This window comes from Nuphar pumila, chromosome 16, assembly GCF_984573655.1.
Source record: "Nuphar pumila chromosome 16, dmNupPumi1.hap1.1, whole genome shotgun sequence".
Classification (NCBI taxonomy): domain Eukaryota; kingdom Viridiplantae; phylum Streptophyta; class Magnoliopsida; order Nymphaeales; family Nymphaeaceae; genus Nuphar; species Nuphar pumila.
Window position 1 is genome coordinate 71,700,694 of NC_143264.1, and position 72,089 is coordinate 71,772,782.

General features: G+C 38.3%; 3 protein-coding genes and 1 pseudogene across 3 annotated transcripts; 2 read left to right on the forward strand and 2 right to left on the reverse strand.

The window, feature by feature from the left end:
* The first annotated feature begins 2,625 nt into the window (after positions 1–2,625).
* LOC149813516 (superoxide dismutase [Fe], chloroplastic-like) lies at positions 2,626–7,019 on the forward strand. The gene is made up of 8 exons (XM_089991241.1): positions 2,626–2,671; positions 3,521–3,592; positions 3,677–3,865; positions 5,810–5,981; positions 6,093–6,211; positions 6,456–6,482; positions 6,605–6,628; positions 6,721–7,019. The coding sequence occupies exons 3-8, from the start codon at positions 3,695–3,697 to the stop codon at positions 6,928–6,930; spliced, it is 723 nt and encodes a 240-aa protein (XP_089847367.1). The 5' UTR covers positions 2,626–2,671; positions 3,521–3,592; positions 3,677–3,694; the 3' UTR covers positions 6,931–7,019.
* Positions 7,020–8,590: 1,571 nt separating this feature from the next.
* Positions 8,591–13,465, forward strand: LOC149813517 (uncharacterized). Its single transcript, XM_089991565.1, has 5 exons — positions 8,591–8,809; positions 12,014–12,075; positions 12,217–12,307; positions 12,400–12,499; positions 12,601–13,465. The coding sequence occupies exons 1-5, from the start codon at positions 8,673–8,675 to the stop codon at positions 13,243–13,245; spliced, it is 1,035 nt and encodes a 344-aa protein (XP_089847691.1). The 5' UTR covers positions 8,591–8,672; the 3' UTR covers positions 13,246–13,465.
* A 6,784-nt stretch (positions 13,466–20,249) lies between these two features.
* LOC149813518 (cell division control protein 48 homolog C-like) lies at positions 20,250–40,301 on the reverse strand (annotated as a pseudogene).
* Positions 40,302–55,880: 15,579 nt separating this feature from the next.
* On the reverse strand, positions 55,881–58,444 carry LOC149813519 (E3 ubiquitin-protein ligase BOI-like). Its single transcript, XM_089992073.1, has 4 exons — positions 57,912–58,444; positions 57,311–57,399; positions 56,893–57,206; positions 55,881–56,603 (listed from the first exon to the last, which is right to left on the reverse strand). The coding sequence occupies exons 1-4, from the start codon at positions 57,965–57,967 to the stop codon at positions 56,121–56,123; spliced, it is 942 nt and encodes a 313-aa protein (XP_089848199.1). The 5' UTR covers positions 57,968–58,444; the 3' UTR covers positions 55,881–56,120.
* Positions 58,445–72,089: the final 13,645 nt, after the last annotated feature.

The window sequence follows — 72,089 nt, forward strand, 5'->3', positions numbered from 1 at the left end:
GGTACTGGTGTTGTATATATTAGATAACAAAGTTGTCAGAACCGCATCGGATCAGGAATCGATTTTCAAAACGATTCAAGGAATCATCCCAGCCGATTCAGATTGAAAATCGGTTAATTTGTAACCATCAGATGACACATAATGTAAAATAATATTTTAAACTATTTTAATATTTTTAAAAAGGTATTTAAAAAATAAACCGAATCAACTAATTTCATATCGATTTTTAAGCCAATGTGATACGAATTGGCTTATTCAGACCGGTTCACAACAGTACTGACTGACAACCATGGCAGATAGCCAGCTTGCGACAGAGAGAGAGAGAGCCGAAAGTAATTCAACATTACCACTCATGAAGATCAACAAAATGTCGAACCCATGAACTGAACAAGAACAAAAGCCAAAACAAATAAAGAAAGTACAAGAGAAAAGAACATTAGACAGATAAAATGGGCTCACGCCAGAGCCGCTTGCCCAGATTGCGACAAAGGATAGGTAGCATCAGCAGGAGGGAGTGGAAGATCACTAAGATGCATACGCAAAGATCGCATAAACATCTACTAAGATTTTATGCACCAGGTTTTGAATGTTAACTCGAATATGACGAAAATGAGCATCGTTTCGCGCCATCCAAACAAACCACCAAAAGAGAGAGAGAGAGAGAGACCATTCATTTCTTGTCTATAACATCCATTCAAAATCGGTATCCAACTAATTTTTAATAATTTTTCAAAAAGGACTTAAATGATTTTTAATATTTTACTATTTTATTGATACGAGTCATACGATAGTTAAAAATCTGTGGATTCAGCTCGATTCAGTTCAGAATTCTAATCGGCCAATTCTCTTAAATGGTTTTGAAAATCGATTCAACCCCTGTACCCATTGGAACAACATTAGTATCAATGTTGTCAAAATCAGCCGATTCAGATGGAATTGGTCCAAAGACGATTCAAAATGGGCCGATTCAAGGTGGATTTAATTCATTTTTAAATAATTTTAAAAAGTTTAAAAAATGATTAATATATTTTATTTTATAATGACACTTGTCATTAGATGGTAAAAGAGGGACGATTCAAGATCGTTTTGATTCAATTCAAAAATTTTCATTTTTTTAAGAAACCGATTCACCCAGTGAACCAATTTTAACAACATTGATAATTGATTGGTATATGCATGCAATCTTTGGGCCGTTAATGAATCAGACCTTGCCGGACCCACCTGGGTTCGAACGGGTGCTCCTCTTTAAGGTGTTGGAACTTGGAAGCGATGAGCGAACCCGCCGCTATGACAAATATCACCGTTTTTTAGAAAAAAAAACTATGGAAAAAACACGATATATTGACAAAACATTTTAAAGGCAGTTTCTTGGTTTTGTCAAGATATTTGCATTTTTAATGGTTATTTTTCATGAAAAGTACACTTTTATTTTCATATATTTCAATTTTTATAAAAATCTATTTTTTAAAATTTAATTATTTTCAAATATTTTGGCGATAAAAATGCAAAAAACATAAAAAAATATTTTTGAAATATTTTAATTGCCGATATTTGATGTTTAAAAACGTTTTGACACTATTGCAACTAGGGGTGGCAATCGTGTCGGGTTGGCGGGTCAGCATACCTCAACCCGAACCTGACCCGTTTATTAAACGGGTCGGCTGTGGCAAACACGAACCCGACCCGTTTAATAAACGGGTAACCCGACACAACCCGCCAACCCATTTAATAAATGGGTTGGGTCGGGTAAACAGGTTCTTAGGTTCGCGGGTCAGGTTGGCGGGTCGGGTTGGCGGGTTGACCCGCCCGCCTAACCCGTTTATTAAACGGGTCAGCCGGGTTGGCATACCCCCAACCCGAACCCGATCCATTTAATAAACAGGTTAGGCGAGTCGACCCGTTTATTAAACGGGTTGGCTTAAGCCCAACCCGAACCCGCCTAAGAGTCGGGTTGGCGGGTCGTGTCAGAAATTGCCACCCCTAATTGCAACTAGGGATGGCAGGGGACCGGGGTGGAGGCGGGGGACAATGTCTCTACCTCATTCCGTCTCAAAAATCTCTGCCTTTATTTCTGCACGAGTTTTTGATTTTAACCTTCATCTCGGTCCCCATTTATCCCCGGCCCACTGCCATTCCTAAAAGTATTTTAGTCATTTTACTAAGGATCGGGAAAAAAAACCCCGCACGGATTTTGATTTTAACCTCCATCCTAGCCTCCATCATCGTTTTATGTCCTCCATCTACGGTCCAAACGGAGTGAGGCCCCGTTTTCCCCTCGATCCACTGCCATCCCTAATTGCAACCAGCTCTAGCTCTGGATCAGGACAAACCGCCTGAAACCAAGAGCACCAAAACTAGTAAACCATTTTTGCTGCTCTGAAGTGTCTCACTCACCTTTCATTTTTTGATCATATAAACATGTAAAAGCGATAATAAACTTCAGCAAATTTAAAAGAAAAGGGCACTCCAGAATGGAGTGTGCATTACCATCAACTCTCTCATCTCAACTACTTCCTCTTTCTTGCTCAGGTACACTGATTTCCCACATCCCCATTTTCATTTTTTTCTCACTCTGGTTTCATTTAATGCTCATTACCATGTGTTTGTTTTGGTTATGGTAGGATTGAGAAGGTCCCCATTGGCCCTCCAACTAAAATGGGGAGCACCAAAGGTTTGCTTTTCTTCTTTATGTATCGTTCCATTTCTGGAAGATGTGTTGGCAGTGCATGTTATTGTCTCATTTTGTAGCATCTTCTTCTCTAACTAGTAAACCCATGTTGCATTATAGAATTTAATGAAGTATATGATGTTTATTTCTTGGAAAAGATTGAATTTTTTTATGGGTTCCTCTTTTTTTTTTTTTTTTAAGTTTTTGTGGTAAAACAATTTGGTTTACTACTTGAGTGAATGAGTTTTCAAGATTATGCTGTGAGCATTTTGGATGAATAAGATTTAGGAGTTGCCCAGTATAAATGCTGGTAATATTTTCTACTTTATATACTTTGCACATATTTTAAAGGAAGTTTATCCAATTGTGGATTTTTTTTTTCTGTTTTATTGGATGCCTAATTGCCGAGTGCTATGTGTTGACTACTTGTTTAATATTAGGTGTCAACGAACCATGACTGTCTAATGTAATGGAGAGTAATATAATCCATTCACACACATGCACATGTGCTGCACACAAGTATTTTAGGTAATAGAGATATATTCAGAATTTCAAGATTTACCAGTGATGTAGTATCAGTGACCCTCCTGATAATCTAGTGCTTGCATCACGGGAGGACTTGGCAAACAAAACTTAACTTTTTCTCAAAAAAAAGAAAGAAAGAAAGAAAGAAAGAAAGAAAGAAAGAAAGAAAGAAAGACAAACAAAACTTGGCTTGTGATGTTTGGTACATAGGTAATAATGCAAACAATGTGGCTGGCATTAAGGAGCTATGCAATGCCTTTCTATCCTGTCCTTGCGCTTCTTTTATTTTCTATTTTCTAATTGATTAATTTGGTTTCAATGTTTCAGAGGAATTGTTTAAGGAAGAGATATGCTTCCATTACTGCTCAATTTGAGTTGAAGCCACCTCCATATCCACTCGTATGCGTTTAAGCTCTGTTATTTTTTGTGTGGAAATTACTACTAGTTCTTTAGTGCCATTATGTGTTCCGTCTTGTCTGCTAGGGTGCCTTGGAGCCTCATATGAACCGTGAAACATTAGAATTTCATTGGGGAAAACATCATAGAGCATATGTGGATAACCTAAACAAGCAGATTTTAGAAACTGAACTGGACGGGATGTCATTAGAAGAAATTATTATTGCCACGTACAACAAGGGGGATCCTCTTCCTCCATTCAACAATGCTGCCCAGGTGCGTATCCTCAGTCCTCTGTTATCTTTTATACATTTGCTATGTTGAAATCTGACAAATTGGTATAACTGGGTCATTTTGCTTGATTATGCTGATAAAATTTAACAAATTTGTAGGAGGTTCATATTTCCTGGAATTTTAGTTGGGAGTTTGAGGAATGCATTGCATGAGCAGTTCAAGATAGTAATTATCATGATAAGAATATAAGATTAGTTACTAATTTGGAATAAAGATCCATCAACTCAATTAATGCTAGTAGAAAAGTTGTTACATATGAGGAAGGAATAAGTGGTACATCCTAAATAACTTGGGTGTGCACCCTTCTCCTTGTCCAAATAAGGAAAGAATTGCATAAGCATTCTAACAAATATTAGTCTGCGAGGGGTGTAACATGGTCACCTATTTATGCTTTAAGTGGCAACTCCTTGCTCTTATGCAGTCAAGCGTTTCACCAAGAATCTTGCTCTGCCTATTGCTGTTCATGTCTTTCAAGAAGCCATTGGGATGTCCCATGGCATGCATGAACAGGGTATAAGCAAACAGTGGGCTAGTAATGGCAGTTCATTCATGTATCCCTTTTGTTTTGATTGAAATGAAGTAGCAGATGTAATCAATCTTCAAGAAGTACTTGCAAATATAATGTATATCTGTAAGTTAGCTGCTGTTAGGAACTTGTGAGATCACCTAAAAATAGAGGCCGTGTCTAAAGTCCTGAATCTGGTGTGCATAAGGTGTTAGATTATACTACTTGATGATAGATTGTCAAGTTACCAAAGATCCATAAAGAGCATTAACAACCGATCGATAGCTTTGGCTGGGGTTGGTGACAAATTTGTTTAATGTATGCAGTAAATTGACAATGCCATGTAGATGGGGCAAGGCCTAATGTTGATAATGATATTTAGCAAATTATGGTTAATGATATCAGGTAATATTTCTTATAATTGAAGCTTTCTTAGTTAAAATGATTTTAGGATTGTATTTGTATACCTTAATGAACACTCTATATGGAATTCCTTCTTATTCCTGTGCCTTCTATGAGATCTTGATCAGGAACCCTATTCAACTATGTTCTTTAGCTATTTGGGCATAGGTACCAACATCCAAATATACTTCCGGGAAGAGCTCACCATTCATGGGATCTTATGAGTCTGCACCTCTTTGTGTTGGTTTTAGAGGTTATGCTGTAAAACATTTTCATTTTGATGATATTCTCAGAAGATGTTATCCATGGCTACTCACAATTAATAGTTAATCAATTGCAATACTCTAATAGGTGTCTAAAACTGATAAGTTGATGGATATTGGTAATGCACCAAATGTTCATCTAAATCCAGGTCATGGACAAGCTAAATCCTATGGTACCTGGACACTCCATTTTGCCCTCCGTACCCGTGTCGACAAGCGTGTTCCCGTGTCAACAAGCGTCGACACCTGGACATGCCATTTTACCCTCGGTACATAGAAGTTTGTATTTAATTTATAATTTATAATTATATTTTCAGTATATAATATATTTTAGATATAGCATATATATTTAAATTATGTTCAGTTTATTTTGAATTTATTTTTGTATGTATGTGATATATATATATTATATAGCCATGTTCCTGTACCCACATTTTTTGAAATTTCCATGTCATACCCTCCATACCCATACCTGCACCCGTACCAGGTGACATATGCTAAATCTAATAAGTTCACTCATGAAAGCAGCTTTGCTATTATCCAATCAGTTTCCGATGTTACCTCAAAGCTCTCACTCTCATATGTTCATGATTTATTTGTTGGGTTAGTACCTGTCGTTTGTCTCCATGATTTATGGTTGGATAAGTGCCTATTGCAACTCTAGGTTTAGTCTCACCACAAGTCTCCAATCAGGTCAAAAGGTATGTAAAACACTGAATGTTTGTTTGCTGCAAAGTCTTTTTGTCCTGTGTGCAGGCATGGAACCATGATTTCTTCTGGGATTCTATGAAGCCCGGAGGAGGAGGGTCGCCAACTGGGAGCCTTCTAGAATTGATTGAAAGAGATTTTGGCTCATACGATACATTCTTACGAGAATTTAAAGCAGCAGCAACCATGCAGTTTGGGTCTGGTTGGGCTTGGCTGACTTGTAAGCATCACCTATTGTTGGCATCTTATGTGTATAAATTTATGGTTGACAGAGTTGTTCCAGATTCACTGTGTAAAATCGCTGAACCAAGCTTGTTTTAACTTGTTCCAGACAAAGCAAACAGACTTAAGGTAGGGAATGCAGTGAATCCTCATCCTACGGAAGAAGATAACAATCTAGCGATTGCAAAAAGTCCCAACGCAGTGAACCCCCTCGTCTGGGATAACTCGGTATCATGATCCTATTCTCCATCTTTCCCTTGAAAGAGCTGTATTCCTGTTATTCTGGCTGGTGCAAAAGATGAACCTTCGGCCTCCTTTAGACACAGTAGCTGTTACACTATTGACCATGATCCTGTCATATCATTTCTCATCCACTAATACCTTTTTGTTTTTCCAAATCTTGGACTATGTTTTTCTTTGTATCGGTATAATTTTTCTTTCTTTTCTGATGCAAGTTTTAAACTTGTTGCAGCCACTTCTGACTATCGACGTGTGGGAGGTAAATAATTCACGTGCATTTTTATTTTGTCCCTTCTCTGTAGACTTTAATGCACATTCTGGTTGAGAACTTCCATGGCAATTACTAACAGTTCATGTTTTTGGTTCCTCCTATCGGTTCAGCATGCTTACTACCTCGACTATGAGGTTGGTTCAGTCAACTATGCACAGATCTCTTTCAATTTGTTGTCAGTGAACAAACATCAGCACTCACTTGGTGTTGGCATTTGCTAATGCAGAACCGACGTCCAGAATATGTGTCAATATTCATGGAGAAGCTTGTTTCATGGGAGGCAGTAACTGCTAGATTGGAGATTGCAAAAGCGAAAGCAGCAGAACGGGCAAGAGAGGAAGAGGAGAGAAGAAAAGAGGAGGTAGAAGACTTGAAGAGCAGTGAACCAGTGGAAATGTACATGGACAGTGAACCTGAAGGGCCAGACTCAGAATGAGGAAAAGGCCATCTAAGCTTCTTTTGGCGTGTGATTGTATCCTCCATGAATTCTCAATATTTTCCTTTTGGAGCATCAATGAACTTAAATTGGCAGAGTCTGGGTCCATTTTTTTTTTTCTTGTAGCATTTTTGTGATTTGTCATCTACAGTTCTTAAATAGAGTTTATGATGCAGTAGCCAATAAGCGGTAAGTGAATGAAAATCACATGAAATGTGTCGTGAAATGATGAGTGGCAGTCTTATGAGCATTTTCCCATTGGGGTTTTTATTTTCTGAGGACGGAGTTTCAATTTTTTCTCATTGAAGTAGTTTGATCTGAATCATGTCTTTCAGAGAACAAGTAACGATGAACACACACACACACATATATATATATATATATATATATATATATATATATATATATATATATATATATATATATATATATATATATATATATATATATATGAGAACTGAACATATTAGGCCCTCTTTTCTCGTTCTGCCCCATTAGGCCCCATAGTTTGAAGTATTTTGTGATAGATCTGAACCGTTTGATATGTTTATCATGCTAGATTTAGTGGGAATCGACTCTTGGATCATGTTTTTTCAACAAAAAATGTATTTTCATAAGCTGAAAAAAACTGATGCCTTCATAGCCATTGATTTTGGATCACTGGAAAAACCTGTATAGGAATCAGATTCTGCTTATCTAAAAGTCGGTTTCCACTAAACAAAACTTATAGATCACATCTGCGGTGTTAACAAAAAACTATGGCTTTTGAAGGAGCCTAATAGGGGCATCTCTCTCTCTCGATCATATATGGGTTGGATCATGCCATATTGAAATCCGTATCTCAAATGTTAAAGTAGATTCCCACGAGTTTGGATCCAAATCATTCCCGGTGATATACGGTTGAATCTAGTACTAGATCTCAAAAAAAAAAAAAACTCTTTACATAGTAAAAAACAATGGGCACAGATTTTGATTCAAATCTAAATTTGAAAATGAAAACAATCTGATTAAGTGAACCCAAATCCAGTCCGAATGAACAGACTGAGTTTACTTGAAGGATCCAAATCCAAAGATAATGTTATATTTATATTGGACATCCCACCACATCTGATCCGTTTTCCCAGAGAGAGAGAGAGAGAGAGAGAGAGAGAGAGGGTTATCTCTTTGATAAAGCCAAGATGGCTCTTCTTAACATGTGGCATGTAAGCCTATTTTAAAAAAATGGAAAACATGTGGCATTTAACTAGGACTGTCAATCAGTCAAGTTTGTATCAGGTACCCAACCGAACCCCAACCTAAATTTTCGGGTTGGTATAAGGGATGCTGACCTAAATATTATTTGGGTCAGCCTGAACCCCCAACCGAGTAATATGCTAGTCAGGTTTTGTTTTGTTTTTTGCCGGATGTTAGACACCTCCCGGCTTGACCTGAGCATTATATATATATATATATATATATATATATATATATATATATATATATAAAGTAAATTTTTCTTAAATCATATGCATTCTCATTTTGGGTTTTCATTTTCTTGATCCGACAAAACCCGAATCCAATAATTAGCGATTTGGAGGGGTTTGGGTATACCATGATGGATCGGATACTCGACCCGTTGATAGCCCCCATTTAACCCTATTAGTGGCATCAAACCGAGGAAAGAGGGTAGGTTTTTGTGTCTTGTTGGGTGGGGCTTTTGGTCTTATCATCCCAATCGCCGTCCGGCGTGTTATTTACCGGCCATGGCTGGCACTTCGCCGCTTTCCGGCTATCAAAGCATTGTAAATAGTCCGAAACGAAGCCTGGACGCGCCCAAGACGAGCCTCAGGGGTCTCAACAAGCCTAAGTGCTCCAAGTGTGGCAACGTCGCCCGTTCGAGGTGATCTCTCTCTCTCTCTCTCTCTCTCTCTCTCTCTCTCTATCTCAGCCTTACGCCCTCCTGGTCGATGGTTCCTTGCGTATTCCTGCTTATTTCCCGAACGAAATGGCGTTTTTTCTGTTCGATGCAGAGAAATTTGGGTGTTTCTCTATGTGGGGAATTGCCGTTTCTCTTGAAACCTCTGTTTCTTTTGTGTTTTCTTGCGTGGGTGGTTGTACGACCTCCTGGTCGATTGCTCCTGTCGTACTCCTGCTTATTTCGTGAAAAAGAGCTTTTCTGCTCAATTGTTGAGGAATTTCGGTGTTTTCTCTATGTGGGAGTTGTCGTTTCTCCTGGAAACATCTGATTTTTTGGTTTTTCTTGTGTGGATGATTGTCGGTTCTTCAATTTGTTGCCTGTGTAGGCGTGGAAATCGATTTCGTGTATTCAGCGTTCGGTTGTTTCTGTTCGTCGTGCAAATTGGTTTTGCTTTGACGATGAGAATAGGGTGTTTTTTGTCGATCGTGGAGGCATTTTGGGTGTTTGTCAGTGTGGGGAGTTGATTTTCCCTTGGTAGTTGTCGCTTTTGATTGTTCTTCTTGAGGCATCAGCGACGTGATTTCTTCTTTTAAAGTTAGTTGCCTCTTCTTTCTTGGGGGTCTGTTTGTGTTTGTCTGGAATTGTGTTTGCATCTTTCATGGTTGAGTCTTTTTTATCTGATAGGCAAAATATGAAAGATCCGGTTAATTGTTTTTAGATTGTGAGTGGTGTATCTACAATTTAATGGGAAGGGGAGAAGTTTCATGAAGTCTTTTTTGTTCAAAAGAGACTGCTCAGTGGTTGCTGCCGGTTAATGTTTGGCAGTAAATGTTTTCATTCGTGCATTTAACTTATGAAATCGAAAAGATTCTATGAGTTGACATCGATAAATGTTTTTTCATTTTGGTTCGCGCGTGTTCTCGGGCAAGTAATAGAAGAACATGGGTTGAAGTTGATCATTGGTTTGGGGATTTTGGCTTTTATTTATTTTGGTTCATATATGTCTCTGGCAAAGAATAGAAACAGCGTGTTCATATGGGGTAGTGCTGTAGAGTGTTTGCTTTACTTAAGGATTGATTGGCATGATTTCTGCCTGTTTTATCTTGTCATGAAAATGGCTTTTATAAAGGGGTACACTGTCTATGGAAGTGATGGCATAATGTGATGAATTAAGGGTGCTGTAGTTGCAAATGAGATCCATATATTTTTTTGCATGTAGATAAATCATCAAGTTTGCATTTTACATTGAGTTATTCAGATGTTCATGCAATGCATTTTTCAGGTGGGATTCTCGTTATTTGATGAATTGTACAAAGGTTCTGTACATTTTCCTGATATGGTTCCTCTTGATGCTCTATAGTAAATTAGTAATCAAGTGATCTTCCAGCCATCTGTGTTATGCTTCTTGAATTCTAACTTTGTGGGCCTAAATAATACTCCTTCCTCATTCCCCAACTCCACTTCCCTTCTTGGCAACCTTGCTTTTATCTTTTCAAATTGTGAAGAAAATATGCCATATGAAATAAGCTTTTGGGAAGTAAGGTGGCAACCATGTGAACATTAACATAAATTAAAACCTTTCAAACTGGATGATGCAGTGAAAACTGTTCACCTAGGAGCTCATCTAGTGCTTGGAAACAACAAACTCTGGTCTCTTTGACCATCAGTTCCCCCATGATTTATCTGAGTACAATAGTAATATGCTACAAAGGATAAAGATCTCCTAACATGTTTAAATTCAGGTAAAAGTTGTATGAAGAACTGAAAGAGAGACATCTAAATAAATGCTTCTGAAATAGCGGCATAGATTCAGATAGATATCAGTAAGAGCCAAAAGATTTGTAATGTAGACATGCCAAACAAACAAGCTCAGGAAGTTAGACACTATTGTATCTGTTTGCTTGGTTAACCAATCTGCTTCTTTAGATTTAATACATATGCAATGTTAGGTTGTCTATTTATATTTTGTTTGTAAGCCCATGCTCCTTGGGCTAGGAAAATTTAGTCAAATTAGTTCTTAGCGTGCATGTATATAAAGCGCTACGAAACCAAGATTTTGGTGTTAGCTTTATTCCAAGGGTGAGAACCTTTTTAGCATTAAATGTTCTAAGTCTGAAGTTGGTGCAATTTTACTGCTGGGGCCTCATGATTTTCCTCAACATGATGAAAGTTCAGTGTAGCTAGACAACTAGCTCAATATAACAACAATGACGATCACTTCCTTGGTATTTGTAAGTGAGACTGATTGATTGCCATTTTATTTTAACCTTAAGAAATTGTGATTGGGAAAAAAAGAGAGAAAAAAAGCAGATGCCAAGGACCTCAAAAACAAATTTAAGAAGTCCATGTAAGAAACCAACATCATCAAACTTTTTGGTTAATAACTAGTTAGGGAAAGTGCAGCATGAAGATGGAAAAGAGAGCCTGGCACTGCATCTTAAGAACATGGACTGTGGATGACTAAAAGCTGAAATTCTGTCGATGATCCTTCCACAAGCTTTGAGATATGACACTATTTCCACAAGCCTTGAAATATGACACTATATGCAACACATGGCATGTGCATATGTAACAAGCCATAAGGTTTGGAAAAACTTCAAAACAGCAGAGATGAAGTTGGTTTATTCCTCACTTCCTCTTCTTCTATTACATGCCAAGCCCATATTCACAAGGAAAGCAAAAACTGCTTGATGGCCTAGAAGAAATTGTCTCACTAGACTATAACCATCTGTGAACAGGTCACCTTTGGTTTGGAAAGAAACTGACAGTCTGGTACTGATAGCTTGATGCCCCTTTCTTTTTCTCACTTTTCAAAATAATAATTCTGTTTTGTTTGGTGATCATTGTCATTATTGGTTTAGTATAGAACGTTACAATGAAAAGTTATGATGTTCTTTTAGAGCATATGCTGTAACAACAACTATTTTCATATCTTATTTCCTGTCAGCCCAAAATAGTCTGTGAAGATCTTTAGGTACCTCATTAATGGACATCTCTAACCATCATATCCCGCATATTCTAGTCTCTAGACCTGTACAACTGTTTTTAAAACTTTTACATGCAGCTAAAACATCATTTTGCGCATCCTCAGTTAGGCAATTAACTGCTGTTCATATTTGTGCTTCATTATGTCATGAGAAGGTTTTTGTGTTGGAGCTGTTTGATGCAACGGTCATAATTGTGTAGGTGCCCTTACCAATGTTGTAAGAGTTGCTGTTCTAAGGCTCAAAATCCATGCACTATTCATGGTATGTACGTTATTAAAACTGAAACAACTTTGTTCTGATATTTCTTGATTAGTTATGCATTAAATCGTACAACTGTGATGTATATTCTAGAGTTTATTCTTCACGTATTGCACTTTCACTCATCTTTTTGTTAATCTGCAGTTCTTAGGCCTAATGCCAATTTTTCGGACAAACTTCCCACATCTAGCTCTCCTTTGTTTGATCAGAGCCTTACTGATGTGCCATCATTATCGTAAGATTCCTCACTCTCACTTTAGAGAAGCATATACAAGACTACATCCTAATTATATGACAAAATTATTCAAAATTTTTCCCCTTTTCCAGGTCCAGCAGGCTCACGTCACTCAGGCAGCTATCTAGTAATTATTCTCAATTCAATGGAGCACATGTTCCCTTGCGAGCAAGAAAACCATTGTCTAGAAAGGTGCATATCAAGATGTTGTTTCATGCTCATCTTTATGGACCAGACTGATGTGTGAGACTTCCTGACCTTGTTTCATTTTTTCCATTGCTTTCTGAGTTCAGGAAGCGGCAGCCATTAATGCCTGGAGGTTCACCAAGTTAAGGGAGCATAACAAACAGAACATTGAGGCAGAGAATGAAGCGTTTGATCGTTATATGCAGAATGTTTCATTATTGGAGGAATCTTTTGGTGTCAATTCTTCCTTGGAAGGATTTACTCCTGATGGTGAGCCCATGGTTGAGTCCAGTTCTCCAGACAGCACTGTTCAGAACAGAGTGATCTCAGGATTAAAAGCAAGGCTGAGATCCAAACCTGAAAGAGCAGACGGACATAGAGGAAGAGTTCAAGAGCTAGTTGATACTGGATTGGGGAACCTGAAGAAACGAGAAAGGGATAAGGGAGACCTTAATTGTGTCGATCCAGGTGCTACAGGTGGCTTGAAAGAGCTTGAAAGACTAAATGACGGATGCAGAGGCCAGAATGAAAGGCTTTCAGTGATAAACGAACTTCTTGAAAAAATGAGGAAGATTCAAAGCAAGGAGGAACTGAAGATTTGTACAGAGATGAAGTTGGAATTGTTTCCCCGGAAGGAGACCAACCCAGTGGTTGCTGCGTATGGCTGGCAGACTATGGTTTTTAGCCATGAAGTCAGTGAAGGTGTACTGAAAAAGGTAGATGAAGAATTTCAAGAAATTGCAGAGCTATAAAATGCATCCTGGGTTCCATTATTTATGGTTCTTGTGAGCATCTCCGCAGGCTCACTGTACCAATTGAAATGAATGCAGTGGAATTGTTTGCAAGCATCGGAACTAGGGAGTGAGAAGTTGGACTATCATTTGCAGGTAGAGGTGAGGAGATGCAGGTTCAGCCTGATTTTTGTATGATGATGTTCTTAACTGATGTTAACGTATCATTTACTTATTTTTTGTTGAATCTTTTGGCAAGATTTACTATTAAAGTTGCAATTTGATGCTGCCAATATCTCTGTCTCAAGTGTTCCTCAACATCATGGCAAAAATCTGAGACCTTTTCAAGGTATTTTTTTTGAGGGAGATGTAAACTAGATTTTCTTAAAACAAGATAAATAGAAAGCTTAGGGCGATGATGAATTGACCCCCAGCTGTACAAGAAGATCGGGATAGGCAGCGAAGATGGGTCACATCCAACCCAAATCAGTTGCCGGCCATTTCAGGGCAACTATGTGAAAAACATCAGACTGAATATGATCTCAGTAGGTAGGCCTATCTGCCCACATTTTCAAGGTATTTGGATGCCAGTTTCAGGGATGACAGTGGACAGGGGCGCGGGACAAGGTCTCCACCCTCACCTCGTCTCAAAATCCTGCCTTCCATCCCTGCATGTGTTTTGATTTTAACCTCCATCCCCATTTCATGTCTTTCATCCCTGGTCCAAATGGGGCGAGGCGGGGCAGGATCGGGCCCCATTTTTCCTCGGTCCACTGCCATCCCTAGGGGCGGGGCAAGCCAGGGATCGAGACGGGTATGAGGCGGGGTGGGAGAAAGCATAAGTCTATCCTCGCATGGGTTTTGATTTTAACCTTCATCCCTGCCTCCATCCTTGTTTCATGTCCTCATCTCCCATCCAAATATAGTGAGGCGGGGTAGGTCCCCATTTCCCTCGGGTCCACTGTCATCCCTAGCCAGTTTTAAGTGAAGAGAGTCAGTGTCACGGGCTTATTTCCTTCAATGGGCCAGCGCGGCACGACGGTCCTTCTCCACCGCCGCAAGCCTACTTGTCAGCTCGCTTGTCGATCACGGAAACTTGTAATCAGAGTGCAAGAGAGAATAGAGGGAGAGAAATTGCAATCACAAGAAGTAATCACAATGAGGGTGAACAAAAGAAAGCTCAACACATTTACTTCATTCACAATTTTGCCCGCAGGCTATTACAGTTCAAGTATACGGGGTATTGATTCACCTAAACCGGGCAACTTACATCAAACTCAACAAAAGCAAAACAGACTCTAACCGCAACTGTACAATGTAAGTCGCAAGGGAACATGCTTCCCCCTTCAAATCATGCGCCGTCCTCGGCGCCATCTGTTTCATGGTAAGCTCTGACTTCAGCCGGGTAGCGGCTGTTCATTCAGAATGCAGGCTCCCACGTTGGTTCCGCTGTTTCCTCCTACTGCACTAAGTATTTCTTCGCCTCCCTCAAGTAGTTGACCTTATGGCGAAGGATCTGACTGAGGTGCTTTTCGGCCCGTTGTGCTGCCGGGACCCTCTGCATGATGAGAGCGCGCTGTGGCACACTGCGTTCCGGGTCTTCATCATCCGGATGGAACTGCTTGAGGTTGCACACGTGAAACATCGGGTACACCTTGAAGTCTGGGGGCAACTCCAGCTTGTATGCCAGCTTGCCCACCTTCTTTGCGATGGTGAAGGGTCCTTCATACTTTCTGAGCAGTTCCCAGTGTCGCCCACGAAAGATGCCTGTACGACTAGGATATAGCTTCACCAATACTTTGTCCCCAACTTTGAACCCCGCGGGCCGACAATGCTTGTCCGCCCACTTCTTTATTCTCTTTGCCGCCTTGTGTAAGAATGCCTTCGCCAACTCATTTTGCTTGTGTCAGTCGCGAACAAACTGGTAGGCGAAGGATGACCTTCCCCTTTCTTGTGCGGCAAGAGTGTGCGGGGTCAATGGCTGCTGCTCCGTGGCTATCTCAAACGGGTTGTGGCCTGAAGACTCGATTTTCTGCAGATTGTAACAAAACTGTGTCACATCAAGGAGCTTCACCCAATTTTTCTGATTGAGACTAACAAAGTGCCTAAGGTACTGCTCAAGTATCCCATTGATACGCTATGTCTGCCCATCTGTCTGCGGATGAAAGCTTGTTGAAAACATCAAATCATAGTCAAATAGTCAAAATACTTCACGCCAGAACTTGCCCATGAAGCGAGCATCGCGATCACTCACAATGCTTTTTGGTATGCCCCAGTGCTTCACCACATATTTTACGAACAACTCTGCAGTCTTCTCTGCATGACACTCCTTGGAAGCTGGGATGAATATGACATACTTTGAGAAACGATCCACCACAACCAAAATAGAACTGAGGCCCTCTATCTTTGGCAGACTAACAATAAAGTCCATGGAGATGCTATCCCAAGGACGTTCTGAAATTGGTAGAGGCTCAAGGAGACCGGCAGCCTTCTGGTTTGTCCCCTTATCTTGCTGGCAGATGAGGCATGTTCGCACATACCCCTCAACGTCGTCTCTCATCTGCGGCCAATAGTAGCCGCGCTCAAAGAGTGCTAAGGTCCGCTCCTGACCAGGATGGCCGACCCATAGTGTATCATGGCACTCCTTAAGTAGTTCTCGACGAAGGCTTCCCTATCGCGGCACAAAGATACGCCCCCCTTTTGTTACGAGGAGGCCATCCTGTAGCCAAAATCGTCGAGTCTTCCATGCTCGCGTCAGAGAAACAAGGTGTTGTACGATTGGATCCTGCTGCGTACCTTCACGAATGCGGCTCAGCAATGCGTCCTCCAAGTGCACTTCAGAAGGCTTCGCACGCGCAACTGCCAGTTCAGCCCTACGGCTCAGGGCATCTGCCATAACATTGGTATTTTCAACCTTGTACTCCAAGGCAAAGTCAAACTCAACCAAAAACATCTGTCATTGAGCTTGTTTAGGCATTAACTTCTTCTGCGTCTGAAAATAGCACATGGACACATTGTCCGTCTTGACGATGAACTTAACACCCAAAAGGTAGTGCCGCCAGGTCTTGAGGTAATACACAATGACGATCATCTCACGTTCATGCACTATGTAACACCTCTCTACATCTTTTAGCTTGTGACTCTCATATGCGATCGGATGACCATCTTGCATAATAACTCCGCCAATGGCAAAGTCTGAGGCATCCGTGTGGACTTCAAAGTGTCTCGAATGATCAGGCAGTCGCAACACTGACTCCCTCACTAAGGCTTTCTTCAAGCCATCAAAGGCATCTTGGCACGATCCTGTCTAAAGCCACACCCGATTCTTCTTTAACAAATCTGTGAGGGGCGCAACAATGAGGGAATAGCCTCCAATGAAACACCGATAATAGTTTGCCAAACCGAGGAATGACCGCAATTCTGGCACTTTGCTTGGTGGAACCCATTCTTGGATGACCCTTATATTCTGCCCATCCATACGCAGCACACCACGCCCCACAACGTGGCCAAGAAAGTTGATCTCTTCCTGCCCGAAGAGACACTTCTCTCGTTTGACACATAAATCATTCTCCTTCAGCACCTGAAACATTGTTCGCAAGTGCCCGACATGTTCTTCCATGTTGTTGTTGTAGATCACAATATCATCCAGGTAGATTACCACAAACTTGTCTAAGTAAGGGTAAAAGATCTAGTTCATTAAAGTCGTGAACATGGCTGAAACATTTGTCAACCCAAATGACATTACTATAAATTCGTAAGTACCATAGCGGGTGACGCAAATTGTCTTCGTCTCATCACCTTCAGCAATCCTCACCTGCCAGTAACCCGATCGCAAATTTAGCTTGGAAAAGATACGGGCACTGCCTAGCTGATTGAACAAGTCCGCTATCAGTGACAATGGGTACTTGTTCTTCACTGTGACCTTGTTCAAAGCACGATAATCCACACATAACCGTTTGAAGCCATCATGTTTCATCTGAAAAATGACTGGGGCACCAAATGGGGCTTTTGCTGGACGAACAATGCCTGTGTCCAACATCTCGTCTAGCTGCTCGCGCAGCTCCTTCAGCTCAGCTGACCCCATACAGTATGAAACCATTGCGGGAGGCTTCGCTCTCGGGGTCAACTCAATCTTGTGGTCGACCTCACGTCTTGGTGGGAGACGCTTCGGCAATTCCGGAGGCATCACCCCCCGAAACTCCTTCAATAGTGGGGCTAGAGTCGGCGACACTGCTGCTTCTACCTTCCCTTCTTCTGCGCTCACTGCAACTAAGAATGTTTGTTCCCCATGCTTGACACTCTTCTTCAGCTGCATTGCCGATAACACCGAAGACTTGCCTTTCTATGTAAGACACTGGACTGTGTGGTACAGGTCTGACCCCATGATCGTCAACGTGTTAAACTTTGGCAGCATTATAACATTCTGACTTTGCAGAAACTCTATACCCAAAATCACCTTAAAATCGTCCAGGGGCACCACAGAGAAGTTGACTTTGCCGACCCAACTCCCCACTTGATTAGCTGCATCTCTTGCTTCACTAATGATGGGCTTGGCCTCAGAGTTTAGCGTCTTGATGGTCCTTTGCTTTGGCCCAGGCTTCAAGTCTAACCGTTCTGCCTCTTTCCGCGAGACAAAGTTGTGTATGGCCCCGGAGTCTATCATTGCTGAAGTAGACTTTCCATTCATAATGACTTCCAAGTACACAAGTTCCTTACTGACCTACATATTCTTAGCCGCGCAACTTCTAGCTGCGTTAATCAATCGCATGACCCCCATCCTTGGTTGCATCATTTCAGTGTCACTGCATTCTTCCTGTGTAACATTGGCTTATCCGTCGTCCTTTACGAGGCGCTTTGGGCACTGTATGACGATATGTCTATCACCATAGAACCAGCATGCCACAACCACACCCTTGTTGTTGTTGTTGTTATGCTTTGTGAAGTTATATTTTTTTTTCGGATTGATGGCGTGCCGACGCCTTACCTTTATCATTGCGTTACTTATTCTTCTTGCCTCCATGGTCAGGTTTCTTCCCAACTTTGGTTGATGGGGTGAAAGGCTTGCGCTGAGTGTCAACTAAGCGCTCGGCCGCTATATATGCATCTTCCAAAATATGAGGGTTGCTCCTTTTCACTTCAGACTATGCCCATGGCTGAAGTCCCACAATGAACCAGTTGAGCATATCGTCTTCTAGCATGTCAGATATCTCTAGCATAAGCTTCTAGAATGTTCTAACATAGTCTTGCAACGAACCAGAGTGTTTGAGCTCATGAACCATCCGGTACGCTTGCCTCTGTGCATTTCTTAGCATGAAATAGTTGCGCAACTCCATTTTGAAGTTGTCAAAGGTGTTTATCACACATTGACCCCTCTCCATGTCACTGCGCTTCCGCCTCCACCAAGCGATAGCATCTCCATCAAGTAAGGCCGCTGCAGCCTTAATCCTCAGATCTTCAAGGGTCACATTCTGGATATCCAAGTAGTCTTCTACTTGGAACAAAAAGTTCTCAATGACCTTGTTGTCACGAGAATCATTGAATTTCGCAGGTCTTGGCACATCAATCATTGATGGCCCCTCACCATTTCCGCCATTTAGGGTCACCGTCTGCTGCAATGTACGGTTCTTCAACTGACGCTCCCTTACTTCAGTCTGTAAGTCGGTCACTGTAGTCGTCAATGAAGTGACCTGCCCTATTAGTAAGTTTATCTGCTCTTACATGCTTGCCACCACATCATTCAGTCCACTGAATGATTCACATACGCGTGAAATCGCTTTCTCATGCGAAGTCACATCTTCCACCAGTTTGTTAACAGTTGCAGCCAACTCTTCTTGGCCCCGAGGTGAACCCATCTCCTCAGCTTCAACAACTGCCTTGCCTTTAGTGTTGCGCAAGTTTTGATAAGGTGTCACGATGTCTTGCTCACAAATCGCAGCATGTCGGCGTGTCTGTTGACACCGACTCCGGAGTCCCTTTCCCAGCACAAGAACGGGCTCTGGTACCACTTGTCACAAGCCTATTTCCTTCAATGGGCCAGCGCGGCGCGACGGTCCTTCCCCACCACCGCAAGCCTAATTGTCAGCTCGCTTCCCGATCACGGAAACTTGTAATCAGAGTGGAAGAGAGCAAGAGAGAATAGAGGGAGAGAAATTGCAATCACAAGAAGCAATCACAATGAGGGTGAACAAAAGAAAGCTCAACGCATTTACTTCATTCACAATTTTGCCCGCAGGCTATTACAGTTCAAGTATACGGGCTGCCCTTCGGGGTATTGATTCACCTGAACCGGGCAACTTACATTAGACTCAACAAAAGCAAAACAGACTCTAAGCGCAACTGTACAATGTAAGTCGCAAGGGAACATTCAAGATGATTCAATTTATTCTAATTCTATCCCGTTAAATTGCACAAGTTGCCCGCGAGGGCTATCCCTTAGCTTGCTATCTAACCCCCCTCACCACCCAAAGAAAAAGTTGCAATATATCCTGATAATACCATGGTATATTTGAATCATTGACAAAGTTATCACCATCAGTTTTTCACCAAAATTTCTCGCCCACAGTTTTTCCAGCTCTAAAAAATGAGATAAATCCTAGAACTTTGGGCAAAATATAGGCAACTGAATTCAAATTTAAATTTTCTTCTGATTTTTTCTCGCATATTTACTAATTTACTGTAATCAGAACTAACTGATGTACCACCTTAGTAAATAGTTTAACATAACACGACACGAGATGCCCTTTTTCAACGATCGTTTTTAACTTTTGCCACCACAAACTAAGGGTGATAGGATCGGACTAATAAACCAAGTTGGATATACTATAATTACTAAGCATTTTTTTTAATTCAATAAATAAAATAGCCAAGCACATATGGGAGCAAAAAAATCAATTGCCTATTTTCATTTTCATTTCGATTTCCAAAATTGTTGCACCAATAAATACAATGCAGCACAGAGGCTGCTAGCCCGCCTTATGCGCACTAAAGCATACAAAAATAACAACCAAGATCAAATCTACACGCTGTCAACCTTTCCCCAAATGCTGTGATATTTCGTTGTAATATCTTTGCTGCTCAAAGATGAAAAACAAACATAAAATTCAGTAAACAGGTAGTTGAAAACCTATAATCAAGAGCAAAGAACCTTGAGCATGCTGATAGCCGTTTTACCTTCTCCGTGACCGATGGAGAAACCTTCTTCAAGGCCACCTCAAAGTGTGATTTATTGATAAGCCATCGGTATCCTTTTGGTTTCATACTATTTTCAGCATTTTGTTTTTCTTCAAATTCAGCCATAGCAGCTTCCTCCACCTATAAGCATTAGGTAGAAGCATGTTAGAAGTGTCATCACTGGGCACTATAGTGAATATTGCATGAGAAAAAGGGTCTTATTCCTCCCAAAAAAGCTGGAGTATTGTATTCATCTTGAGGATCAATAGATCCCAACATGGATTTTTAGCTAGCAGATAAAGACATTAACTTCATTGGATTTGTCCAAAGCAGGGTAACGTGCAAGAATATGATTCATGCTAATAGGATGATCATGCCATCACAATAAGATGTTGTAAAGCCCACTAGCATTCAGGCCCTGGCCGATATCCGGCTAGAACCCTGTACCAGGAAACCATACAGAAGTGATGTATAAAGGCAGGAAGTACATAATCATACCCACTTCGCGAGATCGGCTCCACTGAAATTTTCAGTCTATTGCATTAGGTCATCAAAGTTCACATCTGGAGATATAGGCCGCTTACGAGACAATCTTCGAAATGGATCTGCGCTCATCAGCACTAGGTAAAGGGACAAACATGAGTTTTCCTAGCCTCCCTGTCTCAGAAGAACTCTGTCAATTGCATCAGGCCTGAAAAAATGCATGTGATATCTCAGAGAATTGAAAAGAGAACAAACTTATTTCCTAGCACGTCTTGGTTTGTTTCAGGCTAGGTGATGTCCCATATGAAATCAGGAAGACGTGTAAGAGATCTACACAGAAATATGGGTCAGGTGATCCATACTGTTGCAACCTGAGACGTGTCTTCTTGTTTAAACAGGAGTGAATTATTGATCAGCAACAATTACCGGTTTGTAGCACCAATAACGTAACACCCTTCCGCTGGTCGGCGCCATCAAGCTCTATAAGCAGCTGCAACAAAAGCAAGAAACACAAACAACTTCATTCAGTGTAACCCAGAAACTGAATGAAACTCCCTAAATAATCCAGAGAAAACCAACATAATTTAAGCAATCTTCACCTGGTTCATGAGCCGTTCAACAACCCATCCACCATCTTTTCCCCTTTTTGTTGTCAAAGCATCCACCTGAAAAATGTAGAAAATAAGGGGAAAAAAGTGAAAGGAAAGACAACAAAAATGTTGAAACTGCTATATGAAAATATGCATTAGTGTGCATCAAATTGCAAAAGGTTAAATGAAAGAAATTAGCTCAACGGAGGTAAATGCTCTTGCTGGTGTTCTAGTTTGTAGAAAAATAATGACCATCTCTGTCAAGGAAGAAATATTGAGCATTTCAAATACTTTTATTGCCATAATCAGAGTTATTTCATAAAACTTCAGGCGGGCAATATAAAAAGTTTGTGAAGAACTGAAAAAGAAGCCAAAAAACAAAAAGAAAATTCTTCAGATGCCTTGTGTACAGGGTTCAAAACCAAGAATTCAATTGATAATTCAGCCACAACATTGAATGTGGATCTAAACAAGATAAATCAATCACATTCAATTACACAGCTACCATAGCTTGCAACTATTTAGATACCTACCACAATTATCACAGTTTGAATCCAGAGTATAGGTGCTAAGTAATTTTGACGGTTAACAGCTGGTACCTCATCAAAGAAAAGTATGCATGGTGCACAAGTACGAGCATGCCTGAAAATTATCCAAATCGCCAACTCACTTTCTCCCACATATTTGCTCAGAATTTCAGGGCCCCATATATTAGCAGTAAATGCATCAAAATACTAAACAAGCAACGAATTCATTGAGCCAAGAAATAGAAGATGGATGTATCATCTAATCCAAGAAATGGTACCCCTAAGCAAAAAAAAAAAGAGAGACCTTTATGTGTATAAAATTGGCTCTAGATTCATTTGCTACAGCCATAGCAATCAGTGACTTTCCACAGCCCGGTGGTCCATAAAGCAAAAATCCAGTCTCCAGAACCATTCCAAATTCCTGCAAACAAAATCACTCACAAAAGTCGCTTTCACAAGTATTTCATTTCTCATGCATGAAACCACAGTGCAGGCCAGCCTAAGAATAGGTGACGGATGCAAAAGGAAAAAGAATAAAGAACACCCCACATGCATATTGACATTGATCACGAAAGACCAAGAGATTGTTAGACTTAAATAAACTATCTTTGGTTTAAATGAAGACAACGTTCTGGAAGGGTTCTATATAATTATTTACTCATTCAAATAAGTAAAAATAATCTGTCATGACCAATTGAATTATCAAGTTCTTAAAAGCATTACACGCCAACATACACTATCGGGGTGTTAAATCATATAAGCTAAAAGCTTTATTCAGAACAGCAAGAAACCCTTGCTCAACTAACAGGATATAGATGCCAAAGAGAATTTGATTAAGATACTTGAAGCAATGTCAGCTCCTTATTAACATATTGGAATTAATGTGCCCATTCTCCAGGGAATATAAACAGAAATTACCGCATAATCTTCAGGATGTTTAATACGTCCCACTATGTAAAGTTCAAACTCCTTCCTCAATGAGTACATACCACCAACATCATCCCATGTTTTGTCAGGCATGGTGAAAAATCCCTCTCTTTTAGATGAAGGTTGAACCACTGCAGCTGCTTCCTGGAAACATGCAGAACACAATTTATGGAAGAAAGGAAACAAAAAAAGGCTCCACCAAAGTAGATAAAGCCATTGATGGTTGCAGCAATAAAATAATATAAAAATGCAAACAAAACCCTTAATGGACAAGCTCCATCCGATACACATGAAATTCCCTAAGCCCAGTCAGAAGCATCAGGAACCTTCTAGACTTCATACCTCATAAAAAAAATTAAATGAAGTGCACACACCCGAAAAGAAAAGAAAATACCATTCCTCCTCCCTTTTCTCTGGTTGAGATTGAGATCCAGCAAACTATCTTCCAATCTAATGCTCCAGAAGCATAGCAAACCTTAGTTCAAGGAAAAAAAGATGAAAAATTTCTGTCTGATTGTTGAAAATAAGACAAGACACATCTTTTGAGGCCCCCTAACGGACCAATGGACCCATGTGATTTGCATAACTAGAGGTCCTTATCTAGTCAGGGACCAATTGGCCTCACTTCCTCTGATCAACCTTAATGGACCGAGCATATGATACCTTGAGCTGAACTAGAGGTCCTTAGCTAGTCAAGGGTCAAGTTAGCTAAGCATATGCCACTTGGCACCACTTCCACTACATTAACTGCTATAAATCAACACACTCAACATCTGAAGGAGAAATTCGTGTTAATTGAGGATGATTGCTTTCATGTTCTCCATAGTTTAGTAGCTGAACTCTTGTATTCATGGTGACAATCCCTCTACGGACACAAGAATACTGCATGAAAGTGCTCATAGACCCAGACTTATAGCAACCCAAGTCTAAATGAAGTCCACCTACCCCTGAACGATCACAGAATTGACCTGAATCAGCTTTGACATTGGCATGAAAAGGTACATTATGGTCTATATCTAACAGTATCCTAGGTTAGTCTTATGCACATGCATGACTGATCCAGGTCTGACTCAATTTCTTAATCCAGCTAGGTTAGTTTAAATCTAAGTGGACATAACATTTAAAATATTTGCTTTATGTACATGTATGATTCTTGTTTGGAAATTGGTATACTCAGTAGCTTGAGCGAACCAAATCTCTGCAATTTCAGAATATCCCTGTCACATGGCCTCTTCTCCCAGTTAGAATAGCCATATTAATTCCTCGATTTCCTTTCCTTAGAACTATACTTTGAGAATATCCTACTTCATTCAACTCAGTAGACACTAGACAGCTCTTTCCTTTTGGCATTGCATCTTTGTCTACAATATGCAATTTTAAGAATTATAAAAAATCTATCCAATTTTCTTCTTAAGTTAGCCAAATAAAATAACTTGAAGAGATAAAATAAGTTCAGACTAACTTGGATCAATAATAAGGTTTTATCTGTTCTCTCACTCTCAGAAGGATCACCCTCCTATTTCCATTTTAACAATTAGGACCCATGCATACACACACACATGCCAGTTCAAAATCTCTAGGAGTGAGAAAAAACATATTGTTTTATAACTAATTGAAAAATGCAGGTGGATTTAAGGTAATACAGTTGTACTACTTGGAACTGATTGCCACATTGAGATTCCCAGGCAGTCATGGAGGAAGAACAAATTCAAATAGCTACCGAGGTTAACATGGCATATGTATTCTTTTGATCCTTGAGGTTCCACCGCCCTTAAAAGACAAGAAAAAAGTCACTTGAATCTGACACTGTTGGAAAAACTCGAAACTAGCCAATGGGAGAGTTTTGAGAGATGATGCCAACATAAAATGCTAAGTAAAAGAGAATGAAGTGAAACATAGTGCTCCACTTAAGCATGATTTGCAAAAACGAAGCATAAAATAGACGTTTTGCTTTTGAGTGATGGTGTGCAAACTGCTACCTATAACCTCTATTCCTGGAACAAGCATTTCAGAAAAATTATGAATACATAACTGTGGCATCACAGCAAGGGAGGAGGGACAAGGGTCCAGGTGTGATTAGGGAGCAAGGCATTAAACTCCTCTTCCATAGCAAGACGCCAGTGTAGAATTTTGTGGGCATGCGTGAAATAGGTGGGTTCTAGGTCATCATCGGCCTCAGATAATGAGTGTTGGGTTTAAGGGTCCCAGTTTGAGACCTATTGACCATATGATGAGTACGTGGGGGAGGAGGAGGAGAGGCAGGGGCCGGTGTGGAGTCTTCACAAAGAAGTGGGGAAATGGGGGAAGGAGAGGGCTGAGGTAAAGAAGGGGTTAGCATTGAGGGTAGAAAAGGTAACAAAATGGGAATAGGTGGGCCTGGTGACGAAGGAGATGACGTAGATGATGATTTTATGGTTTTGAACGGGAATTGATGTTCATAAAAAACAACGCGCCGACTCACAATAACTTTGAGGGAGAAAGGTTAGAAACAAAGATAACCCTTATGTGGACAGTTATACACTAAAAACATACTCTTGTGGCTACAAAATTGAAGTTTACGAGTGTTAAAAGGGGCTTAAACAAGGGTAACACATGCAACCGAAAACTTTAAAGAAGTTGTAATCAGGAGCTTTGCCAAAAAGAGCAATTGAAACAGCGACTTCATTTTTGTGACAAGAGATGGAAGGAGATTTATCAAATAGAATGCAGTTTCAAAAGCAAAGTCCCAAAATTTAACACCTACCCCAGCTTGAGCAAAAAGGGTAAGGCCCGTCTCTACTATATGGCGATGTTTTTTTTCAACACAACCATTCTGTTCATGGGCATGAAGACAGGTGATCCTATGTTCAATCCCACATTCTTTTAAATAGGTAGATAGAGAGCAAAATTATGTAGAAGTTAGGGATGCATCATGTTTTGTTTTTCTTCAGAAGTTAGGAATGACAGGCTCAGTTCAATTCGAAAGTGAGCTATGAATCACAGGAATCATGTGTAAATTCTATTTAATAATGTATCCTTCACATGTATAAATTATTGTAATATGTATCACTCACATGCATAAATCGTTGTAATATGTATCCTTCATATGTATAAATCGTTGTCTCATCTAGCCTACTGAACTACAATTTTGATACCGTAGATAAATCACTGTTGTTCAGTGCTTATACCATTAGTAAAAAATGTTGTCTCATTTGGCCTTCACATATATAAATCGTTATACATATACTGTAGTTGAATCATTGCGCAAAAAGTTCTGTAAATAAATTGTCTTAAATTTAAAAAGTTGTTGCATTTACTACCTGTGCATGATTGTTGTTAAATCACTGTAGCTTAATTTTTATACCATTAGTAAATCACCTTTACGGTGATATATTTGGTATATAGATCGTTATACCATGTAGTGTCCTATCACGATTTACACGAGCTAATATTTTTTATAAATGAATGTGGTTGTAAATCATCCGGATTTGTACTTAAGAAGTTACCGCGATAATGATATGTCTTTGTTTGTCTTTGTGAATGAAATAGATTGTATTTAAGAAGTTAACACGATTTGTATCATTGAAGTTACCTTGATTTGTACCTTACTAATTCTAAATGGGACGTCGATTTGAACTGTTGAAGTAGTCATTGTGTAAATCACGATAGAAAATATCGTTGACATAGACATAGCCTAAAAAAGCAAATCACAATAGCACATAGCCTCCATACGTATAAATCGTTTCAACCTTTTATTAATCATCGTGTCAATTTGTTTATTATTTTTCCTTTCCGCCTTTTATGAATCAGTCATTATATAAATTGCGATACGACATATCGTTCACATAGACAAATCCGCTTAAGTACAAATCGACGTGATTTACAACCATATTTATTTACAAAAAATATTAGTATTTAGTTACAATACATCATGACCAATTATTTGGCTTATTTAAAATAAATGACCATAATCATCTACGACAATGATACATCTTTGTTATTGTGAATGACGTGTTTGTCTTTGTGAACGATATCGATATGTAATATCGTGATTTACTTATATCGATTTGCAACTGTTACTAAAATATTATGAACGAAACAATGAAGTTGATTTGCAATAGTTACTTAAATTGATTTTTACTTTACTAATACTAAACATCGTATCGATTTGTGTACACGTGCGTAAAACCCTAGTATATGTAAAACCCTAATATAGATCTGTGTAAAATCCTATTCTATGTAAAACCCGACCCGATCCGACTCGACCTATTGTCGAGGTCTAAAACCCTAATCTATTTAACCTCTCTTCCTCTTTTCTGTGGCAGTGCAACTTTTTCTTCTTCTTTTTTCTCCTCCGCATTCGTCTTCTTCTTCTTCCTTATATTTTTCTTTCTTCTTTGTTTTTCTGTGTTTCTTCTACCTGTGCTTGATAGATGATGTTTGATGCTGATAACGTAGTTGTTTCACATCGTATGAAAAGATTTGTATAATCTTGGATGATGATTATGGTGGTTATCTTTTGTGTATACATCGGTATATTCATGACACATATGACTGTGGCGTATTTGTCATAAAGTATATCGAAGTTTATGCAGAATATAACAACCATAATCATCCTCAATCATTGCTGCCATACCGAAGCAAGCATAAATATTCTGCATGATAGACAGAGGGTGATGCTCATGACCATTATTTGATCTATTCCTACTGCCAGACCCTCCATCGTTCATAAACCATACTTCGCAGTTGAAAAAATATATGTCTAATCTTCGATATACTTCAATACAAATATACTGCAGTTGCACAAGCGTCATCTTCTCTATATGTTGGTATCTCATACAATCTGCAGTTTTGAAGCTTTCTGCACTAGGAATCTATATTTCATGCGCAACTGGATTGCATTAGAAGCACATCACTATTTGGACGTGAGTTTGATACTGGTGATGATATCTGTTTTCTTTAATGATGATGGTCATGTATTGTATCTAATCCAAACCATTGGTCATGATGTATTGTAACTAAATACTCATCTTTTTTATAAATGAATGTGGTTATAAATCACATCAATTTGTAGTTATGAAGTTACCGTGACAATGATATGTCTTTGTTTGTCTTTGTGAACGAAATCGATTTGTATTTAAGAATTTAACTCGATTTGTATCGTTGAAGTTACCTCAATTTGTACTTTACTAATTCTAAACGAGAGGTCCATTTGTACCATTCAAGCAGTCATTTTGTAAATTGCGATAGGAAATATCGTTCACATAGACATATCCCGTAAAAGCAAATCTTGATATCACGTAGCCTTGATATGCACAAATCATTTTAACCTTTTATCAATCATTATGTAAATCGCGATAGGAAGACCGTAAAAGCAAATCATAATTTCCACTGTATACAAGGCTAATCACTTTTATGATTTTTATTTACAAAGGCTGAACATTACAATGATTTGTTTAGTGGCACTAGCGCTTTACACTTATTAAAAAAAGAATTATACATTTATAAAATTTCATAAAATATTGTGAACAAAATATAGAATATCAATTGTTACTTAAATCAATTTGTACTTTACACAATGATGCGAAGCCTTATATGTGCTCGATATAAAACAAACGAGGAGACCACGACTGTGGTATATTTGTTGTGAAGTATATCAAAGTTTACACAGAATATAACAATGACAAATATGTTGCATTCGTGCGGTTCAATCTTCTCTGCCTGCAGAAACATATCGATGAAGTTACCTTGTTTTGTATCGTTGATGTTACCTCGATTTGTATCGTTGATGTTACCTAGATTTGTAGTTTACTAAGTCTAAACATCGTGTCAATTTGTTTATTGTTTTTCTTTTCCGCCTTTTATGAATCAGTCATTATGCAAATCATGATAAGACATATCGTTCACATAGACAAAGCTTGTAACAACAAATCGCGATAGAACAAATACTATTGTTCTATGAAACTTAAAGAATTGTGGTTGTAAGTCGATTTATATTTATCAAGTTACCTAGATTTGTAATTTACCAATAAACATTATGTCAATTTATTTTTTCTTTCTCTTTTTTGTTAGATAGTGTCCTATAACGATTTACACAATGACGTCTATGTCATGTGACACCAATTTCTATTTGCTACAAATAACAGTCTAACCTATTGACGTGTTTGGTCAAATCGGGATAATTGTTGAATTTTTATTTCAGCTCAGAGAGATTTACATAATTTGTATACACAGTCTTACAAAATTTGTATACACAGTTTACAAAATCTGTTATAAATTGATGTACATCATATTACTCCTAGTGGGGCTGCGTCGTTCGTTGCCTTCTAGGTATTCTTTTCGTTTGAGATTTTTTCTTTTCTGCAATTAGAAACTCCACCAATTTTTTGCATAGTTTTGTGCAAAATCCTAGTATATCATCCTGCAACAAAAAAGTAATGTAACACCAATATATAAATTGAGTCCCCAATAATATAGGATAATAAAACATGTTTAAGTATAGAGCATACAATGTCGAAATCAGGTTGTTGTCCATTGTATATTGCTTCAATATACTTTATTACAAATACGCCATAATCGATGCCATTATTTTGTAAAAGTGCATTGTGTGCGCAGTGAAACCTCCACTCGCTAATGTCGACACCCAAAACTTCTTTGATGAATCCCTTCTGTGGTTAATGCAAAAGCAAGTAAATTCTGGGTCACCGTACAAGATACAATACACTTATAGATAGAAACTTACCAAATAAATAATGTCACGTTGTATACCAATGTGAAAGTTTAATGAGTTGTAGCACCATATTTGTTTTTTTCATAAATCCATCACTTATAAGACCCAATACTCACAAGAATGCCACAATGTAGAAATCAATATCTGCAAATTGATAATAAAATATCTTACAAATCGATATAGAAATTCATATTGATATCTTAGAATCAACATACAAATCGATATTAAGAATCAAAATAATGTCTTAAATCGATATAATATCTTGGACAATAGGCTTCTTCACTTACCTTTTCACTTGACCAAAAGTCTCTGCAATGATCATCGTTACCCCAACATTGTAGTCCATCTTGAAATCTAATGGCGTATGGCAGTCGCTGGACAAAACTCCGTTGAACGAAACAATAATAATAGTAAGGTTAAAACACAAAGCAACAAGAGTAAATAAAAAAAAATAAACTGTTACGAGAACCGATATACCATAAAATAAGGGGTGACGATGCGTCTAGTATTGATTGTTGAGTTGAATATACATGACAAAATCGTATATAGTATGTTTGCAACAAATAAGCACATGTTAACATACATACCCATGGCATAAGTAAATGTATAACTAATAGTGGTTTTATACGTACAAAATTATTGATAGTGTTTCCTTCTATAAATTCATCTTGCAGCCGGTTGATGTTATCTTGAAGCTCTTTGCTGAGTTTTTGGATACATTTTTTTTTGGATGTTTCACTGACATTAGTAGAATATTCAATAAACGATATTGCAATTCCTTTTTACAGTACACAACACAAATCGAATATACGCCATAAAAGATACAAATTATAAAAAAACTCATCATGAGGTTTAGAAAATATATGTCTGATTCATCATCGTTGGTCGTGTAGCTGTCATTGTCTCCTTGCTCGCCATCGCTAGCCGTGTAGCTGTCGTCGTCTCCTTCATTGCCATCGATACCCCCTTTGCGATGAAGCTGGTCATATGTTCAACCCACAAATACATCGTTTATAAAAAAATGTTGGTTTATCTGTTCCTTACTCATGAAGCAAAGCAAAGCGACACCCTCCTGAATTTGTGCGATGTGTCATTCATTTATAAAGAAAACATTGTTTCACATACCGCTCATTTTAAAAAATCGTGCACAAATAAATTGCATTGCACATTAATTAAATTAAAAAACGTCGTTTCATCTACCTTTTACAAAAAAATTTATAACTAGTTGCAAGCCAATAGGCATCAATTTCTATAAATCATGATAGGACATATCATTTACATAGACAAAGCTCGTAAATGCAAATCGCAATAAAACAAATCTTTTCTGATTTTTGTCTGTGGCTGTACAAATCATGATAGGACACTTCCTCTATAAGAAATAAATCGCGATCTGTTATAGAAAGAATTATATAATTATAAAATGTTACGTCACAAAAAAGAATTATAACTGGTTGCAAGCTAATCACGATAGCACGTATTGTTACAGTGAAATCGATTTGCAACTGTTACTTAAATCGGTATCAAGTTGTAAATCGATTTGTATTTATGAAGTTACCTCAATTTTTACTTTATCTAGTCTAAACATCGTCTCGATTTGTTTATTATTTTTCTTTTTCACCTTTTATGAATCATTCATTATGTAAATCACGATAGGACGTATCATTCACTTAGACAAAGCTAAACCCTAATCGCGATTGAATATATCGTTCATATAGACAAAGCTCATAAACAAAAATCGTGATAGGACAAATTGTTTCTGCTTTATGTCCATTGTTGTATAGATCGTGCTAGAATACTTCTATAATTCACGATAGGAAATATCATTGACATAGACATAGCCCGTAAAAGCAAATCACGATAGCATGTAGCCTTCATACGTATAAATCATTTCAACCTTTTATCAATCATTGTATAAAGCACGATAGAAAGACCATAAAAGCAAATCATAATTTCTAGTGTACACAATGCTAATCGCTTTTATGATTGAATTAGTCATTGTGTAAATACGATACAACATATCATTCACATAGACAAAGCTCAAATAGGCAAATCGCAATAGGATATTCAAACGGATTTGGTGGGATGAGATGCATTCGATTGAATTGATGGGTTTAAGTGGGGGAGTGATTGGATTGGGTTGGTTGTGAGACCTATTTAACTCTCATCAAATCCAAACCCAATTTAAACTATATATATATATATATATATAGTCCCTAATCCCTAACACACAAACCCCAAACCTTGAACCCTAAATCCTAAACCCCTAAAACCCTAAACTGCAAACCCCAAACTTTAAAGCCTAAACTATAAACCCTATACCCTAAACTCGAAACACTAAACCCTAATCCCTAAACACTAAATTCTAAAATCCTAAACCCTTAAAACCCAAAAACCTAAACCCTAAAACCTAAAGCCTAAACCCCCAAACCCCTAAACCCCTAAAACCCTAAAACCCTAAACCGCAAACCCCAAAACCTAAACCCTAAAGACTAAACTATAAACCCTAAACCCTATACCCTGAACCCAAAACCCTAAACACTAAATTCTAAAACCCTAAACCCTTAAAACCCAAAAACCTAAACCTAAACCCTAAAACCTACACCCTAAACCCTAAATCCTAAAACCTAATCGCGATTGGACATATTGTTCACATAGACGAAGCTCGTAAACACAAATCACGATAGAACAAATCGTTTCCGCTTTATATCCGTGGTTGTACAGATCGTGCTAGAATACTTCTATAGTTCATGATAGCAAATATCATTGACATAGACATAGCCCGTAAAAGAAAATCATGATAGCACGTGGCCTTCATACGTATAAATCATTTCAACCTTTTGTCAATCATTGTGTAAATCACGATAGAAAACCGTAAAAGCAAATCATAATTTCTAATGTACACAACGCTAATTGCTTTTACGATTGAATCAGTCATTGTGCAAACGCAATACGACATATCATTCACATAGACAAAGCTCAAATAGGCAAATCACAATAGGATATTCAAACAGATTTGGTGGGATGAGGTGCATTCAATTGAATTGATGGGTTTAAGCGGGAGAGTGATTGGATTGGGTTGGTCGTGAGACCCATTTAACTTTCATCAAATCCAAACCCTAAACCCCTAAACCGCAAACCCCAAACCCCAAACCCCAAACCCAAAACCATGAACCCTAAACCCTAAAGCCTAAACTATAAACCCTAAACTATAAATCCTAAACCCAAAACCTGAAACCCTAAACACTAAACGATATGTCTTTGTTTGTCTTTGTGAACAATATCGATATGTAATATAGCGATTTACTAAAATATTATGAACGAAATAGTGAAATTGATTTGCAACTATTATTTAAATCGTTCTCAAGTTGTAAATTGATTTGTATTTATGAAGTTACCTCGATTTGTATTTACTAAGTCTGAACATCGTATCGATTTGTGTACACGTGCATAAAACCCTAGTATATCTAAAACCCTAATATATATCTGTGTAAAACCCTATTCTATGTAAAACCCTACCCGACCCGTGGTCCATGTATAAAACCCTAATCTATTTAACAACTCTTCCTCTTTTATGCGGCAACACAACTTCTTCTTCTTCTTCTTCTTTTTCTTTCTTTTTCTCCTCCGCATTCATCTTCCTTTTTCTTCCTTGTATACCAGAGCAAGCACATATATTCTGCATGATAGACAATGAGTGATGCTGATGACCATCTATTTGATCTATTCCTACTGTCGTACCCTCCATCATTCGCAGTTGGAAAAATATCTGCCTAATTTTTGATATACTTCATGACAAATATGCTACAATCGTGCGAGCTTCATCTTCTCTATTGGTTCACATAGAAAAGAAAACTAACAACTGAAATTATCACTATGTGTTGCAAAAACAAACTTGCAAAAAGATAAGGACCTCCATTGGTAGATAGATTTGCCTTCTATCATTCCTAGTGACTAGCGAATGCCACTCAGTAAATTAAAGGTGCTTTCCATACTTCTCTCTAAGGTGACTACCATCCTTCACAGTTGAAAAAATATCTGCCTAATCTTTGATATACTTCATGACAAATATGCTAGTCGTGCGAGCTGCATCTTCTCTACCTGTTGCAATCCATACCTTCAATATACTTTAGTTCTGCCTCGAAGCTTTCTACACTAGCAAGATGGATTTCATGCCCACCTGGATTGCAATCGAAGCACATCACTATTTGGATGTGGGGTTCATGCTGATGATGATGTTTGTTTTCTTTGATGATGGTGGTCATGTATTGTATCTAAGTCAAACCATTGGTCATGATGTATTGTAACTAAATACTTATATTTTTTGTAAATAAATGTGGTTGTAAATCACATCAATTTATAGTTATGAAGTTACCACGACAATGATATGTCTTTGTTTGTCCTTGTAAACGATGTTGATTTATATTTATGAAGTTACATCAATTTATATTTATGAAGTTACCTCGATTTATAGTTTACTAAGTCTAAACATCATGTCAATTTGTTTATTGTTTTTTCTTTTCACCTTTTATGAATCAATCATTATGTAAATCGCGATACGATATATCATTCACGTAGACAATGCTCGTAAAAGTAAATCGCGATAGGACAATAAAAGATTTATACACTTATAGAATATCACGTTACACAAAAGAATTATAGAATTACAACAAAGAATTACAGAATTACAAAAAATAATTATTGGGACATTGATTTGTATATATGAAGTTACTGCGACAACGATATATCTTTGTTTGTATTTGTGAACGATATCGATATGTAATATCACAATTTACTCATATCGCTTTGCAACTATTACTAAAATATTGATTGGCTTGCAACCAGTTATATTTCTTTGTTGTAACGTAACATTCAATAATTATATAGTTCTTTCTATAAGAGATCACAACTTTTTTTATAGAAGTAATTTATCACGATCTGTAGAGCCACGGACATAAAGCGAAAATAATTTGTCCTATCGCGATTTGCATTTATGAGCTTTGTCTATGTGAATGATATATTCTATTGCGATAGGTTTAGACTTACTAAAGTAAAAATCGATTTCATTGTTTCGTTCACAATATGATTTACAATTTGAGACCGATTTAAGTAGCAGTTGTAAATCACTTTCACTGTTTCATTCATAATATCAAGCAAATCACGATAGCACGTAGCCTTCATACGTGCAAATCATTTCAACCTTTTATCAATCATTATATAAATCATGATAGGAAGACAACTCATAAAAGCAAATCATAATTTCCGCAGTACATAACGCTAACTGCTTCTTCAATTTTTTTTATGAAGGCCGAACATTACAGCGATTTGTTCAATGGCACTTGTGTGTTATACTTATTAAAAAAATATATATATTTATAGAATGTTACATTACAAAAAAGAATTATAGAATTACAATAAATAATTATCGGGGTAAAAAAATCACATAATGTTTATTCAGTGACACTTGACGACTCAGATGGACTATGACATACAAATCGTCTCTTTCTTTTCCTTGGTGGACTCTCTTTTCTCGGTGGACTCTTGGTTCTCTCGATCTTATTAAAACCACTGATAATCATTTCTACCAGTGTACAATATTGTGACCGCAGTTATCTCCCCAAATTCTTCACCCGCTTCTGTAACTCTTTAATCTCCCTCTCCAACATCTCTAACCTTGTGATGAAGACTACTTTATTTTTTGTGAGCTGTGTTCGCTCCTCATCGTGTACTGCAACTCAGAGAATTGTTGTTGTAGCCGGAGAAAAATGATAGACATTTTTTCTATACTGAGAGATGATATGATAGGGAACAAGAGGGATGCATGGGTTCCCAATATTTTCACGTCGCGTCTTCTCAATCTCCAGATTTTGACACATGGGTTCCCAATATTTTTTGAAATAGTTGGGGTCATATTGTCGTTCCTTATAATCATATGCTATGGCACAAACACCTCTTTTGTACCAGCTATCCAATTATTCCCTGAAACGTTCGTGCCAATCCACGTTCTTAGCCCCACTACTATTCATCATCCTTCTCACTTCCACAGGCTGCTTTGGGGTAGACTGACCTAAGCCAGCTTGTAGGAGAACTCGACTACCATGCTGTAACTCAGCTTTAGATTTGCTAAACAACCAAATATCGCAGCCAGACAATCTTACAGCCTCAGCAACAAGCTCTTGGTCCTCGTCCTCTTCATCTCCATACGGTCTCCACACAACCTGTACATTAAAAATTATGGTTTAGGTATAAACATAATTATTCATGCTAATGAATGCTAAATAATAAAATAATTTATAATAACGAGTGCTAAATATATTACAATGATTGTTACTAATAAGTGATTTGTATTAAAATGATTTACACTAATAAATGCTACATATTACAACGATTTACAATAACGAATGCTAAATGCTAAAATGATAACGCTTTGTACTAACGAAGACAAAATCCTGCAATGATCATTACTTAAGAATGCTAAATATTACAATGATTTACAATAATGAAAGTTAAATGCTAAAGCGATAACGATTTATACTAAGGAATACAAAATCTTACAATGCTTATTACTTAAGAATCTTAAATATTAAAACAATTTATATTACTGAATGCTAATGCGATAACGATTTGTACTAACGAAGATAAAATCCTGAAGCGATGATTACTTAAGAATGTTAAATATTTCAATGATTTATACTAATGAATGATAAATGCTGAAACAATTGTAATTGATTTTAAACCATTTACCTCATTTAATTGCCATATAAAATGAACTTAGCATTATCCTCCTTGACATTTATTCTACTCCACCGATCGATCTTGGGAAAACCACAAATCGCAGGGTCACATTGAGGATGCAAGGCGACAATATACTCCCACGCCTAGGCCTACAAAATCAATATATTAGTAAGACTATAACCTTCAATGATCTTAGTCCATAACTACCAAATATGTAATAAACAATTACCTAAACAAATGACCAAAACCCTGTAGTGGTTTTTGTATCCTTACTCGCACGGTAAAGTTGACTATACAAGTGTGCAAGCATACCAACACCCCATGCATAGTTGTCGACTTCATCTAAGTCTTTCAAGAACTGCAGCCACAAGTAACTTAACCTCGAACCATACAAATCCAAAAATAAAGTAAGTCCAAAAAAATAAACAAGGAAGCTGCACAACTCTTGGTCAGCTCTTTCAAATGCACATATAGCAGACCGACCTTCCCATTTATTATGGAAAGAAGAAACTTTCATCGATGTTGAATTGCTTCCACCAGAAATACATTGACCTCAGTTCTCCATCGATATTCCTAGAAGGGCCATGCACTTGTCCATTGCGTTATAGTTTGAATCCCGTAATACGACAACACTTCCATGGCACTTAAGACCCGTAATCTGCACCACATCTTCTAGGGTTATGGTGATCTCAAAAGAATCAAACTAGAATATATTTGTCTTATGATTCCACTTATTTACCAGGTGGGTCATGGTGTTTCAGCATGTTCCAAAATAATGTTGCTTCAGAAGACCGTCGAAGTGCATATTTCGTAATCGATCCTTCTGATATTCACTCAGTTGTATATACCACGACAAAACTGCAGGCCATTGACACTGCCCTCTACGCTTTTTACTTGGTGCTCTACTTCTCTTCTGACCTTCCTATAACATATTATTCGTATCAAATCAAAATTAGTCACATTTGTACTTCTACATGTCATTATATACAGTAATCGCTATATATAATAATCATTACACACTCACTATCACAATAATCACTATACATAGTAATCGCTATACATAATAATACCTATTACAGTAAATCGTTCACAGTAATCGCTATCATAGTGATCACTATACATAGTAATGGCTAACTATAGTAATTGCTATTACAATAATCACTTTACATAATAATACCTATCATAGTAAATCGTTCACAGTAATCGCTATTACAGTAATTACTATACATAGTAATCACTATCATAGTAATTGCTATACATAGTAATCGCTATCACAATAATAGCTATACATAATAATACCTATACCACTAAATCGTGACAGATAGAAGCAATTTACGTACCTTGGTCACACTTTTCTTCTCTTCATCCCTCTCTTCATCCTCTGCCTTTCTTGTTGCTCCATTATTCGCTCTTCCTCCTCCCTCCTCTGCCTTTCTTGTTCCCTATTCATTCTCTCTTCCTCCTCTGCCTTTCTTGTTGCTCCTTTGCTCTGCCGCCACCCTCCTCTGCTTTTCTACTTCTTTCTTCCTTCGCTCCTTCACCTCCCTCCTCTACTTTTCTACTTCTTCCTTCCTTTCTCTTTTCTTCTCTTTCTCCTCCTGCTTTTTCCTTTTCCTTTCCTTCTCTTCCTCCTTCTGCTTCTTTCTTTCTCTTTCCTTATCTTCCTCGTCTTCCTTCTCTTTCCTTTTCCTTTTCTTCTCTTCCTCGTCCTCCTTCTCCTTTCCTTCTCTTCCTTGTCCTCCTTCTCATTCCTTTACCTTTCCTTCTCTTTCTCATCTTGATGCTTCTTTCTTTGCCTTTCCTTCTCTTTCTCATCCTGATGCTTTTTCCTTTGCCTTTCCTCTTCCATCTTCATCATTTGCCTTTCGTTCTCTTCCTCCTTCTCCTTCTTCTTCTTCAATCGCTTTTCCTTCACTTCTTCCTCCTTAATCTTTCTTTTCCTTTCCCTCTCCTCCTTCTTCTTCTTCTTCAATTGCCTTTCCTTCTCTTCCTCTTTCTCCTTATTCTTTTTTTGTCGTTCCCTCTCCTCATCCTCCTTCTTCATTTGACTTTTCTTCCTTTTCTTTTCATTCTCCTCCTCCTTCTTCCTTTGCTTTTCCTTCTCTTCATCCTTCTTATTCATCTTTAGTTCTTCCTTATCCTTTTTTCTTTGCTCTTCAGCCTCAATATCTAATGGATAATGTTTCGCATTATACAATTCCAATGTTTTGTCCCTGTCTTTATCATTCTCAATCTTTATTATATTTTGGTACCTTTCATAACACTCATATATATGGGACTGACGGATAATTTCTCCAATAGTCATCCCATCGAATGCCGGGGTTTTTTTTATCTTATGAGCTTTAGTCATTGCTAACCTGCACAACACATAAATTTAACCACATTATTATATGTTACAACCACATCCCCAAGTATATAATATTATAAATTATCCCATTCGTTAAACAATCACCAACATTACAAATCGTCACAATATTTGGCTTCATAAGTAAACATCGTTGTAAGATTTAGCAAACTTAAGTACAAATCAAGGTAACTTCATAAATACACATCGCTACTGCTTTAAATGTATAAATCGTTGCTACTTCAAACTTACAAATCGTTGTAGAAATCACAACCTTCATTAGTATATATCGTTGAAACGTTTGGGCTTCTTAAGTAAACATTGTTGTACGATTTAACAAACTTAATTACAAATCGTGGTAACTTCATAAATAAAAAATACACATCACTACTGCATTAAACATATAAATCGTTGCTGCATCGAACACACAAATCACTACTGTATTAAATGTATAAATCATTGTTGCATTCCAACGTACAAATCATTGTAGAAATTTAGCCTTCATAAGTACATATCATTGTAATGTTTGGCCTTCATAAGAACAAATCGTGCTAACTATTTTTTGATACCCAGAAGGTAGATAAGTACAAATCAATTTGTTTCAGTATGAAAATAGTGTTATTTAGCATGAATAGTAAAACCAGTTGTAAGATTTAACATTCAGATTTACAAATCAATTTTTTTATATAACAAAACCTTAAACGAAACTCACCGAAACACCATGAGTTTTGGTAATCCGACAGTGGAGGAGAAATATCTAGAAGGTAGTTACAGCCGATGGTGGCAACAATGATTCCACCATGCAGACGATGGAAAAGGATGCTCCGGTGGTAGCAGACAATGGTAAAGGGTGCTTCGACGATATCAGACGACAACAAAAGGTGCATCGTCAGAGGGAGCTCCTGTTACAGCAGATGGTGCAAACGTTTACTGCTTAGGGAAAAAACAGAACATTTGGACTTTAAAGAGTTAACATCATCCTCCCTTTTCTACGTGGAGGACATTTTTGTCCTTTTCTGGAACTGACGTTTCACTTTTCTAGATAGAGGATCTTGAATCATCATTTCACATTTTTAGATGGATGACATTTTTGTGCTTTTCTCAAACCATGATTTCATGGTGGGAATGGAGGGGAAAGGGTACTTAAGTCTTTACAACCACACCGAATTCACATGCTAAGTGATGCCGACACACACGGGGATACAAGCCCCACATTCTTATATATGTGGCACTCATTTAGACCCCTGAACACAGAACATTTGCTACAATGCATCTTAAGGGGAGGGGGTGGTAGACATATAACCTGCTCCCCCCCCCCTTCCGCACCTCCTTGACCCCCGCCTCGCCTCGGGCCTCCCGCACTGCCTCAAGCTCCTTTCCTGTCTGAGACGATGGTGGCCAGACTCATCGAGGACAAGACCACCCCCTCTTTGGCTTCCTGGGTGCGGCGATCGAGCTTGTCTTCTCCAGCATGGGGACAACCTACTGAGAAGAGGCAGTTTCCTAACTGCTGCACCAGCAAAGAGCACAAGCGTCAAAATGGCATTAACAGGGGTGATGCAGCCAGAGCTCGTCACAAAGTCTATCGTCCCCATTGGTAGAGCCCTCACTTTTCCTCCGGCCTCAACAAGCTTTCCACAGACATGGCGATCAGGATTATCAGCGATGCCTGCATCAGGTACGTGTATCTGAGCTTCTCTCTCAGCTATCTCTCATTGATTATGGGGATGGCAGTGGAGGAGAGCGACTAAGGAGCACGACATCCATTCACATTGGAGATGATGGTTTGGAGTTCCAGGATGCACGTTCTCGACATGAGTACGCTCGATTTCTCTTCTTCTTTCATCGACCTCTCTTGTTTTTCCATCAATCTCTCTCTCCCGGAGTCCTGACTGAGCTGGGACCTATCCTAAGCCTTGGGATGCACTCTCCCTGCAGTGCTTGAGCTGCTGAATGAGCAGAGCTCATCCCAAACCGAGCTTAATGAACCAAGCTGAGCTTTGTCTGGGCTAGACATGAACCGAACCTCAACATCAGTGGTTCAGGCTTGGGCCAAGCTCGAGCCGAGCCTAAACACCATTTTATGTGGGCGAGCCAAGCTCAATCTGGGCTCAACACAAGCCAAACCTAAACATCAGTGGTTCAGGCTTGGGTCGAGCTAGAGCGAAGCCTAAGCACCATTTTATGTGGGTGAGCCGAGCTTGAACATGCCAAGCTCATGTGCATCCATACCCCTACCTGTTATACAATGATACCATTGGGATTCGAACTTGCAACGTCCCAACACAAGGTGATGTGCACTAGCTGCTCCTACCAGATAAGCGGAGCCCCTGTTGGTGAATATGCATTAATTTATCCACACCACATTGGAGGAACCTACCGAGCTTAACCAATGTACATTAAATCTTTTCCTTGATGAATTAGATGAATAATTAATGTTGCCATAGATTCCATAAGCTAATAACATCATCATTTTCATCCTCAGGAAAATCTACTAAACCTAATGCATTCTTCCTAATGACATGTCATTGATTTTAATTTTGCCCCGAAATCCATTCTAGGAAACTCGAATTTTTCCAAGCCTTGGTTATGACCAACAATTGGGATGTGTTTGAATATCCTAAATCTCCAGGGAGATCCAAGGACTTGTGGATCAAGGCCTCTACTATGATTGCGGGGAGTCAGACTAGAGATTCTTGGATCTCAAAGCTGAGGGTCTCTTAGTTGAGATCCCTTGGATTTGAGATCTGAGGCTTTTAAATGGACCCTCACTTACTGACTCAAGATTTATCCAATAAGATCCGGTTAGTTTAATGTACCACTCATGGCATTTGTCCCCACAAAGCTTGTGGGGACAAGGTGATTCTCCAGAGCACCACAGTTAACTAGAGAACCATGAACTAATGTCAGGAAGGCTCTTCTCCTCTAAGAAGAGCCATAGAGGGCATTTGCAAGCCTTAGATTTTTTAGGGTATGAGGCATTGTGGGGGGAGGGAAGATCAGGTGCAATGTGGTTGCACACTTATAGTGTGCTGCTGCACCTGATCACCCTCCATCTTTGAGATACAACCTGTCATGTCATGTGGGGCCCAAAAACAGATGAAGGGTGATAAGGTGTAGCAGCACAACAAAAGTGTGCAATCACATTGCATTTGATCTTCCCTCGTTTTGGGAGCATGTTGAGGTGACATAGGCCCACACTAAAATGGGAGACTATTCAAATGAGGGATCCTAGAGATAAAGGCAAAAAGAATCCTATCCTCTTAATATGATATAAAGGATCCTATGCTAATCCTAGCCATCCAACTTATGCATTTTGTGGCTAGGGCCCTTGGTCTACACCCAGGTGAGAATGTGAACTAATCCTAGCCAATGACTGGATGGATAAGATTGAATATTGGACCGATTAGGACCAATTCTATCATGTATCAAATGATGGAATCCATACTCGGGATAAAGATCAGATCCTAGGTTTCAAAAACATACTTTTCATAAAATTTATGCATGTGTCTCAAATTAGCATCATACCCACATCCATACCTGCATCTTTTTTTTAAGGCAAGCTGGGTTTAGGCAGACCCCTACCAGTTATACAATAATACCATTGAGATTTGAACTTGCAACGTCCCAACACAAGGGGACTAGCACTATATATCTGTTCCTACCAAACAAGCGGAGCCCCCCTCTCACCCCCCGTTGGTGTACCTGAATCCTTTTGATCACAGAGAAGAAGCTAGTGCACCAACAAGGTTTGGATGAGATGTAAACAACAAGTTTGAAGAATACACAAGATCCATTCTTGGATTTCTCAACTACATTGTCCATTTGAAGTCACCTAAACCCTTCTTTAGAAAGGAAGAGATTCAAGTGGAGAATCCAAAGAGACCTAATCAAACTTATTTTTTTGCATTCATCTATTTCATTCCTTTATAATTGTTATCACAGCTAAAATAGCCCTGTGACCCACAATGTTCTTACAATAAGATCACAAGATTCATTCCTTAGGCATTTCATGCAAATGATGTTTATGTATGGATTAACCTTCTTTGAGGGAAGACCACGAGAGCTCTTCACACCAGGCCCCATAACAAGTTTGATACAGTCAGAGACGAACCTACATTAGGACTGCCCCCCCCCCCCCCTCCCCTCCCCGAAGAATTTAAAACTCTCATTGGAGCCCTTACATGGATGCTCCCAACATAGGTAAAAAAAATATTTCGGTTTATACATAATGGCACCATTACTAAAACATTACCCTATATATATATGTGTGTGTGTGTGTGTGTGTGTGTGTGTGTGTGTGTGTGTTAACGTGCGCTACAATCGGTTGTACCTACAATCTAGTTGGAATCTCAATGCATTTTTTTTTTTACTCAATCTAACCACGTAAATGTGTTCAACATGGTTAATTTAGTTGGAAACAACTCTTGCATAGTGTCTTTTCTATGAAAAATATGTTCTTTTGACTCAGAAAAAATTGGTGATTTTCCCATCACAAGAAAACTTTCCCACCAATTCAGATTTCAGCAATGCAAAAGCCCGTTCCTATTTAAAATAACATATAGATTACATCTATAATGTTAGATGTACCAAAAAAGAAAAAGCTAGCTTTTCTAAGTTGATTGTAGCAAACATTAACACCCTTTACACACACACGTATTTGGTACATTGTGCGTGCAATCGACTTGGCAAAGTAGCAAGGCTCCCTTTTTTAGTATTTTATTCTCACATCTAACACCATAGATGTGATCTATATGGTTTATTTAGTGGGAACTGGCTTTTGCATCACGGGAACCTGACCTGTATATAGGTTTTTCAGCGATCCAAAAATCAACTGTTATAAAGGCATCATTTTTCCTGACTTATAAAAACATAATGCTGAACACATCTATAAGATTGGATTTAGTCAAATCAACTTGCTTAATGAGATTCCAGCTAGATTCTATGTACAACAGATTGTGGCAAATATATATATATATATATATAGGAAAGAGAGAGATGCTTGCTCACACCACAACTTCTTGATGCTACCATTGCAATAGTGACGTTTGGTTTTTGTTTAGAATGTAATCTTATGTTCAAATTGGACAATATAGGTCGGCTACCCTACACAATACCTTACATACCTAACCAACTTGCTTTGTTAAATTCGATAGCTTGACCAACCAAATTTGATCTCAATGGTGGGTGAGGAAGCACTAGCCTACTGGTCATGTAATTATCATTTTGAGAGGGGAAGGGCTTGTTTTAGAGAGGGCGAAAAAGGTTACACACATCCCTTTACAACCAAGAGATATAAGTTGCTTGGGGACATGCTTAGTATGTCAACAAGGATGACAATAATGGATGGCGTGCCCGCGCAGAGAGAGAGAGAGAGAGAGAGAGAGAGAGAGAGAGAGAGAGAGAGAGAGAGAGAGAGAGAGAGAGAGAGAGAGAGAGATTCCTCTCTTTCATGTAAGATGGATGGAGGGGTCCATTTTGTGAATGATTAGGGAAGGATGTGGAAGAGGGGAAACAAGCCAAGCAAGAGAACTCCTTTTGTATTTTTTCTCTCCTCCCCCACCAAGCACAACATTCAAAAGTGTCCTACACTTCAAAGGAAGAGAAATGAAATATAAACTCAAGAGCATGTGATTGACTTATGTAGGCTGAAAGTGAATCTGTAAAAACCCTAATGTAGCAAAATGCCTTAAAAGCCTTCCCAACTTCTAATATAATGATACAAAAGTTCTTGTTTTTTTTGTGTGTTTTATATGTGGCAATTTTGTAGTAGAATAAAAGATGATCTCCAACCAAGGGCTCCACTCATCCGGCTTTGGGGTGGCTCATGAAGTTGCAAGCTGAAGGGGCATCATGAGTTTGAAACCTGGGGTGCAGGGTCCCTTGCTGCAAGGTTGAAGTTGAGTGTACTCCTTTGTGGGCTAAAGAGACCTAAGATTTTGAATCGACGCCGTTGAATCAATCAATTGTACCTTTCAGCGAACAGAAAATCAGATCTTTGGTTGTTTTCTTTCTGATCAACTAATAAAAATAAAGAGTTGGTCTCTGACCCATAAATTATATGTGGATTTCTGAACCTTTGACCAACTTTCTATGTTTGTGTTTCTTCATTCTTTTATTTTGTGGTAGGTGGTGTGGTGCATAGAGATTGAATGAATTGCTTTTGAAGATGTGAATGAAGGGAATTTATGGGGGATAAGGAGAGAGTGATAGAAGGCAGCAAGCTACAACCAAGCAACGTGGATGTGAAGGAAAGGATTCTTGGTACTTATCCCAGAACACAGATTTCATCATTTGAAATAGGATGGGTTTCATCATACATTCAATCCTAACCATCCAACATCCGTGTTCCTTATCTCGTTACTGTATCAGGACATATTGGTCTCTTAACAGTAAGAATTAATCAATCCCACCTATTAATAATTATATGTTTGCATTTAGTCCTTTCTCTCTTCCAAAATATTCACATGCATAACTGATTCGAACAAACATTTATGCATATTACAAAATTTGGTCATTTATTAGGTGACCGTTAACTGTACACACTACCTCATTGAGATCACACCTTAAAATAGTTTTAACTAGCTTTGGTAAACTAACTATGATGTACAACTTACCAATAGACAAACGACAATACATTCTATCAAATAATAAAAATTGATTCCATAATCATCTTCTATATATTATTGAAGAAATCATGATCCAAATACGCCTGCTTGGCTGTGAGAAGGCCAAAAAAGTTGTCATGCGTTGAAGAAAAAACACCTGGAGTGTCCATTTTACAATCCTACTGTGTATGAGTTTCCCGCTTAGACCAAGGGCACGTTTGCTTGCACTCCTCAAATGTGAAAATGAATCAAAATCAAATGTGAAAATGAAAATCTGATTCCAATTCACATGGTGCCCACATGAAATGGACTCTTACCATATCCACAAACATTTTCGCATGGTGTAAAAATGGGATTGTGAGATTCATTTACACAGTATTCCATTTTCACATTCTTGCTGGATGATGTGAAAATGTGCTTGTGAGTATCATTCTCTTAAAAATGTGAGAATCATTCACTGGTGCCAAGCGAACATGCCCCAAGTACATCAATATGCCTGATTCAGCATTCCTTATGTGCATGTTTGATGCTTCACGCTTTTTATGCTGTCTTTTGTATTAACAAATGGGAAACCAGGAGAGAGGTCCTTAATGATAAATCAATTAAATTGGTCGCAAGGTAAGCTGGGTAGTAGGATAAGCCTTCGTTACATAGAATAAGTGTATGACTTAGAAATTAATGATGTTTACTGTTGAAATATGGATAGGATCCAACCCAGTGTTATAAAAAACGTGCCTTGAGGCGTGGCCCTCTGTGCCTCAAGGCACAATTTTATTTATTTATTTTTTACAACAAGACTTCTGAGAAGTAATCAAAAATATTTTTGTAGGTTAATTCATATATTTTCCAGTTATTTCAGTTATGTAATCAATTTTTTAGTATATTACTATATTTTAACTTTTGTTGGTTAATCTAGTATATTTTTCAGTTATTTCAGTCATGTAATTAGTTTCTTAATATATTTTAACTTTTGTTGGTTAATCTCATATATTTTTCAGTTATGTAATCAATTTTTTAGTTACTTTTACGTGTTAATTTCATATTTTTTAGAATAATCTCATATATTTTAACTTTTGCAGGTTAATCTCATATATTTTTCAGTTATTTCAGTTATGTAATCGGTTTCTTAGTATATTTTAACTTTTGTTGGTTAATCTCATATATTTTGCAGTTATGTAATCAGTTTTTAGTTACTTTTATATGTTAATCTCATATTTTTTAGAATAATCTCATATATTTTAACTTTTGTAGGTTAATCTCATATATTTTTCAGTTATTTCAGTTATGTAATCAGTTTCTTAGTATATTTTAACTTTTGTTGGTTAATCTCATATATTTTTCAGTTATGTAATCAGTTTTTTAGTTACTTTTATATGTTAATCTCATATTTTTTAGATCAATCTCATATATTTTAACTTTTGTTGGTTAATCTCATATATTTTCTAGTTATGTAATCATTTTTTAGTTACTTTTATATGTTAATCTCATATTTTTTAGAATAATCTCATATATTTTAACTTTTGTAGGTTAATCTCATATATTTTCCAGTTATTTCAGTTATGTAATAAGTTTCTTAGTATATTTTAACTTTTTTTGGTTAATCTCATATATTTTTCAATTATATAATCAGTTTTTAGTTACTTTTGTAGGTGAATCTCATATATTTTCCAGTTATTTCAGTTATGTAATAAGTTTCTTAGTATATTTTAACTTTTTTTGGTTAATCTCATATATTTTTCAATTATATAATCAGTTTTTAGTTACTTATATATGTTAATGTCATATTCTTTAGTACTTATTTGAGATTTTCTATTACTTATTGGTTGTTATTTCATTAATAAAGGCATTTATTTATTTATTTGTATTTTTAGATATTTTTTAGATTTTTTTTAAAGTTTTCAAAATTTTTTTTTGAGGCTTATGCTTTACACCTTGAGGCATATGCCTCGCCTCAGTTTTTAGTGGAGCGCCTCGCTATGCCTCAACGCTTTTCACAACACTGATTCAACCTAATATGACTCAGTTTGACATGGGTACATCTTGGAATTGTATGACTCATGAGAGTTAGAGGTATTGCAACTGCCCATGCAGGATAACCACTAATAGTTGTTGCTTGATGAAACAATAAAGAAGGTTATGCACTATTATAAGAAACAAAAAACTATATGCTAACCTATAAAAAAGTTGGTCACCTAGAAGTCATTGGATACTTTAATGCAAACTTGAGAGGATGTCTTGACAATAGAAAATCCACTATTAGATACATCTTTCTATGCCGTCTCATAGAGAAGCGGGAAGCAGTCTACAACTGCTGCTCATATCATGAAGGCAAAATTCATTGCTCTATACAAGACTTCATCTCAAACCATTTGGATAAGAAACTTCATTATGGGTCTTGAGATTATAGACTCTATTGATATACCACTAAAGATCTTTTGTAATAATGAAGCTGATGTGTCATTCTCGAATAATAATAAGAGCTCAACCTTGTGATGAAACATTGAGTTAAAATACTTTATTGTTAAATAAATGACTGAGAATCATTTAGTTTGCATTGATACAATTGGTACGAAGAAAATGACTACGGATTCCCTTACTAAAGGGCTAGCATCAGGATTATGTTCTCAACATGTAAAGGGGATGGGTCTATTTGATTTCTTCTAATATATGACAATACATTGTAATTATATATGATCACATTTATTCTCTATGACTTTGTGTATTGTTGATTCTGCATAAAGGATCTCTCATTTGGATAGAGAAAATAGTAGAATAACAATATTAAAGGACCAATAGAATGAGTTAGAGACCAACCTGTTCATAAAGGTATTTTTAATATGCTAAAACACTGAAAATGAATTATATTGTAGTATATGAAAATATGACATTTCATAAAGAAGTGTTCATCTCCATGACTCGTATGATTTATTTTTCTGATACAGAATAACATGTGAACCCACATGAAAATTGAATTAAGATAACAGTAAAACCTTGATGAAGTGTTCTTCCATGTTAATAAAGTTAGAGAATATTGAAATATGGATCAAATCCAACCTGATGTGACCCAATTTGACATAAGTATTTCATGGGATGACATGACTCATGAGAGTTACAAGGCAGTTATTGCAACTGGTCATGCAGGGTAACCACTAATAGTGGTAACCTTCCACTAAAGCCTCCCATTACAGGTTTCTCTTAGAAGTTTATAAAAAGAGGCCTCGTTGCTTGATGAGAACAACTAAGGGGTGTCCACTTTCCTCTCATTTGGGTTTAGGGTCCTCCTCACCATCGACTTGATGACCTGGGCTTATTGTGGGTGTCGATAAGCTGAGGAGAACGCCAATCACCCACATATGCTAATTTCATCCAGTATGTCTTGCTTTTACATTCCAATTCTGTTTTGTAAAACACCAACAATTTACAACATTTTAGGGTATGTTTGGGAGCCTTGAATGGGAGGTTATGTTGTGGTTTCCCCCATGCTCCCATACTCTTTTGGGAGCAGTGGCATTACTAAAACAATGCATTGGAACAAGCCCAACACTACATTTCAGCACCTTCCACAAGAGGATGTTTTTGGCAACTCTGTCTCTCAACATCACACATTGGGAAAACAATGTTTTGGCAACACAATGAAACTGTATGGGATGGAAACACAGTTTCAATGTTGCTAAAATATCATTTTGTTAATGTGTGATGTTGAGAGATGGACTCGAGAAATGTATTGAAATGTGATGTTAGGCCTGCCAACATGAGTCCCAATGCATTGTTTATGCAACGCCACTGCTTCCGAACAAGAGTAAGAGAGCATGGCGGAAACCACAACACAACCTCCCATTCAAGGCTCCCAAACATAACCCTATTTTGCTTTCTTAGATAAGCTTTATGTGTATTTGGATGCCAATAGAGATTTGTTGTTTCTTGAATTTGCAAATATTTTTTTTTTGTTTATTACAAAGGAAAACTGATGTTGGGTTGGGGGCCCTGCCACATCGGAAAGTCCTATACCGAGCTATGTTTGTGGTGTAAAACCCCGAGACCACACTTTCCTTGCTTACCATAGAGCCAACTGCTTTGGTTGTGTCCGGGGACACACACCTCATGTATCAAGCTCCTTCAGCTCGAACGCTTTAAACCAACCCACCTAGCCGGGCATGCGGAGTCCTTTTGGGCTCGGTTGTGCAATTTGCGTACTACAAAAAGTTATTGCAGAAAAGCAGATAAATTTTGGAGTTTGATAGCGTCAACACGCCGAGGGAGGATCAGGTGCAATGTGATTGCACACTTTTAGCGTGCTGCTGCACCTCATCACCCACCATCTTTGGGATACAACCTGTCAGCTGTGGGGCCCAACATCAGATGGTGGATGATCTGGTGCGACAGCACACCAAAAGAGTGCAATCACATTGCACGGATCTGCACCTCGATGCCACTTAAAATTCCGTTAAGATTTTGGCTCCTCCTGCTGATGATGGCCTGAAATCTAAAAAATCTAGGAAATTGTGGATCCTTTTGAGGGTATTTAAGAAAGGGCAGAGACATAGGAAAGTAACTCTCTAGGAAAACTGTACACTGACTTTTCTCTCTTCAAAGGCTAGTGCTAGGGGGGGGGGGGGGATAGATTACTTATTTGAGCATCTTAAGATGTTGATAGAATGTCCTATAGTTGGTGGTCCACCCACCTATTCCACTTGTAGTTTTAAAGTCTAAATTATCTGCAACACCTAGGGATGGTTTGTTAGGCTTGGCATCTCTGAACTCTTGCTTAAAGACAAGCTACTGTCTTTGTACAAGGCACACCATGTTTATTGTAACACTTCCTAGTCTTTCAATGGTTCAGTTGTTCCAAGTGAGCCAACCTAGACCATAAATCATGGGTTGGATAGAGTTTGATATGTTGGTGGTAGCTGGACCTTTAATAGGTCGGTTCCATATAAAAATGGTCAATCACTCGAATTAATTAAGATGGGAAAGGTGTGACATGTTATCATGCCCTAGGTTTTCTACATAGTTTTTAAAATTTATTTTTTCCTTTTTTGGGTACTTTCAATTATATGAGAGCTTGTGGTTCAACAGATACACAACAATGGCCAAATATGGATGGATTTTGAAAAATCAGAATTTCTGTGATTTTCAAGTTTCCCACAGAAAGTAGGATCTACAAAAATCTAAAATCCTCTAAGTCTTCAATCGAATGAGCAAATTTTCATTAGCACTTGGACGTTCAGTGTTTAATAAGAAATAGAAAATTGGAAAATCTTCGAATCCTAAATATTTACTATGATAAAAAATATATCTCAGAAATCACTAGTTTTCTAGATAACCCAACTTCCGGTTTCTCTCTCTCTCTCTCTCTCTCTCTCTCTCTCTCTCTCTCTTTCTCTCTCTTGTTTGGGTCCAATTGAGGTTCTTATTGACAAGGAATAAAGCGATTATTGAAGTGGAATGTGATTACATTTATAAGGATGACTCTAGTGGGTGTCTTATCCTTGCACGACTGGTCCAGAGTCCCAACTATCATGTTTTATCTTAATTATAATATTCAGCAAAATATAAAAGGTAGAATTTTGGTAGCCAATTGGCAGGAATCGAGGCATTCTAACATGAGACTTTGGGTTCCCATACTGGGGTAGGGAAAAAAGAGAGGAGAGGGAGACAAAGAAGTGTGTAAGTATTGGAATTTGAATATTCTTACTAAAAAAAAATGCCATAGTGTGCATAAAGCAAAATTGCACTTAGTTGAATCTACCGTAGCTGTTGTCCAACTTTCCACTAAACAATGTTCCTCTTAGGTGAAAATTAGATAATTGCAGAATATAAGTGTAACTTTTACAGCCACCAACAATAATTCATACTCTTATGGAGCTTCTGATATATGCACTGGTAATAATTTAAAAAAAATAGAATATATATGATTGGCAATAAGTATGACCTTTTTTTTTAAAGGCAAGCTGGGGTTAGGCAGGACCCCACCAGTTATTATTCAACGTACCACTGGGTTTTGAACCTGCAACGTCTCACCACAAGGAGACAAGCAATGACAGCTCCTACCAACCACGCAGACCCATTGGTTCAATAAGTATGAACTTGATAGGTAGGAAATAGGTAAGGACCAATGTGAACCATTGATCAAAAGAAGAGAAAACAAAAACAACGCTCTTTAGCAGCACTAAGAACCCTGCAAAAGGCCATTTTTTTATTTTTTTTATGTTTGCACCTATAACTTTCATAGCTACTGTCACGGGCTTGTCTAAGGAAAGAAAGATGACAACATGGCGGGCTGGAACACCTACACTGTAGTGAATAAATAAAAAAACTATAAATCGATTGTAGCATTGCTATATATAATATATATATATATATATATATATATATATATATATATATATATATATATATAGAGAGAGAGAGAGAGAGAGAGAGAGAGAGAGAGAGAGAGAGAGAGAGAGATCAACATTACTAAGGCATAGGCATGAGATCAACAAAAAGTTGAGCCTGCGAAATCAAGAAACAACAGACCCAAAAAAAGGGGCCGAAAGCACGAAGGCAAAACATAAAAATAGAACACAGAGATCAGCCATGGTCTTGAGGAAGAGAAGGCAGCTGAAGGGAGTAGATAACATGTGAAGAGAGGAGCAAAATTGTGTACACATCGGCCAAGATGCAATGAACTAGCTTATTGAAAGCAACCGAAATTTGATGGAAGATCGCATTGTGCACTGTAGTCAAAAATATTTCTCACTCAATCCAATTCTATGGATGTGCTAAGAATAATTTGTTTGCTAGGAATCAATTTTTGGATCATGTTTATTTTAAATAACATCATAGTTTTTTTTTTAAATTTTAAAAAATTAAGCCCTTGATCTTTGACACCCTTGAAAATCCCTACACTCACAAAGATATGATCAAGAACTTGTTTTTTACTAAAAAAAAACATGTGGATCACATCCATAGGGTTAGAGAGGGAGAATTGTTTTTGGCCTCATACATATTCTCTCTCTCTCTCTCTCTTTATATATAAATATATGGATTCAGAATGTTCAAAATAGTGGGAAAAGACTTTTGGATCATGTTTTTCCGATAAAAAAACATCATTTTATCACCCAAAAAAGTATTTGTAAGTCTTCGATTTTTGAAGCCTTATAAAATCCCACCTATGTATCATAGTCGGACAATTCAAAAGCTGATCCTCACTAAGTGAAACACGTAGATCACATTTGTAAAGTTGGTTTTATGAAAAACAACTGAATAAATAAAAATGATGTTTGTAGGTCATGGGAGATGACCAAACGTGGCCCTTATGGGCATTTCCATTAGTTTTTTTTTCAAATCCAACCATATGGATGTGCTTGGCTGGCATGGTGAATTTGTTAGGAATCAACCATTGGATCATGTATTTTTGATGAAAAAAATATGATTTTTGAATGCTTGAATATTTATGAAGATTATGAGCCATTGATTTTAAACCCTTAAAAAATCTCGTTTTTGCACCAAGATGATTCAAGAGAGACTTCTTATAAAACCAAGCATATAGTCCATATGGTTAGATTCAAGAGAAAAGAATAAAAAATCCATGAAAATACAGTTGTTCTCATATTTCCAATTCTCATATTCTAGTGACTATATATATATATATATATATATATATATAGTCACTAGAATATGAGAATTGTGGTAAAAAGAGAGCTTATTCTTGTAACAGACCCAGAAAAAAAAATTACAGAACCCTCACCTGGGGAATAATGAAGGTGAACAAAGAAAGAGAACCCCACACTTCTGTTCCTAGAATTATTATATTCCCCACGAACACGAGCACCACCACTTCCTAACTACGTAGCTCGGTGATTTTTCCCTTGCCACTTGTTTCCTTTGTTTCTTCCCGACCTACCAAAAATATACTTAGATTGGTTGAGAGAAAAAATCCCCACTAGGAAATTCTGTAGCCCATTAGAAGAATATACTAAATTGCAAGATTTTCCACTAAGGTTATCCTTGGAAGTGGAGGGCAGATTTAGTAATCAGACCAAGTATACTCCCTCCAATCACTAACAGCCATGTCCCCTTCCCTCCCACCTTTGAAAGAAGGATGGATTGAGACGTGGCTGTCATTGATTGGGCAGTAGAAATGCTTTCCTCGAAGTGGGATAAGATAGGAATTTCTGAATCTTTTTTTTTTTGAAAGAGAATTTTGAACCATTTCTTGCATGTGTACATATAAAATTTTCTCTGCCTACGTAGTTGGAGAAACTATTGCAAAAATTTTCACAGCCTTATATACTTCCCATGTTTTTTTTTTGGTTTTGGATAGTCTAAGGAAATCGCCCCAACCCATGAGAAACTAACCGGGAAACATGGGAAAACAATGGGAAACTTAAAAAAAAAAGTAATATAACAAATTAGTAAAATAAAAAAAATTGAAAAACCTGTATCCCAGGAAAGGAAAACATTTGGAAAATGCAGGGGAAACACATAGGAAACATATATTTCCCAAATATGGGAAATGTGTTTCTCAGTGTGGGAAACAGTTTCTCATGATATTTTTGGCATTTTCCAAACGTTTTGGAAACGCTCTGTTTTCCGTTTTGAAAACGGCTTTCCGAGAAACGTGTTTCTCACCATTTTATAGCATTTCCAATAACCCTGGGTAAAACCAATGAGGCCCTTCCCGCCCACCAGGGAAGCAGGGAGTACACCCAGCTTTCACCTTGGGTCAAGGGACACCACTAGTGCTTTTTTCATGTGATAAGATTGTTCAAAAGTTTATGTGAACAGTTTTACCAGTTCCAAACATGGCCCAAGTGAAATAACACCATAACACGATCCCTCAAATATACTATCCAAAGCAATGAAATGATCATGTTAAAAAAAAAATCCATATCTTTGAGCAATCCCACCATTGGATTCTTTTATGGCCTGTTTGGAATCTCGGCACTGGGATGGTCGTTTATGCATTTGGTGGTACCCAGGTAAAATCTTGGTCAAACTACGTTGGTGGTCCTGTTTGGAATCTCGGCGCTGGGATGGGCATTTATGCTTCTGGGATGGGAAGTGAGGTCCTTTCTCCTTTGTATTTACACTAAACCATGGATTTGGCAGCTGCCACTTTGTTCAAATGCATAAACTCCATGAACGCCCCTCCCAGCTACAGATTCCAAACAGACCCTCAATGAATTTCAAGTATCAATTGAGAAGGTTTGCGTTCACTTTGGGTAGTTCATTTTCTCTTATTTGACAAAGCTAGACCTTTTTGGGGTTCTAACATTTTTTGAGAAAAAGTTTTCACAGACATTAAAGATGACAGATTCAGAAGCTCAAACCACTCAAGTTATTGTCTCAACATAAAAGCACAAGCTATCTGGTCACTGTAGCAGACCACCCTTTTCTACTTTTTTTTTTTTTCAATTTTATTTTCACCCTTTCTTAACCAAGCTATGCGAACAAAATCTTCTATTTTGATGTCCAGCTGCGGTGCACCATCCTTTAACTAACCTGACTTGATAATCACAATAACAATTAAAGCTATCCTTTTCTCTTCACGTGTATGTGCAGAGATGCAAATTTGTGATTAATTGTTTTATAATTTCTAGTGACTTACCATAAAATGAAATTAAGAAATATATTAAAGTAGTGGTGAGCAGTTAGTTGCTTCCACATAGGGATCCACATTGCTTGGAAGTGCTAACGCGTAACTTTAGGGTAAGTTACTTTGCCATCGTCCAAATTCACCAACCATTTTACTGAGAGTGAGCAGAAATGGAAAATGTTATTTTACATTTTACTAAGAAGTGAAACCTTCACTTCTTTGGCTTTTATTCTTTACTTACAGACAGTAAAAAGTAGAATTCAAGTTGGTAAAGGTAGCAGTTATGCAGGAACAGTGGTTTGGCAAAGGCTCTGCTAAAACTTTAGATGCCCTTCAGTAGACAACCCATTGCACTGTATTGGAAGGTGACATGCAACCTGCGTGTCAAAAATATCGGGATATCTTGAAAATATTGCGAGAAAATGGAGTATTTTAGGTCACCGTTTTTAATGGCAAAATATCACGATATTTTCATTAAAATGTAAATGTTTCTATCGGGTTTTACATGAAAAAAGGTTATTTTAAGTTATATATGTATTTTATCTCTTCTTACAAATATAGTATTTTTAGTCTTTCATTTTTTTTTTCAGAAAAGAATGCCAGAAATAAAATAATTTTCTGTTTCTCACAAGAATTTGGCAGCCGTTATTTTTTCGTTTTAAACGTTTGGATGAAGCTTCACCATGTTACACTAAAGGCTCAAGTTAAGTCTCAGCTAGCAATTTGTAATCGAATAATCCAAATTTTGAAGCCCAATCAACTTTAGTGATTCAGTCCAACTGGGGGAGCCAACATTAATTCTTCATCTTGGTACATTTTCGTCCATAGATATATTTCAGAAACCTGAGAGAGAGAGAGAGAGAGAGAGAGAGAGAGAGAGAGAGAGAGAGATTAGCCGTTAAAATGATAATTAAATTTGATAATGAAAGGCTGGAACCGAGGAATCAATGCCAAAAGATTAAATTTTTTAATTAATAACAAAAATAAAAGCTTGGACAAAGAGTCAGTACATTCACCCCCACTTCTCTCTCTCTCTCTAGGATCTACCACCATCTCTCTCTTTGGTCCACTCCACTGTGCATTATTCTTCACGGTTATCAATATCATTCGTTCAATAACCCAAACCCATTAAGAAAAAGGGAAAACCATACATAAAAAGGCAAAATAATTAGAAAAAAAATTGAAAAAATGACAGAAGACTCGGAGGAGGATTCCGATCCGAGTCAGGAGAGGCAGGCCTGGATGCAAACGGTTCGGACGCAGCGGCAGAGCGGGCAGTGGACGAGGGAGAGAGCGCAGAGGGAGCAGACGCAGAGGTGGCGGCAGGGCAGTACTACCACCGACGCCTCCTTCCACCGGCACGCCCGGCACGGGCCCAGCAGCCCGCGAACCGGCTCGGCGCTGCACGACTCGGCGTCCTCCGCTTCGTCCCGGGCACGGCCGCCGCTCGGCCCCCCCTCCGACGCCAGCCTCGCCTGGAGGGCGGCGGCGGCGGTCTCCTGCGCTCGGGCCGTGGCTTGCCAGAAGCGTGACTCGGCGAGGAGCTGCTCCACCTTTTCCTCCAGCTCGGCGTTCCGGCGGGCTAGTCCCTCCCTCTCCGATTCTTTCTCCCTCAGCTTCAGAGCCGAGATCCGCTCCACCGCCGCCACGAGCGACCCGTACAGCTTCTGCCGCTTGCCTATCAGAGATCGGCGCAATCGATCGCTCTGTATGTTTCAGGGACACACAGAAAGAGAGAATAGCATTAAATAGGAAATTTTCATTCTTGAGAGAGAGAGAGAATAAGAGATTTGTAGTTTTTTCCTGTCTTCTTTTTTATTAAGAAGAACATTGCCATTTGAAAACCAAAATGCTGGATAGCAAACATGGAAGGATTCATTGAGTACCCAAGAATTGTGTGGGCAAAAGAGAGTGAATTTTGTATCCAATGAAACAAAACATCCAAAACAAAATGCAGCTTGTTGAGAGTAAGATAAACAAGGATTTGGTGGGTACCTGTACTCTGACGAGATGGTCGACTTCTTGTTGGTATTGGTTGAGAAGAAGGGAGATATCATTGGCCACGGAGGCGAGGTTGGTGGAGGGATAAGAGGGGTTGGTTTGGTGCTGTTGGTCTTCAAGGGAGAGTCTTAGGCCAGTGAAGACGGGAGAAGTTGATGAGGTTGCGGTTGGTTTGGCAGAAGCAACAGGGAGACGGAGGTCTTCCAAGTTTATCATACAAGGACTCTCTTGTTGTTGGTGTTGATGCTGCTGTGACTGTGGCTGTTGAAGGAATGCCATTGCTGAATTCGGCTGAGGGATGCTCCCCGCTGGAATCAAATCATTCAAGAAAAAGAAAGATTACGAGAGAGAGAGAGAGAGAGAGAGAGAGAGAGAGAGAGAGAGAGAGAGAGAGAGAGAGAGAGGTGCTAACATGGATTGATGAAATTCTGATCAGGAATTTGGAATGCAAGGTGATCAGAGCCTACAGCAGAACCAAGCAATTCTTTTTCCTCACCATTCCTGCAAAAGGGTAAATCAAGAAATGATCAAGATTTCATTTTTTATGAATAATGATACAATGAAGGAATAAAGGAAAGCAACCGACACATGGGATGAAGCAAAATATCTGTGAAACATTTCTTCTCTATGAAAAATAATGAAATAAAAGAATCAAGTGAAAGAATGCAGAAAAAGCAATACATGGTGAATAATGCTTTGGTTGTCAATGATGAAACCAATAAAGGATGCAAGAGAAAAGAGTCGGGTCTCAGTAACTTATGATTCAGAAATGTTGTGTTTCAATAAAGAAAAGAAACAGGACAAACAGAGAGATTAGGTGGATGCAAAATTGCGATCGAACAAAAGACGGGTCAATCTGTTTTCATGAATAGTGAAATGAAGAAAGAAGCATATATATATATATATATATATATATATATATATATATATATATAGAGAGAGAGAGAGAGAGAGAGAGAGAGAGAGAATTTTGATGCAAAAAGATGAAATGAGAAATGGAAGAAACAACCAACCTGTTTATGAAATCAGAGAGCCATATGTTTGATGGATGCTGAGCCTGAATTGCCATTTTCTAGAGAGGCAAAAGGGAGAACCGTAACAGAAAGTATGGAAGAAGGGCAATGAAGAACAACAGGTGGAATTTACTCAGAACGAGGCCAAAGAAAAAGGGTTGGTGAGAATCAACCTGTCGCATCTACACCTCCTCCCCCCCCTCTTTCTCTCTCTAATTCCCCATATTTCTCTATCTCAATTTTCTTCTTTTGCTTCCTCACAATTCATCCCAATCTGAAACCTCTGCTCCTAGCCACCCCACACCCACACATACATTTCAAGCGGTTGAAGCAATCAGAGCAGCCCAAATAAAACCCTACAACCGGAAGAAAAATGCCCCCATAGGCCAACTCATCCAACCCCTCTCTTTCTCTCTCTAGAAATATTCTGAATTTCTTTTCTGGGGTGACTTCTTTTTTCCTATCTGGTTGATGCTTGCTTCTCCTGCTGTTTTTCTGTTGGTGTGATGGTGATGATGATAATGCTGTCGACGGTGGATTGTATGTGTAGGTCTCAATGCGGGGATGGAAAGGCAGAAGGAATATATATGGCATATCTCTCTCTCTCTCTCTCTAGAATCTCCTTTTTTTTTCTTGTTTTTTTTAAATAACTGAAAGGGTTATTAAATTGTTAAAATCAGCCTATGACTTCTTAGGATGACGAATGGAGCTTGTGTTTGTTACCGAGGAGAATGAGTCTCCGATTCCCTGCAACCTCTCTCTTGCTTCGTTTGAGGCTTTGAAAAATCCATGGATCACAAAAATGCATTTGCTATTGTGGTAACTAAGAAATATTGGTAAGAGCATAGGTTCTACACATGACACGTGGAAAATACAGTTTTTTTTTTGGCTTTTAAATAAAAACCAAGATGTGGTCAACAAATTCATTTTCCCAAATCCAACCTATTCAACCCAGTGATTAGGGTGTCTTTGAATGTTCTCTGAAATTCAGGTACGAGATCCGAGCATTAGAGATACGCGTATCTTTGGCATGACACTCCTATTTCATCGGGTTTGAGACACGTGGATCTCTATTAATTAAAAAATTTCAGATCCTGTATTGGGGATCCGAATTCAATGTTTATTTACCTTGTATCTTGACATGGGCCTCATGCCAGATCCATTAGACAGGTAGATCAGAGATCGATGGCATTCAACTGCGCCTTAAAGCACTCACCAATGTTGGTTTGGGTTATGAAAAAAGAGCCGAATGGTAATGTGTTTTAATTTTGGAATTAGTGAACCAGCATGCCATTCTTTTATGAAATTTTAGAGAGAGAGATCGCATGGTTTTTTTTTTTGGGGGGGGGGGAACACACCTAAAGTTTTGGCAATAATGAAAAACCTAAGTTTTTGATATTGTTAAAGATATACTTAAATTTATTCTCCGTTAATTAAAATACTTTCGCCAATTTAACTTGGGTCATCATTAACCAAGTTAATAAGACAAAGATACTAATTCACCCCAAAAAATCATATTTTTCTCTAAAAAGATTAAAAAATGCACCAAGGTTTTGGCCATAATAAAAGACACGGTAATTGTAGCACAGTTCTGACAGCAACTTCTACCAAATTAAACCTTGGGTTTTTTCAATTAACAATGACAAAGTTTAGGTGTGCTTTAGAAATATTGAAAGCTTAGGTATATTTTTTTATTATCGCCCAAAGTTTAGGTGTGCTTTTCAAAAATTCTCTTAAGTTTATTATTATAAAATTTGAGAGCGGGAGAGATTTACTCTCATTTCTTCTTGGAACATCTTAAGGTTGGGTAGCGATGGACCATAACTCTTCAAGCAAACCAGACAAAGTTTGATGGACCAAATTTCAGTCAAACTAAAGGTTCCTTCTTGCTCATAAACTGCATACAGTAAGGACCATCTGTCTTGTGCTAAATCCGTGTCCAAACACCGTGCATGCATTTCAATAGGAACAGGGTCAAGGCTCAAATCTAGAAATATTTGGAGGTTGAGTTGGAAATATGTATTTAATATCTAGTTTATACCTCTTGGTAGTTACTTGTAAAGTGGGGTCTGTCTTGTTTATGGATTTAAGTTAAGTTTGAAGTTATCTAAATCCAAACTTAAGTTGGATTCTATGAAACCGTGAGGTTACTGTGAAATCCAAGTGAATTATTAAATTTCTTTATTGTCAATCTGACACATTGCACTGCAAATTACGCACATTTAGGGATGGCTCCACTCCTGTCCCGTCTCAAAATTTCACCCTTTATCCCCACCTCCATCTGCGCACGGATTTTGATTTTAACCTTCATCCTCGTTTCATGTCCTCTATCCCCGGTCCAAACAGGAGGGGTGGGGCCCAGTTTCTCTTCGCCCTAAAGGCATTTTAGTTATTTTACTAACGGGGATTAGAGATGGGGCAGGGGTGGGGTGAGGGAAAGTGTAAGTTCATTCTCGGTCCAAACCGAGAGAGGTGGGGCCAGGGCCCCATTTCTCCTCGGTCTACTGCCATCCCTAAAGGCATTTTAGTTATTTTGCTAACGGGGATTGGAGATGGGGCAGGGGTGGGGTGAGGGAAAGTGTAAGTTCATCCTCGGTCAAAAGACGGGGCAAGGTGGGGTGGGGCCCCGTTTCTCCTCAGTCTATTGTCATCCCTAAAGGCATTTTTGTTACTTTACTAACAGAGATTGAAGACGGGAGCGGCAGAAAGCGTAAGTTCATCCCCGTCTCCATGCACAACTTTTGATTTTAACCTTCATCTCTACCTCGATCTCCGTTTCATGTCCTACATCCCGGCACGGGTTTTGATTTTAACCTTCACCCCTGCCTTCATCCCCGGTCCAAATAGGGCGAGGCAGGGCCTCATTTTCCCCCAGTCCACTGCCATTCCTCAGCACATTTAAATGGAATCTTTGCAACTAAAGAAAAACTGTTTGAATAAAACTATTAAGTTAGTTGCTCATACAATGCATCTCTTTAAAAACAAGAGTTTTTTTTTTTGTATATCAGTCATTGAAAATAATTGGAAAATTAAAAAATGGCTCCTAACTTTTTGTGTATGCTGGTAAAAAACAGTCTGTTGTTATTTTTTTGTTTTAATTACCCATAGTTTCTATTAATCCATCTTATGTTGATATAAAGATATCAATTCTTAGAGAAATACTCTTAGTTTCAATTGGGCTTGGAAGGGTTATGAATTATATGGATTTTGATTTGATATCCTCCTCCATCAATTTTAGCTCTCATTGCCCTTCATTTAGCCTTCAAATGTATTGATCTCTCAATACGTTTTTAATATTTCACATTGTGCTTTTAGTGTCTCCCTTTTGCTTGAAAATATATTTGAGTGTCTCTAATTTGCAAAGAATTTTACGTTGTCTTTTTAAATCATGATATGAACATGACCCGCATTGAGTTAAGGTTAAATTCTACTACCAAATACCTTTGGTTCATTGCGGTGGCGGATCCAGGATTTTGCTTAAATGGGTGCCACAGAATTTTATAATAAAATAAAATATAAAACAAAAATATATCCAAGATTTTGCTTAAAGGGTGGCATTTTTTTTATAATAAAATAAAATATTATACTAAAATATAAAGGGGACAATGTAAATTTTTATAATAAAATAATAAAATTTTTCAAAACTTTCTTAAGGGTGCAAAAAAATCTTATAATAAAATAAAATACAAAACTAAAATATATAGACGATTTTGCTTAAAGGGGGCAAATTTTTTTATAATAAAATAAAATATAAAACTAAAATATAAAGATGGATTAGAAACTCACACGAAATTAATGCTGAGTTATATCGTGTGAGTTTCTAATCCAATGAACCAAGGGCGGATCGGGGTCCGACCCATTGAAAACCCGGCTGAGAATATTGTGTTGCATAATGCATGAAACATAGAATACTCAGAACATGAGGACAGAACTTCTGTGTATTAGTTAAGATCATGCCCTTTTCTCATTTTGTATGTATAGCTCAAAATGTGGTTAATTCAAATTTTAATAGAATTTGCTTTCGATTACATGATCTAACATCCCCTTGAATTCAAATTTACGTTCGTTCCATTTAACTATTGTAGTTTTTATTTTTAATCACCCAAAGAAACTGCGTTTGAGCTCAAAGACCTGATCGTGCTGTCTCAACCTGCTATACCTACATCGTCAGCCCACAAGCTTAAAACTCTGATCGTGCTGTCTCAACCTGCTATTTCTTTGGTGGACACATACTTTATTAAGATCATTTCTAAGACTTTGGCATCAAGAGTGAAGATTCATGTGGATGCTCTTATTTCCTCTTTGCAAAACACCTTCATCTCGAGCTCGAGAAGAAGGTTGCATGAAGCGTGCATTATGGTCCATGAATCCACCCACTCAAGTAAGCCCTCATTTGTTCTAAAGATTGATCTTGAGAAAGCATTTGATCGTCTTGATTGAAAATTTTTGCTAAATTGTTTAAGTGTTATGAACTTTCGGGACAAATGGATTTCTTGGGTAAGAGAACTCCTTCACTCTACCTCTATGATGGTCTCTATTAATGGCGAGAAAGAGGAGCCTTTCAGGCCTTTGAAGGGTGTCAGACAAGCAGCATCTCTCTCTATATATATTATGATTTATCTTGGCAATGAAAGCATTGTCGAGTAATGATAAATTCGGCAAAAGTGATGGGTATATTTCATGATTGTAAGGTCTCTAATACTATCTCCATTACTCATCTTTTTTTCTCTTCGAGAACTTATTGGTATTTGGTGAGGCCTTCGAACAAAATATGTGAGTATTATGAATGATTTTAAGATGCTTTAGGGAGATTTCAAGATTGAAAATGAATGGGGAGAAGAGTCAAGTACTGGTCTTAAATGATGATGATCTGAGTTCTTTTCAACATAAAAGATGAGATTTCGAGATTGATTTTTTTTTATTGAGGTTCTCTTCCTTTATTGTATTTGGGCCTTCTACTTCACTTGAGAATATCTAGCGAAGTTCATTGGGGTGGGTTGGAGGATCGGGTATGGGCAATGACCCAATCATATGGGTCACATCTTCTTTCCAGAACAGGTCACATTAAATTGGTAAGACACAAAATATCATCAATGATTTTGCATTCCATCCAAATTTTCCGAATGCCAAAAAAAGTGTAAAAGAGGTTTATCATGATTTTTCAAAAAATTCATTTGTAATGGTAATTTGGAGAGAAATGCAAAGGCTTTGGTTTGTTAGAATGACATCAGAAAGCCTAAGGAGTTTGGGAGATTGGGTATTCATGATATTCACAAATTTAACTTAGCCCTCCTCGCTAAGTGGATTTGGGTGATATGCAAAAGAAAAAGAAAAATATCAACGGTATTTTGCAGAGAAATATGGTATTTTGCAATGGCCATGGAATTGGCTAGCAGACCATAAGTGGTATGGTGGATCGAGTATTTGGAAAGGATAGACAAGGATGATTAACACTTTTTGCCATTTTCTTAAGGTGAGGATTGGTGAAGGTGAATTCACCCTTTTTTGGCATGATGTGTGGAAGGACACTTGTTTGCTTAAAGATGAGTTTCTTTGGTTGAAAAAAATACTGTAAGGTCAAGGATGCATATATAACGGACTCCCATGAATGATCAATTGTTCTTCGAAAGGATCTTTAGACAATGAAGCAACCTCATGTTAGAGCTTAATTCGGTATCTTTGTCACAATAGTTGGACAACATTGTATGGAAGCTTACCAAGGATGGGAGTTACTCCACAACTTCAGTGTATTTGGCTATGTCTAGGCCTTCGATCATTTGAATGCCTAAAGGCTATCTATGAGGGAGTAGGCTGCCTCAACGCGCCTCCTTGTTAGGGTGGTTAATTCTTATAAAATTTAAACTGAATTTTGGTTGCAAAGGAGAGTTTATTTAGCGAGTAGGTATTCTTCTTCTTCTTCTTCTTTATGAGAGAATTAAAGAAACCGCTCAACATTTATTTTGGGATTGTTCTTTCATTAAAAGGTTGAGACAACTTGTGTGGAATGATCTAAACTTACTTTGGGAGGATATTACCTTTACACGACAGCCGTTGATCGCATGCAGATCACCTTCACCAACATGCTAAGGAATGGAGGTTTGCGTGGCTCTTAGTATGACAATTCATTTGGCTGGAGCGAAATGATCACATTTTCAAGGGGGTGCAGCACGGTAAGGATCATATCCTCCATCTTAAATGGGAGGTGTGTAGCAAGTTGTGCAGGAAATGGCCGTTCGAAAGCTGGGCTCAAATAGGGTGTATTTTTTTTTTCAGAGGATACCGCTACTGCTCATTGTGTGTTTTTCTTGATTCTAATGTTCATTGTTATTGTTTTTTATCAACATTGTTTACTAGCGGTTATAAGGTGATCTGTGGTGGGTGATATCTCATCACTCCCACTAGTTCCTCAATGTGCTTTTTACTATTCTGTTATACACTTAATAGAATATTTATTTCTTTCAAGGAAAGATAAAAGATTAAAGAATGACTCTCTCTCTCTCTCTCAAAAGAAAATTTATTTCTTACAAATACTAATAGCTTGACATGTTCTAACATGTACTTGTATTATTTTATATTGTTCATATATTTTAATAATATTTATACGTGGGTCAGGCACGGGCTGGCTTGATGGGCCTGAGTTATTTATTAATTTTTTAATAATATATTTTTTTAAAAAATTAACTATTACATAGTAACTTGGATAACTATTATTATTTACCTAATTAATTGCATAAAAACTTGCTATTTGTTAATTATCACTATTTTCCTAATTAGTTGTACTAATTAAGAATTAAGTTTTTGTGTCGTATCATGAAAATAAAGAGAAATAAATGGGTTTGGGCCGGGCTGGGCCATGGGATTCTCTTCAAACCCTAGCCCATTAAGAACCTGGCCAAAACCGGCCCGTTTGGCCCAGTCCATTAGCAGGCCGCGCCAGGCTTGCCCGATGCTCACCCCTAGGCCCAAGTGTGAGTCAAGTACCGTGTTTGGTTGAACATCCTATCTGGATTCGGCAAATCTTTTCTTTGAATCCAAGTAGAAAATAGGTTCAGTTGAGTATTCAGATCAGGGTCATCTGATTCAAATACTATCAGCTTCAGGTTAGGATGGACGCGTTGTCGTTGGTATAAGTTTGGATCCGGATCAGGCCTGATCCATTCAATACTTTCACATGCACAGACCTTGTTACCAATCAATTTTCACTTGATATATTACCACACAGAACATTGAATCTTGGTTTGGCCTCAAGTCCTTGAATTTACATCTGGTCCATATCCTGACCCACTGTTCCAAAAGTTAATTACAGACCCGGATCAACCATGAAGCAGCCTAAGTACTCCAACCAATTACACCCCTAACATGTCCATCACTCTACTCACACTAAAAAGAAAAAAGAAAAAAAACGGAGGAAGAAAAATAATAAAAATTGCAAAAAACACAACCAATGGGGCCTGCCCAGGATGTCATCAACAGTTGTTGTTGATCCCATGGATGAATGGTGGAGATGCCAATACACGGAAGAAATGGGTCTTGGCATATCACTTGATCTGTTCTCTGCCCTCAGATAGGCTTACAAAACCATCTATTTTATGTGAAAGATGGACCTCCTTTTTTTTTTTTAATATTTACAATAAGAAATCACTCACAAAATCAAAGACCTAGCTGCACTGGCGCTGGCTATTGTATTTACAGTCACTGTCCTGACAGCGTAAAACTCCATGAGCTTATCTCATGATCTCAGAAAGTCACCACGCTTCAGGCTTGGGCAAAAGGTGACGCCCATCAGATTTGAACCTAGATGGTGGCCTAGGCCCCATCCATGAAAAGGAGATATGCAAATTGTCCATTGTTTACGTCAAATTCGTAGGTGAACACTGCACTGTCTAAGGTATGCCTATTAAATATACTGAAGAAAAGATGATAGGGGAAAATTTCATTTGGGGGCCAAACTTTTAGCCTTAATTTTAAATATGAGCACATGTTTCTGAATTTTCAAATATGGACCAAACTTTTTCTAGAAACTATCAAACAGGGACATCATCAGGGCTGGAGTCACAATGGTCTGGCCGGGCCTGGTCAAGCCCGACTGGTTGACCAACCAGCTCGGGCCTAGGCCCGTTTCAGGTTGAGCCCAAGTTTAATACAAAACCCACAGCCCGCAGTTAGGCCCATGGGCTTAATTGAGACTGGGTCGGTCTGGATTGTAAGTCATGGTATATTCACTTCTCATTTGTTTCTTTTAATTCAAGGTTTTTTTTACGCAAATATAAAAATGAAAAAGAATAAATGGGATCCAAGATGGATCTATTTTTTTAATCACATACTTGACCCAATTTTAATATATATATATATATAACCTTGGGCTGGCCAACCCGACCCAAGATTTTGTCAGGTCAGGTTTAAGCCCATTTCAGGTCAGGCCTTCCTCTGAAAACTAGGCCCATGCCCGACCTAATCGGGTCGGGCCACAGGCAGCCAGCCAGCAGGTTGTCCACATCCATTGGGTTGTAAGATGTGTGTCCCTTTTTATTTCTTGTATTATCCCTTAAGAATTGAAAAGTATGTAAAAAAAAGTAAAAGTAAACAGTTTGAACACTCAATGATGAAGATCACTATTGTAATTTGACTTATGATTTAACCTGAGATAAATGACAACAATAAATGCAGGCTCTTGCTAGACAGTTTTTAAAAAAGAATAGCTTATATTTGAAATTTCAAAAACCTGTGGCTCATATTTGAAATTTAGGGCAAAAGGTTAAATCAAATTTTACCAAATGATAGCTACAAATGAAGGCTTTTGTGTCAATTGTATGTTCACCCCTGCAACTCAAGTTCTAACGTGCTGAATTAATTATATCTATGAACGTAGTAATGTGTGTATCCTTATATTAATATCAGCAGTTTTCTTCTTCTTCTTTTTTTTTAAGAAAAAAAAAAAACTTCTTTTAATCCTAAGTCAAATGCGCTAATCCATTGGAGTCCAGATTGGGTGCAATCACATGGCACAAAATTTGTGCATTAAGGACCTGATTGCCCTCCATCAGGCCTGAGGCCCCACAACCGACAGGCCTTGTCCCCAAGATGGAGAGTGATCAGGTGATTAATGCACAAATATTTGTGCAATCATATTGCACCTGATCTTTTCACAATCCACTGCGCCATGCGGTCTGTTGCAAGTCAAACCCTTATATTAATATCAGCAGTTTTCAACTTATTGAAATGCTAAAGAGCCTCAAAATGGATGTTTATTTTGAAAAACATGTAGTTATTCTTTGGGTAGAATAGACCTTCATTTTGAAGAGAAAAAAAAAATCACGCACATTTTTTCAAAAAGTAACTAAAAGTGCATTTGTACATTTTTACTTTGAAAAAAAAATTTATTACCTTAATTAGAAACTTTTTATTTTTTAAATTACCATAGCTTTTGAGGGTATAATATTTCAGACAGTAAAACGCTATTTGCATTTAATTAATGAGACAGAGAGAGAGGTAATTCACACTGTTATTGATAGCTTAAAACTTTGAATATAAGGGGCACACCCATCCCACAAAGACAGCCAATATTTCAATGAACTGCATGCATTAATCACTTTGACAAAATCACACACAAAAAAAAAAGCCAAAAAGTTTTGGTGGGGAAGGATGGGAGTGAAACAAGGGGGTGGTCGTGGATGAGCAAACAAGGGCACAATAATTTTTTGTCAAGAGTATAGTGAGTCAAGTACTGCTCACCACAGTTGGACTGACTAGGTCGACCCCATCACATTAATTATCATGACATGATATACTGACTTAATGGCGTTTCCAAACCAGAAAGGCTTTTGTTCATTATTCAAATGGAAGTTGGCAGTATCCAATTTGGCCACCATCCCAGTTTTTCGTCGCCACCTTTGCCTCTTTCCCCCCTTTTCCTCCTCATGTCTCTGGATTATTCTTTACATAAGCTCACGGGCAATGAGAGAGAGAGAGAGAGTAATGACTTCGTATACCCATATCTTGGATTTGGTTGTTATGATAATATAACATATTCTAATAATGGAGAGAGAGAGAGAAAGACTTCACACCTATATCTTGGATTTGGATCGGATAAACATGTGTTGTCATTTGGTTCAAAGTATACTGCTTTGAAAACTAAGGATTTTGTCCAAATAACTTTTTTTTGTTTAGTTATTGGAGGAAGCCTTTTGAAAGGAAAAACCCACTTTATGAAAATGTTTATGAAAATGTTTTTTTTTACCGTGATCATTTTGAAAAGCTCAATGAGTTTAAAATGATGAGAGTTTCATTAAAGAGCAGGGCCTTCAAGGGGCTTTAGATTTTGGGCTTGTCAATTGAATATCGAATATTAAACAATTTTTTTTACCTCGTAAAAAGGTTTGTTGCTTGACCAAGAACAATTCAAATTTTCTTTGTGACTTGCAAAATTCTTGGTTATATGCGATTTTTCTTTTGCGACCTTTCTTTTTACTTGCAACTTATGGTAGGCCTCAACCTGTCAACAGGTTAGGATGTTTAGTATGCGTGTCACCCATGTTTGGTCGGTAGCCGCTTTTGATTGACCGTTACGAGGTCAAGTTTTAAAAGACGAAAAAAAAACAATTATGAAAGTCTCTCATTTTTTTTCTTTCTTCTTCTTTCTTTCTTACGGTGAAGTTGTTCTGAATAACTATGTTGGGGGTGACTAGGTGGTTAGTATTACACCATAGGAAAAGCTTGGTTTATCCCAAAAACAAGGTTGTGAACAACCTTACTACAATTGGGAAAAAACCCTATGGGGGCAATGGTTACGGTTAAGAAAGTGCCTTGTTGCGTGCCTCCAAGCATTGTTCCCACCTATCAAAGGTGAAAAGAATTCTGGATCTCCTACAATGGTTGCCATGTGGATTATGCAAAAATTTTCAACAGCATGTGATTTGGTTCATAAAGACCAAATCACATGGTGTTGAACATTTTTGCATAATCCATATGGCAACCATTGTAGGAGATCCAGAATTCTTTTCACCTTTGATAGGTGGGAACAATGCTTGGAGGCACGCAACAAGGCACTTTCTTAACCGTAACCATTGCCCCCATCGGGTTTGATCCCAACAACAACAACAACTACGCCTTCATCCCAAAACAATTGGGGTCTCTATGATAGATTAACATCCACTACAAGAAAATAGGTTGTTAGCGACGGACGTTAGCGACGGAAAGATTCCGTCGCTAGTTAGCGACGGATTGGCGAGCGACAAATATTCGTCGCTATTATCACTGAATCTTAAGAAAGTAGCGACAGAAGATAGTCCGTCGCCTAGTCCGTCGCTAATTAGCGACGGATGTTGCGACAGATTGTTTTGTCGGTACGATCGCACCATTTACCGACGACGTTAGCGACGGAAACTAGTCCGTCGCTAACTAGCGACGGATGTGGCGACAGAATATAATCCATCGCTATTTTCGTGAATTTGATTTTACGTTGGCTTAGCGACGGAATTAATCCGTCGCTAAGCCGTCGCTAACTTTCGAATAACCCTAATCCCAACCAGGTTTTCCTTTTCTTCTTTCGCTGCTCCTGCGCCGGTCCCGCTCCCGCCGTTCGCCGGTCCCGCTCCCGCCGTTCGCCGGTCCCGCCGTTCGCCGGTCCCACCGTCCGCCGGTCCCACCGTCCGCTGGTCCCACCGTTCGCCGCCCGGAGAAAGGTAACGCCCTCCCCCTCCCGTTTCCGGCAAGGGGTTAACCCCCTGCCGGAAAACGCAGGGGGTTAACCCCCTGCCGGAAACGGCAGGGGGTTAACCCCCTGCGTGCCGTTTCCGGCAGGGGGTTAACCCCCTCCCGGTTCACACAGGGGGTTAACCCCCTCCCGGTTCACACAGGGGGTTAACCCCCTACCGTTTCTGGCAGGGGGTTAACCCCCTCCCGGTTCACATAGGGGGTTAACCCCCTGCCGTTTCCGGCAGGGGGTTAACCCCCATTTTCATGCAGAGGGTTAACCCCCTGCCGTTTCTGGCAGGGGGTTAACCTCCTCCCTGTTCACACAGGGGGTTAACCCCCTGTCGTTTCCGGCAGGGGGTTAACCCCCGTTTTGACGTAAGGGGTTAACCCCCTGCCGTTTTCGGCAGGGGGTTAACCCCCTTCCGGTTCACGCAGGGGGTTAACCCCCATTTTCACGCAGGGGGTTAACCCCCTCCCGTTTCCGGCAGGGGGTTAACCCCCTCCCGGTTCACAGGGGGTTAACCCCCTCCCGTTTCCGGCAGGGGGTTAACCCCCTTCCGGAAAACGGAGGGGGTTAACCCCCGCGTTTTCCGGAAGGGGGTTAACCCCCTGCATTTTTCGGCAGAGGACCCTTGCCCCTTGCCTTTCCGGTAGGGGGTCGACCCGGGCAGGGGGTCGACCCCCTGTCGGAACAGCAGGGGAGTCGACCCCTTGTCAGAACAGTTTTTTTTCCGTGGTGACTTCATTTTAAAAAATTGTTTTTTTGTGCAGATTTCTCAACGGAACCAACTCGTGCTCGGCCACCTGTGGTAAGTAAATGACAAAAACAATGCAAATCGGGTAAATACCCGTGGTGAGTAAGTGATGCAAACGTATCACATGTTATTTAATTTATTGAATGCAGCACTTTATTGTTCACACACTCACTTAGTTGTTGATATCTAGGACTGCTTTGTTGGAGTTCGGAGATCATGCTGAGCATGATTTTAATGTAGAAATATGGAAGTGTTCTTATTTTTGGAGTACGGAGTCCATGCTAAGCATGGTAGTAGTTAGTGAGATATTGAAGTGTGTTTGCTGCAGGTACATGTTTGCCATTTATTTGATATGAATGATTATGATGTATTGCAATATTTGATGTAATTGTATCCATGCTTGCATGTAGTTACTTTCAATTTGATTTTGACTTCCATGTTAAATTTTATAATAAAAGCATGCTTCAAATGATTGTATCATGTCATTAATAGTTTGCACATGAAAATATTAAGTTATCAATGCATGCATCAAAATTCTTGTTATTGTTTGACATAGTATATTGCATGATAAATTTGATATTTTCTTCATCGTCGCATTCTGATTGTTTTTTTCTTAATTCGTTAGGATACTATTCGTAACATCATACGACAGAATGACTGCAAACCGTGAATGGATGTACCGTAGGATAGTGGACAATGAGTTATCGCATGAATATATGGATGGTGTCGATAGTTTTATTGAATTTGCAACGGCGAGTGTCAGTACGGTAGATCCCACAGGTCGGATTAGGTGTCCCTGCAAGATTTGTAAGAATAATTGATTTGTAGAACCTCATGGCGTTAGACATCACCTATACAGGAAGGGTTTTGTGAGTGATTATCAGAACTGGGCGTTTCATGGAGAAGAATTTAGAAACGATTTTGATGCACGGGTGAATGTGGTGCACGATAATCCATATACGAATTTGATATTTGATGCTGCAGGAACAGAACTGGGTTCTGCTATGAGTTCTAGTGATGTAAGAACTGTCGTAGATGAAGAATCACCAAACGATGCAGCTAGTAGATTTTATGATTTACTTAAAGATGCTGATGAGCCACTTTGGAACGGTTGTGAGAGTCACACTATCTTGTCTGCAGTTCTTCAACTAATGAATTTGAAGTCCGAGTATAATTTGAGTCAATCATGTTTTGACCGTTTGTGCATGATTGTGAAGAGTATGTTGCCTAAAGATGAGAAATTGCCACAAAATTTCTATCGTGCGAAAGTTATGGTCAACGCTCTAGGTATGGGTTACAAAAAGATTGATGCTTGTCCAAATCACTGCATGTTGTATTTCAAGGAGCAGGAAAACGACATATCATGCCCGTCATGTGGGCATCCTCGGTTCAAGCCAAAGACAAGAGGCAATGGTAGCACGAGATCAAAGGAAGTTTCATACAAGTCGCTCCGCTACTTTCCTATCACTCCTAGATTGCAGCGATTGTATATGTCTTCAAAGACAGCTAAACACATGAGATGGCATGCAAATAAAGTTCGACACGATGAAAACAAGATCACGCATCCTGTTGACGCTGAAGCTTGGAAGCACTTTGATCGTACTCATCAGAACTTCGCAATGGAAGTGCGAAATGTTAGACTCGGTCTATGTACAGATGGATTTAATCCATTTGGGGGTAGATCAACTCCATACTCATGCTGGCCAGTATTTGTAACTCCATACAACCT

Bases quoted from the DNA above. Each gene is read 5' to 3' on its own strand.
- LOC149813517 (XM_089991565.1), top strand. From the start codon at position 8,673: ATGGCTGGCACTTCGCCGCTTTCCGGCTATCAAAGCATTGTAAATAGT. The intron at 12,076-12,216 runs GTATGTACGTTA...GTTAATCTGCAG, and splicing joins AAATCCATGCACTATTCATG to TTCTTAGGCCTAATGCCAAT. The intron at 12,500-12,600 runs GTGCATATCAAG...TTCTGAGTTCAG, and splicing joins GAAAACCATTGTCTAGAAAG to GAAGCGGCAGCCATTAATGC.
- LOC149813519 (XM_089992073.1), bottom strand. From the start codon at position 57,967: ATGGCAATTCAGGCTCAGCATCCATCAAACATATGGCTCTCTGATTTC. The intron at 57,207-57,310 runs GTTAGCACCTCT...ATTTGATTCCAG, and splicing joins TCAGAATTTCATCAATCCAT to CGGGGAGCATCCCTCAGCCG. The intron at 56,604-56,892 runs GTACCCACCAAA...TGAAACATACAG, and splicing joins ACCATCTCGTCAGAGTACAG to AGCGATCGATTGCGCCGATC.
- LOC149813516 (XM_089991241.1), top strand. From the start codon at position 3,695: ATGAACCGTGAAACATTAGAATTTCATTGGGGAAAACATCATAGAGCA. The intron at 6,212-6,455 runs GTATCATGATCC...AACTTGTTGCAG, and splicing joins CCCTCGTCTGGGATAACTCG to CCACTTCTGACTATCGACGT. The intron at 6,629-6,720 runs GTTGGTTCAGTC...TTGCTAATGCAG, and splicing joins CTTACTACCTCGACTATGAG to AACCGACGTCCAGAATATGT.